Source organism: Lissotriton vulgaris, chromosome 3_1, assembly GCF_964263255.1.
Source record: "Lissotriton vulgaris chromosome 3_1, aLisVul1.2, whole genome shotgun sequence".
Lineage (NCBI taxonomy): Eukaryota > Metazoa > Chordata > Amphibia > Caudata > Salamandridae > Lissotriton > Lissotriton vulgaris.
Window position 1 is genome coordinate 981,658,629 of NC_141689.1, and position 72,089 is coordinate 981,730,717.

The following is a 72,089-nucleotide window of genomic DNA, read 5'->3' on the forward strand; positions in this document are numbered from 1 at the left end:
ACTGCCCAAAGATGAATTATGGGACATGTAGTTTGGCAGCCAGCAGTCATGTGGTTTTACGAACTAATCACACCTGGGAAACAGCATGTCTCGATGCTTTAACCTCTGATGAAAGCTATTTGCTGAAACGCGTCAGGTGCATCGTGCCTTAGGCTGCCTGCGCTGATTGAAATAAAGCTGATATATCCGGATCCGGGTTCTGGCACATTTCTTTCTTTGCTGAATGTGACTTAGCGGGAAGCGCTGCCTCCCATCTTAGTCAGAGCCGCCCTGAATGGGTTGGGGGTCCCCAACGACAGCGCCTTCTTGGAATATTATATATATATATATATATATATATATATATATATATATATATATATATATATATATATATATATATATATATATATATATATATATATGTATATATATATATATATATATATATATATATATATATATATATATATATATATATATATATATATATATATATATATATATATATATATATATATATATATATATATATCCAAGCTCAGTAATTTCCCTTTCTCATTCAAGTAGGAATAGAATAGCACTCTCGAGGATTCTGTGGCTCAGCAGCAGTTTATTTAGGACAAACGCGTTTCGGATTTACAACCTTCGTCAGTGTCGTAATCTCTAAACAAAACACCGGCGGCCATTTTTTATTAAAACATCACATGAATGAGAAAGGGAAATTACTGAGCTTGGATTTATATCGTGGCACGCCACCGCGTTTCTGCACCCGACCATGAAGTGCCCCGCCCATGGCGAATGGAGGAGCAAGAGATATATATATTTTTTCAATTGTTTATTTGTTGTTAAAGTCTCTCATAGACAATTTAGCATCTCATCTTGCATAGAAAGAAAAACATAAGTGCCTGATGTAACTTACATTTAGGATGGGTACATGCAGTCCTTTGTGAACTAAACAGCCTCTGTGCCTCTAAACAAAGGTGCCAAATGAGCCATTTCTTTTTCCCTCACCACTGCTGTTGTTTACATTTCCTACATTCTCTGTGGTCCTCTAATGAAATTACCTTTGATGTAATTTAAGCAAGTGTTATGTTTGATGCAGTGCCGATGAGCACTGAAGAAGGCAGTGTGCCTAAATGTATTTGCTGAAATTAAACCAAATAAATGTCCCACGAGTGCTCTGTATTTTGTGCAGCTTTGATATATATATATATATATATATATATATATATATATATATATATATATATATATATATATATATATATATATATATGAATGCTCAAAGGTTACCCTGTAATGGAAGGCACGCCAACGCTGTTCTTAGTGTAGCACCTTTTTGCTGGTATGAGGGCAATAGTGTCACCAAACGCTTTAGCAGTTCAACAGCGTCCATATCGCCTGACGCGTTTCGAGTTAAACCCTCTTCCTCAGAGGCGTGGATGCCGGTGAAAGTTCTGTGTCTTTAGGACCACCTTTCTTTTCTTTGGTGCACGTAGACCCGCCCTGTATGGGCCGTCCCGGTAGAACGAAGATTTCTGGGCCTCGTAGTCCTAATGGATTTTTTTCTTTAATCCCCCACAGGTGATTAGCTGCTGCAATGTTCCAAGCCCCCAGATGGGCCTCGATGTACACTCTTCCCCTCTAAATCCATGACAGCGTCCCCAGTGCGAAGATCCAAAATCGATCTTCTGGCCCCCTGTTGAGCATTCATTTTTGGCGGCAGCCCAGCCGTCGGAAGAGCACCACCCCGCAACAGGGGGCCAGAAGATCGATTTTGGATCTTCGCACTGGGGACGCTGTCATGGATTTAGAGGGGAAGAGTGTACATCGAGGCCCATCTGGGGGCTTGGAACATTGCAGCAGCTAATCACCTGTGGGGGATTAAAGAAAAAAATCCATTAGGACTACGAGGCCCAGAAATCTTCGTTCTACCGGGACGGCCCATACAGGGTGGGTCTACGTGCACCAAAGAAAAGAAAGGTGGTCCTAAAGACACAGAACTTTCACCGGCATCCACGCCTCTGAGGAAGAGGGTTTACCTCGAAACGCGTCAGGCGATATGGGCGCTGTTGAACTGCTAAAGTGTTTGGTGACACTATTGCCCTCATACCAGCAAAAAGGTGCTACACTAAGAACAGCGTTGGCGTGCCTTCCATTACAGGGTAACCTTTGAGCATTCATTTTTGGCGGCAGCCCAGCCGTCGGAAGAGCACCACCCCGCAACAGGGGGCCAGAAGATCGATATTGCCTTGCTGGAGCGCGACGCAGCTCCAGCAAGGCTCGGGGGTGCCCCATCTTTACAATGCTGCGTCAAGACCTAGGCCTGCTTCAAGCAGGCGCAAGGTTTTGACGCAGCATTGGCCTGAAAGTGACTGAGTGAAATCTTATAGATTTCACTCAGCCACTTTTGCGAGGCGCACCTGCCCCGGAACGCCCACCCTGCGCCGGAACGCCCACAAGTGGCGCAGGGGTTTACAATGTGACGCATCTGCCTAGATGCGTCACGTTGTAAATGGGTCGTAGGGATGCTCCACTTTTACGCCGCAGTTGCATGACGCAAACGTGGCGCATTCCCAACATAAATCTGTCCCTATATATCTATGGGTGGGACACCGTGAGTGCACGTAAGCTTACTGTACTCTGTACCATCCCGAGTACGAGCTGCATGCTGATTGGCTGCTACTGTCTGTGAACATTCCAAAACAGAAATTGCTGGCAGCCATCTTGTGGCTCGGTAGACTGAGGCACAGGAAAGCAGAAAAACAAACGTGTAGAACTCAAAAAGGGGGCAGGGTAGAAGCACCCTGACCCCCTAGGCCTGCTCAGGGGGTCCCACAAGGTCCCCCCAGGCCCTCCCCAATTAATTTTTTTCGAAAAAATCGCGGGGCCTGTACCGTCTGCGCACGTGTGCGTACGGTGCGCGTACGGTGCACGTACAATGCGCGTGCCCCAGCTATTTTTTGAAAAAAAAAATCATTTTTTGGGGGGCCTGGGGGGGCCTTGTGGGACCCCCTGAGCAGGCCTAGGGAGTCAGGGTGCTTCTACCCTGCCCCCTTTGCGTGTTTTGCACCTTTGTTTCACTGCTTTCTTGTGCCTTGGTTCTACCGAGGCACAAGATGGCTGCCAACACTTTCAGGTTTAGAGTGTTGACAGACACTGGCAGCAAATCAGCATGCCTTTCACAGGAAAGCAGCATGCTAAGTGGCTGTCAACACTTCTAACCAGGAAGTGTTGGCATTCATCTTGTGCTAGGTAGACCGAGACACAAAAGAAGCAGAGCTCACAGCCCACACAGCTCTCACAGCCCACACAGCTCTCACAGCCCACACAGCTCTCACAGCCCTCACAGCCCACACAGCCCTCACAGCCCTCACAGCCCACACAGCTCTCACAGCTGACACAGCTGACACAGCCCACACACCTCTCACAGCCCACACAGCTCTCACAGGCCACACAGCTCTCACAGCTCTCAAAGCCCACACAGCCCACACTCTCACAGCCTACACAGCTCTCACAGCCCACACGGCTCTCACAGCCCACACAGCTCTCACAGCCCACACAGCCCTCACCCCACACAGCTCTCACAGCTCACACAGCTCTCACAGCCCACACAGCTCTCACAGCCCACACAGCCCTCACAGCTCACACAGCCCTCACAGCCCACACATCTCACATCCCACACAGCTCTCCCAGCTCTCACAGCCCACACAGCTCTCACAGCCGGCACAGCTCTCACAGCTCACACAGCCCTCACAGCTCACACAGCCTTCACAGCCCACACATCTCACATCCCACACAGCTCTCACAGCTCTCACAGCCCACACAGCCCTCACAGCCCAAACAGCTCACATCCCACACAGCCCTCACAGCCCTCACAGCTCTCACAGCCCACACAACTCTCACAGCTCACACAACCCACACAGCTCTCACAGCCCACACAGCTTTCAAAGCCCACACAGCTCTCACAGCTCTCACAGCCCACACAGCTCACACTCTCCCAGCCCACACAGCTCTCACAGCCCACACAGCCCTCACAGGTCACACAGCCCTCACAGCCCACACAGCTCACATCCCACACAGCTCTCACAGCCCACACGGTTCTCACAGCCCACACAGCTCTCACAGCTCTCACAGCCCACACAGCCCACACTCTCCCAGCCCACACAGCTCTCACAGCCCACACAGCTCTCACAGCCCACACAGCCCTGGCAAAGATAATACCAGCAGCGAACAAGCACTGGCAAAGACAATAATGGCTCTCACAGCCCACACAGCTCTCACAGCTCTCACAGCCCACACAGCCCTGGCAAAGATAATACCAGCAGCGAACAAGCACTGGCAAAGACAATAATGGCTCTCACAGCCCACACAGCTCTCACAGCTCTCACAGCCCACACAGCCCACACTCTCACAGCCCACAAAGCCCTCACAAAACCCTCACAAAGCCCTCACAGCCCTCACAGCTCTCACAGCCCTCACAGCCCTCACAGCTCTCACAGCCCACATAGCTCTCACAGCCCACACAGCTCTCACAGCCCACACAGCCCACACAGCATTGGCAAAGATAATACCAGCAGCGAACAAGCACTGGCAAAGACAATAATGGCAGCAAAGAAACACTGGCAAAGACAATAATGGCAGCAAAGAAACACAGGCAAAGGCAATACCAGCAGTGAACAAACACTGGCAAAGATAATACAATCACGGGGCAGGGGCACGAAAAAATGACACAATCAGGGGACAGAAGGTCCGACAAACGGCACAATCAGGGGGCAGAAGGCAAGAAAAAAACGGCACAATTAGTGGGCAGAAGGCAACAAATACGGCACAATCAGGGAGCAGAAGACAAGAAATACGGCACAATCAGGGTGCCGAAGGCAAGAAATATGGCACAATCAGGGTGCAGAAGGCAAGAAATACGGCACAATCAGGGGGGCAGAAGCCAAGAAATATGGCAAATCAGGGGGGCAGAAGCAAGAAATACGGCACAATCAGGGGGGCAGAAGGCAAGAAATACGGCACAATCAGAGAGCATCTTGCTCCGGTCCAAAAATCGGATCCCTAGGGCTGCTCAGGTGGTCCTACAAGGATATTAACATATTTAAACGTTATCCGCTAATTGAATTAGCATTTAAAAAACCTTGCAAATTCACTGAAAAAAACATAGGTTTCAGGCCTTATTTAGTTAGGAATTAGCATTTAAAAAATCTTGCAAATTCACTGAAAAAACATAGGTTTCAGGCCTTATATAGTTAGGAATTAGCATTTAAAAAATCTTGCAAATTCACTGAAAAAAACATAGGTTTCAGGCCTTAAATAGTTAGGTATTAGCATTTAAAAAACCTTGCAAATTCACTGAAAAAACCATAGGTTTCAGGCCTTATATAGTTAGGAATTAGTCAAGTCAAGTCAAGTCAAGTCAAGTCAAAAAGTTTATTTGTACTGGTACTCAACAGAGGACCACAAAATATATTATACAAATTACATATAAAAAGAGATTCAATATTATCAATACAGAGATAAAAACGATTTTAGAAATTTATACAAGTTAAAACAAACAAATTCATTCGGAGGTTGTTTGCAAAGAGCGATGAGTTCTCTCACTGTCGTGATTCTACATGAGCAATATATTGGTGCTAAAAATCTAGTGCGGGCAGAAATTACGATCTGGTTCGGACATACAAATAGAACATGCTCCAGAGTCTGATCACCCCCAGCACACAATGTACATAAAGCAGATCCCCCCGGGAACCATCTAAAGGTAAATGACAGTAAGGGAAGGATGCCCAATCGAAGCATAGCAATCGTTCTCCTTGCACCGTGTGTTAAGGTTAGCCCGATATAAGGCCGACTTTGTTTAAATTCTAGAGAATCAACACATGGTTTATAGGTAGGTAATTTGGTGCAGTGTCGAGAGTCCACTTCGTAGCTGAGTTTTGGGGTGAAGCATTTTAAGAACAGTTTTAGATGTGCTGGTTACCAATTTAGCAGCATTTCAACGCTAATATTTGCTACACGAAATGCTTCAGCCATGTTCTCTCTGAAGACTTGCTTTTTTACATCAGGCCCAAAGGTTTCTTTTTTCAACAGTGACCTTAGTGTGTTCTCTTTTGCGTGCAATAAGTTGTAGGCCCACCTTATTACATTTGCAATTGCTACTGCATAGGAACTTGTCACTGATAGTTCCAGTCTCAGTGCTTGGACAGGAACTGCATCTGACAGTTTCATAATTTTTCTTAATATCTTCCCCTCTTTTCGATCCATAAAAGCCCATTGTTTTATGGGGATGTACTCCGTCGCGTAAGAGAGTACAGGAGATATTTTTACCCTATAGAGGTTTATCAGAGAGGAAAAATGTCTATTCCCTGTTGCGCTATAGAGTCTCTGGAGGGCCGCGGCATGTATATCTGATTTCCTTGACAAATTGTTCAGTTGCGTGGTGTTAGATAAGTTTTTTGAAAGGATCCTGCCGAGGTAGGGATAGTCCTTAACTTCTTCTATCTTTTCCCCTCCTAATCTCCAGGTATATTTTGCGCTTTGATTCCTCCCCGAGAAGGCCAGCACTTTTGTTTTTTGGATGTTTGGAATTAGATAGTTTTCTTTAGAGTATTTGTGCAGAATGTCAAGTGACGTTTGTAGTCCAAAGGGGGTAAGATCTAACAACACTATGTCGTCTGCATACATTAGAGCAATTATTTTTTGACCAGCAATTTTTGGAGGTAGGTTGGAGCCCAATTGCAGGTAATGACACAAGTCGCTTAAATAGAGGGAGAATAGGATTGGGGCTAGGAGACACCCTTGCTTTAGTCCGTTTTCAGTTTTGATTCTTTCAGTGTAACCTCTTTCTCCCCCCATTTGAACTTGACACCAAGTATTGGTGTGTAAGCTAATTATAGACTGTAGTAATTGTTCGTTTATGTCAAGTTTCCTCAATTTTTCCCACAATGTTGGTCGGTCTACCCGGTCAAATGCTGTAGTATAATCTATGAAGGCAGCGTAAACAACCTGATTTTTTTGTGTTATTTATTTGTCGATGATGGTTTGGATAACTGCGATGTTGTCCGTTACCGAATGTTTAGGTCTGAAACCTGCTTGAAACATCGGTATCTGGCCTGTCGTGAAGGCCCATTCTTTTAAACGATGTAAGATTTCTGCTGCAAATACCTTGCCCACGGAGTCCATCAGTGCTATTTGACGGAAATTGCTTGCCCGGGTTTTACTTCCCTTTTTGTGGATCGGGATGATTATACTTCCCTGCCATGATTTTGGAACTTGGCCAGTATCTAAGATATAATTGAAAAGGGGATGTAGCAACTGACTCCATTCCTTTGGGGCGATTTTTAGTGCTTTGATCGGAATCTGATCAGGGCCGGAAGCTCCTGTTGATCTTGCATTATGTATGTTTAGTTCGACAGATGTTGCGGTAATTTTATTTAGTGGATGTTTGACTTTTTCTTTGTTGTAGACCCCTCTGCTATCTGATGGAACTATTGAGTTTGGTCTGTAAAGGTCTGTCAGAAAATTTTCCCAGGCATCCGGAGGGACCGGTATTGATTGTAATTTCTTTTTGGATCCAGTAAGTTTTCCTATTAGGTACCAATATTTGCGCTGGTCGTTCTTATTTGCCGCTATCTGGATATCTACCCAATTACGATCTTGTAAGGTTTTTTTATGTCTCAGATTCTCGCGTCTTAATTGATTTTTGGTTTTATTTATTTCCTTTTTTATTTCTGGAGTAGGGTTCATATATTGGGCGCGTATGTATTTGTTTAATTTTTTCTTTACTTCAGAATTCTTAAAGGTGCGCTTATTTTTATCTTTATTCTTACTGTTGCCAGTTGAATCCTTTGCTGTCATATTAAGGATAAGAGATCTGAACTCTTTTATAATGGATTCAAAGTTTTCGATGGGATTTTCTGAGAATATTTTCGTTAAGAACTGTGAATGATCAATCAGAGACGTGATTTTGTCGATGGTATGAGAGTTCCAGAATATGCGTCTCTTTTCACTGTTCACCACTATATTGCTTTTTTGATATATTATGTGACAGGCCGCAGAAGATTTAGGTAACCATTCTGTAGTCAGGTGCATTAGGGTATGATCGCTTTCGTGACAGAACTGGTTAAACAGATATGAGACTGTTTCTAGCAAATCATTACTTGTGATTATATAATCAATTATAGATAAAGTCCTGTTTCCCCGTCTGGTATAATTTGCAGGGATATCCCCTTCCATGCAACCGTTCACTATTACTCCGTTGATATTTGTCAATGTTGATAATAACAGTTTCCCTCTTTTATCAGTCAGTATGCCCTCCGGGAATTGTGGAGATATGATGTCCAGACCTTCTTCTGAGTGTTGTTTTGCCCATTTATTAATCTCAAAGTTAGAAATTTTACTATTGAAGTCGCCGACAATTAAAAAGGATGAGTGAAGATGGTTTTCTGTTATGCTCTCAATCCTTTCCATGATATTTAAGAATATTATGTCATGCTTTTTACCTGGAGGAGCGTATACATTGAAGAGGAGAATTGTTTTAGGGTGAGCTGTACTGTATGTTTTAGCGGAGATTTTGATGCACTGTAGGTTTTCTAAGTTAGTATCTAATAGTTCCTGGGCCCACAGATATTGTTCACTTAATAGAATGGCTAAACCGCCTTTAGCATGACCTCGATGAGTGTTTATTGCTGGAATTTCGTAAACATAATAGTTTTGAACAGTGATAGGTTCGGTTGCCCATGTTTCTTGTAAAATCAAGATATCCGGTCGATTCCTGGTAGCCGTGGACAGTTTGTTCTTAATTCCACCTGCGATGTTCCAGGAGGTTATTTTTATGCCAGTGCTAAACAAATTGTTGTTGAGATCTCTTGGGTTTGTTGCTATTCAGAGTCTCTGAAACCCAAGCCCAGGATTTTGTACTATTATCGTTCACAGGTATCTTAGGTGCTTGATACCAAACGGCCCGTTGACCTTTGTTCACCAGAATTTTTAGTTTTTCTTGCCCTACAGAATAAGTATCTGAGTGTATGATTGCTTGGTCTTCCAACGCTTCATAATCTCTTGGAAATTGTTTCCTGTATGAATTGGAGAGTGCACTGATTTGGGCATCATACCCAATTGGAACTGTACTGACCATTGATTCTTTTCTTTCCACTACATCATAGCCTTGTTTGTATAGTATCTCCTTATCATTCAGAATGATTTCTGGGATAACAGACGACCAAAATGTTACCCTTACTAATTTAGTGTTGTCTTTGATGGGAAAAGTCACTAAATCAAGTTCGTTACTACTCAGTGATTGTAGAGGCTTAATATGGCGTAGTAGATGTATTATCCTTCTTCTGTTGAGTGGGGATGAGTCACTAGGAAAAAGTTCCTCGAATTGTATAATTTTGGGAGAAGACTCTTTCTCTCTTTGTTTGTTCCTGTCTGTGTGTTCCGTGATTTTATTATTAATAATTTGAGTTGGTACCTCTAGAAGTCTGAAAGAGACAAATTCTTGCGCTCTTGGGTCTAATTGTGGCGATTTTTCTTCAAGGTTTTTCCTAGTTGCTGATTTTGCAATACTTTCAGATGCTATTATTTTTCCAACTTTTTCCTCTTCAAGGTTTTGTTTTATAACTGACTGTCGAAATTTTAGTTTGTGAGCTTTCTTTTTTTGAATCCTTCTTATTGGGTTTTTTCTCCTTCTTTTCCCGCCTTCTATGTTACTTTCCAGATTCTTTTTATCTATAGGTTTTCCGTTATCTTGTACTGATATATTAGACATGTGCATTTCCTGGTTATCTGATACAGAATTATTTACCAGTGTGGTTGTTTCACTTCTTTTTGTGAATATTGGGAAATTGTTAGTTTTTTGCTGATGTTTTTCTTTAAAAAGTTTTTTTAGGGAGTATATTGTTGAATCATTTGAATGTTCCATCTTTTGTTTTTGTTGTGTTTGAGTCTTAAAAGTTTGGGTACCGAAATCACGTGTACTTTTCTTCTGTTCATTATTATGTTCTTTCGATATGTCATTTTGCTCAGATTTTGTTTTCGTTGGTAGATTATTTGCCTCTGCTAAGAGGAGGTCTTTTTTCTTTTTCTTATTAACTAGATGTTTTAGTATCCCTATTTGAACATCCAGCGTTTGATCAGAGTTATCTAGAATGTTTCCCAGAAAAGAGAGGACAGATTCTAGAATCTCTTGCAGTGAAAACAGGGCTTTTGATATGGGTGATGTCGTGTTAATAATGTTATTATTTGTTTTGAAGTTGAAAGGATCGGATGAGAGATCAAGTAAGGTGATTGGAAGAGATGTTTTATCCTTATTATTCTGGTTTGTTACATGATCCAAGTTTTGCGGTCCTAGGATTGATTTATTGACATTTGAGTTGCCAAATAGCGCTGAACTCCCTCCATTTTTGATAGGAGTAGAAGTTTTTAGAGTAGTCTGTTCTTGTTGAGGGTTTAATAAATCAACTGGAGTACAAGGTAATTTACTACTTAGATCGGTGGCCAGAAGACACAGTTTTGATTGTTGGTTAGGTATCGTTGGAGTACTTTCTAATTCTCTTAAGATTGCGGAAACGTTGGGAGAGGTTTCTCTGACAGATGCATTCAATTCTTGAGTGTCTTTAGCTGTAAGTGTAGTAAAGTATGTGCTAATTGCCGGTGTTAACGTTATCCGACCAGGTTTAATTGCCTTGTCGGTAGATTTCCGAACAGCATTCTCTGTCCCCATTCTTTTCATAAATATCGTACGGGAACGTAATTTTTTGAAGCCCATTTATTAACCTATATATTTTAGATTGCTGTGGGTTATGGGTTCTCTAACAAGTACACCGGTGTAAGCTCTGATGTAAGCTGCAGGTTAATTGGGCATTCCCAGGAGACTTACCGAGTGCGGTGTTCTCTGTAGTAATTGTCGGGATGAAAGGGGGGGGGCCCGGCCCGTCCTCAGGCGTCCCCGGACGGCCACAGACGGCCCGCCTGAGGTTCCGTGACGATTGTAAGTGGTGTTTTCGACTCGCACGAATATGGTCGAGTCTAGTATCTATGAACCGCAAATGACGAGTTTAGTAAGTGTGCGCAGTTTCACTGTGCTAACTAAAACCGTTCGTTTGTTACGTGGGCTTTTCATCTGTACCCACGGGTTCCATCTTAGATACGGCATCCATTTTGTCTCTTGCCCTCAAGTAGTCAGCGAACGGACGCTGTCCGCTTCGCGACCCTGGGACTCCCAAGATATTTGCGGAAGACACATGTCCTTTGAAAGTGTCTTTATGACGAGGGGGTTGCTACTGTAAAACAGGTGGCGCCGCTTGAGGCTCATCTTGCCGCACGGACTTATTGTCTCAGCCGTGCATCTCATTAGGCACGTCCCTTTGATGCCTGTATCTCGTGCTTCCCGGCACCTCCCCTTTTACACCCTTTCCGATCTCCCCACTGTCTCCGTCTTCCTCTGCACCTGTCTTCGTTCCTGTTTCAATCCACTTTATTGCTGATTGGAATTTGCTAATGGTGGGAAGATGGGTTTTTACAGTTGGGAACCGCCAAATGTTTCCGCACTTATGTTCCGGACCTTGTATGTTTCAAAGCGACCAAAGCGACCCCTCTGGGAGCTCGATGTGGGAACTGAGTTGTAAACCTTTGTGTTTAATGTTAGCCTATGGGTAAAAACTGTATAAAAGGAGCGATTCACAAAACCAATTTGAAGCAGTCTCCCCAGGTTACACGTGGTGTGCTTGTCGTGATTTCTGTGTTCCCTGCAGTAAATAAACCTTGACTCTTTGACGCCGAAGGAAGTGTCCCGTGTCTCTGTGACTTGTACGCCGGAGCAGGTTACCCACGAAGGTTTCAGGTGTTGTGCCCTGGCACCGCTGGGTCCAAGAACCCAGTCCTTCAGTTGGCGCCCAACGTGGGGCTGCATCAGTGGTACCGGTCCAAGCCCGACGATCGTGAGGAACTTCGTGTGAAATCTCCGAGGGAAGGTGCACCCCGCTTCATCGATCCTGTTGTCGAAATAAGTGGCCCGAAGACTTTTCCCGCGAAGATTCCCGCCTCCTAACGGCTGCGACGGACTGCTGCCCTGACTGTAGACCTGTTTTGGCGCCTGGCGTAGACCTTGGTATAGCGAGACGATTGACGGGCCTTCCTGAGGACGCCATTGATCTTTGAGTTAAGTATTTGTGGGTCGCTCCCGGAATCCTTGGTTGTAGACACTTTAGCGAGTGTCTTTGTTGTAAACACTAGTGGTTTGTTGTTGTTGTACACGCTGTGTGAGTGTTTTTGTCGGTGACACTTTGCTAGCGTAACTTTGTTGTTGTATTTGTTTGACGACTGCAGCCGCCAAAGACCGAGGGTTTTGTTCTTGCTGGGACTTGGTACATCCCGTAACCCTTGAAGTTTGTGAAACTCGGCTAGCGTGCAAGATGCCTGGTCGCAGTACTTTGTTCAGTTGCTTTAGACCTTGTGGTGCGGATTCCCTGCTGGAGGACTCGTGTCCGATACCTCCGGTAGGAACTCCTACTTATGACTTATATAGCAAACATGGGCTAGGCCCGATTGCTTTTAACGATTATTGGATAAAATATACAAAGAAAGACGGCGATCTTCGTTGGCCACCTCATGGTAGCTTCGAAGCGTCGATCTTAGATAATTTGGAAATTAAGTTGTTCGAACGTAAATCTAGGCCGGCCATGTTTGATGCCTTTCGGTTGTGGCGCAAAGAAGCCCGACAGAAAGAGATCAGACAGAATAAACGTAGTGAGCGAGATAATGTTGCTACTATTGTAAAGAAAGCTGAGCAGTTTCAGCGTGATAAGGAGGATAAGGATAGGGAAGTGTTCGAGAGGCTGCAACGTATGACCATAGATAAATGCTATCCTGCTTTGCCTACGGAGTCGGATAAGAAGGAAGAGGCAGTTGAGGATCCTTTAATGTCCTATCTTATGAAGTCGCCACCTCCGTACGTACAGGGTACCGCAGCTCCTGTGATCCCTGCCGTACCTGTTCTCCCACCTGTTATTCCTCCGCCTATTCCTCAACCTGCACCCGCTCTTCCGACTGTTCCTGCTCCTGTGCCTGTGTCTATTCCCACTGCTCCTCCGCTTCCACATACTCCTGCTCACACTACTGCTCCTGTGTTGTTAACCCCTGTCGTTGCTAATGTTTCTACTCCTTCTCTTGTTAGTCCTGTGTCTTACTCTTGTCCCTCTACTCGTAATCGTAATTCTCCCATTGCGGCTAGCTTCTTTCAGTCGCTCGGACCTGTTTTTGGGTCTGCTGGTTCCGATGGTCCTCAGAGACGTAGCCAGCTTCCTGCTAATAGAGAACGCGCTGCACTGTACAATATGGCGATGGGTTGGATGGACAACCCGCAGAGAAATCCACCCCGTGTTGTTCTTGAAACATTTAGTCAATTCAACATACCGACTCAGAGGTATGTGTTTGACGAAATGTGCAAACTTTTACATGATCAGATAGCGGCTGTTGCGCCTGACGAGGTGCTGACCGCCCTGTCTAATCTTCGGCTTCAGTTCGCAACTGGACTGATTGTCGATACTAATGTCCGACGTGCTATCGAGCAGTTGCTGTCTTTCCGTCTAGCTCCCATTCCTCACGCACTGTTTGTAGAGGATCTTGAACGCCAACAAGCTGAGTCTGGCCAATATCCTATGCGTGAAGTTCCGCCGGTTTGGGTACCTGCTGATAATACCGATGTTAATAACCCAATAGCGGCGCATTTCCAGAGAGTGTGGATACATCTCCCATGGAAACGATCGGAAGTACTTCAGGTGAAACAAACTTTGCCCGACCCTCGCAAAAATCCTGCTGGGTATTATAAGGAATTGTCGCAGCTCGTAGATGCTACGGTAATGAATCTTGCCGATATCGACATGTTGTTTGGCAATGTCGTACCGCAACCGGTATGGGCTAAGATTCGTCACCAAGATCACGTAAATGAATTAGGTGGTGATTGGAATGCTATTACAGCGGCAGACGCTGGACAAGCGGCTGCTACTAAACCCGATCAGTTGATTGAACTTCTTCCCCAGCGAATCATTACATTAATGAAGACGCTTATGCCAGCTATGAAGGTAAATTGGGATAAGTTGTCAGCCTGTAAGCAAAAGAAAGATGAGAGTGTTTCAGACTTCTTTACGAGGTTTGAGGAAACATTCGTTGATCATAGTGGACAGGATATGGGTACTGAGGGTGGACAAAGGCTGTTTGTGGACAAATTTGTATCGAACTTATTGCCCGACTTGTGCAATAAATTGAAGAATTCAGAAAGTGCGTGGGCCGTTTCTACCTCAGCTCAGATTCTGGCTACGGCACAATACTACGAAAATAGAGAAAAAGAGGAAACTGACCGTGCTGATAAAAAGACGAAAGAGCTGAAAACTAAAGTGTTGTTACAACAAGCATATCCGCCGCGTTCTAATCAGAATGCGTCTCAACAGAATAGATCACAGTCGCAATCGACTCGATCGCACTCGCGTAATGATTCCTCTTTTAACAGATCTTCCCTAGGGTACAACCAATGTGCTTATTGTAGACAGGAGGGACACATTAAATTTGATTGTCCTGCTTTAAATGATCGTAATAGTGGTAATTCGTCTAGAGGAGGCCGTGGTGGTTCGCAGAATGCATCACGTGGTAGAGGTCGTGGTGCTCAGAACGACCGCTCTGACAACTCATCAAATTCTAATAATTGTTTCGATCAGCGTGGATCATCGCAAGGACGATCTGCGCAGTACAATGTAGACGATTATTACGTCGATCAGGGAACTGACGACGGTAATTACTAGGACAGCCAAAGACAAGGAGAGGGAGTGGTATCAGTTCCGGTTGATCAGAGAGGGCCTTACGTCGCAGTTGCTACATCGGGCGTCGTTGAGCCTTTTCTGTTGGACACTGGTGCAGCGAAAAGTTCTATCATGCATTCGAAACTCCCTGGCGCACCTTTGTCTGGCTTAACAAATGTATCCGTTGGATTCTCTGGCGCCCCTGTTAGCAATCCAGTTTCGTGCCCTTTGCCCCTTAAAATTGGGCCTCGTGAGCTCGAAGCTCCGTTGATTTTAACCACTGGTTGTGGTGAAAATCTTTTGGGTCTGGATTTGCTTAAACGTTTGTATGCAACTTTGTATTGTTCTCCTGCGGGTGTAAAGCTTACGTTCGGAGAGAAAGTAGTCTCTCCCATGTATTTGTCCCTCGATAAGCTTCCACCGGAATTGGATTCTCTTCCTGCGTCTTTGTGGGCGACGGGTCCAAACGATGTGGGCCTACTTGATATCTCCCCTTATGTTGTTCAGTTGAAATCGAATGTGCGATTGCCACGTATTCCCCAGTACCGTATCTCCCTTGATGGTGAACGAGCTTTGTTAGCGATCATCTATGATTTGATCGAGAAAGATGTTATTGAGGAGACTCGGGGAAACGTGTGCAACAGCCCTGTACTGCCCATTCTTAAACGTACTGATCCTACCAAACCGCCTGTTTATCGTTTTGTTATCGATTTACGGGAGGTAAATAAAATTGTGGTTCCTCAATTCCCTGTTGTGCCTGACATCACGGCGCTACTGACTCTGATTCCAGCTACTGCTTCATGGTTTTCGGTGATTGATTTGAAAAATGCGTTTTTCAGCATCCCGATTGCCGAAGAGAGCAGAGACCTTTTCGGTTTCTCTCTTGGTGGACGTAGCTTCCGGTTCAAACGCGCTCCTCAAGGCTACTGTGAAAGTCCATCGATTTACAGTCAAGCTTTGAAGGGTCAATTGGATGCGTTTAGGTTGCCGGCTGGTGCGGCTTTAATCCAGTATGTCGACGACTTATTGGTGGCTGCTGATACTCAGGACATTTGCAAACTTGCTACGGTATCGTTGCTGCAACATCTCTGTGAGTTAAATCACAAGGTGTCACCTTCTAAACTCCAATATTGTTGTCAAGAAGTAACCTATCTAGGTCACTTATTGTCAAAGGAGGGAAGGAGATTGACCCCAGAGAGAATTGCAGCAATTGCGCGAATGGCTGTGCCACAAACCCAAAGAGATGTGCGTGCCTTTCTAGGTATCACGTCGTACTGCAGGCAGTGGATTCCAAATTTTTCATTGCTAGCGAAACCATTGGTGGCTCTTACGTGCAAGGATGTTCCAACTCCTTTACCATGGACGGAAGAATGTCAGAAAAGTTTTTCTGAATTACGTGATTCATTGTGTTCGGCTCCTGTGTTAGGCACCCCTGATTACAGCAAGCCGTTCACGTTATATGTTCACGAGAGGGAAGGTTGTGCGTTGAGTGTCTTAACGCAACCTTTTGGTGGTAAGCAACGTCCATGTGCATATTTTTCCTCGACCTTAGACCCAGTAGCTAGAGCATTGCCGAGTTGTTTGAGAGCAACTGCGGCAGCTGCGGTCTCCATCCGACAATCAGCAGGATTGGTCATGGATAATATGCTTACGGTGATGGTTCCGCATGCAGTCGATACTCTTTTGAATCGAACGAAAACTCAGTACTTGACGAGTGCAAGGTTGTCTGGGTACGAATTGACGCTCTTGGCAAGCCACATTCAGATAAAACGTTGTAATGTCCTAAATCCGGCAACTTTGTTACCAATTAGTGCAGAGTCAGATGAAGTAGCAGAACATGACTGTTACTTGCGTACAGAAGAGGAAACAAAAGGTCGAGTGGACCTTAAAAACACCCCATTGGAAGACCCTGACGGCACCCTGTATGTGGATGGGTCATGTTTTAAATTACCGAATGGTGATGTGACTACTGCTTATGCTGTTGTGACGTTGAATACTGTTGTTGAGACTGCGAGATTGAATCAGAATTCTGCCCAAGCTGCAGAGCTGATTGCTCTTACTAGAGCATGTGTATTAGCAAAAGATAAACGTGTGAATGTGTACACCGATAGTCAGTATGCTTTCGGTGTAGCGCATAGCTTTGGACGGTTGTGGCGAGAGCGTGGTTTCTTCACGTCGCATGGCACGAAAATACAGCATGGCCAGCTCGTGAACGATCTTTTGGATGCATTGACTTTGCCTGCTCAAGTTGCAATTGTTAAGTGTAGTGCGCATCGCAAGGTGACGGATGATGTTGGTCGTGGTAACGCGTTTGCAGATGAAATTGCTAAGGAGACTGCCCGGAACCTTAGCACTCGAATGTATGTGACGAGTTCGGTTAGGTGGCCTACAGAATCGAGTATGTGTGAGAATACTATAGAGAGCGTGAAAGCAATTCAGAATGAGGCCACCGACACTGAAAAAATGAAATGGAAAGAAAGTACGGGAAGGTTGGATGCGAATGGTTGCTGGATTGATTTGTCGGATCAGAAAAGATGGATGTTGCCGGATGCGTATGTACTAGCCGTTGTGACAATGGCACATGGGTTAGCACATATTAGCGCGAAAGGCATTTGCAAGTTGTTGGCTGATGTGTGGAAGAATGATGGTATTACGAGGTGTGCTGAACGTCTGGTGAAGAATTGTATGGTGTGTATAATGTACAACCCTGGCAAAGGAACCCCAACTCCCCCTGGCAGTTTTGCTCCTCCTTCGTATCCCTTTGAGGTGATCCAATTGGACTTCATCCATATGGAGCGATGCAATAACCTAAAATACGTTTTGGTTGTGGTTTGCGCATTCTCCCGATGGATTGAGGCCTATCCCCTCAAAGATAACACTGCTTTGTCTACTGCGAAAATCCTACTGAAGGAATACTTTCCTCGGTACGGAATGCCTAGAGTCGTGTGGTCAGATAACGGAAGTGAGTTTGTTGGAAGTGTGATGAAGAGTGTGTGTAAGGGCCTTGGAATTAATCAAAAATTCCATAGCGCCAATCATCCCCAGTCAGCTGGATTGGTTGAAGGTTACAATGGTACCCTTAAGCTAAAATTAGCGAAGATTCAGGCTACGACTGGACTTTCGTGGCCTGACGCTTTGCCTCTAGCATTACTGTCAACTAGGGCGACTGTACACTCCCGAATAGGGCTTAGTCCCTATGAAATAGTGTTCGGCCGTCCTGCGAATGTGTGGGGGGTTCCTAGGCCAGGTATATTCGTTGATCTTGAGTATCCGATGTTGATTGACTACTTACATGACTTGACTGCTAAACTGAGGTTAATTCATCAACAGGTTTACGACGCCTTGCCGACGCAGACGGAGGGTCCAGGCCACCAGCTCCAGCCCGGTGATTGGGTTGTCACCCGTAATTTTTCGCGCAAGAAGAATCTGGACCCCCGTTTTGTTGGACCTCACCAGGTGCTTTTGGCCACGAGGACTGCCGTTCGTCTTGAGGGACGGAAGAACTGGGTACATGCTACCCATTGTAAGCGAGTCCCTATTCCTTTGCCGGCAGACCCGTGGGTGAGGAAAGGCATTGCGTCAACAGAAGCAGAGACATTGCCGGCGTTTGTACCTTTTAGCGACGCACAACTTGTTGGTGAACACCCGGCGCAGCAGAAAGCCACTGTTGGAACATTGTCAGCAAAAGACTCAAGACCAAATCAACAAACTGATCAGCAAGACGCTGTCTCTTCAACGGATCCTTTATTTGACGAGCAGACACGTCCCGGGAAACATCGATATTCTTTGCGTTCTCATAATAAGGACAAATAAAATTGTTTTCTTGCTTTGCTGAAACTGATAACTGCAATATCCTCGTTTCCCCTGATCAACTTTGAACATTTCGTATGATTGAAAATTGTTTGTACATATATTGAGATTTTTGTATCTTTTTCCTTCCACAGCTGATTTTTTTGTGCTAAATAAAATACATTGTGTATTGAGGGCCGTAGGGCCGCGCGCGTACTTCCTTCTGGACAGTAGGTCTTGGCGCTAGGTTAAAGGCCGTCGGTTCCTAGGAACTCCTGGGGATTGACTATTGCTGCACAGAACGAAGTGCGTCAAGAAACGTTGCGGACGGTCGTAGGGAAATGGCATTTTCGAAGCTGAACGATTTGGAAGGAGCTCAGGCGTATAGAGTCAAACTGCAGAAACTTAGTCGTACTAAATGTTTTGTATTCCAGTTGTTTGTACTGTTTTTAACTGCTTCTGCATTCTTGGCGGGTGGGGTGTATTATGCTATGTCTTACTTTTTACTTCCTATCCCTACTCCTACTCCTTGCTCTAACGTTACTTCTACTGCTACTACTGCTTCTCCCCATTCCTTTCATATTCTACCGGAACACGAACAGGCTAGACGTGTAGAATTCCGCAACAATTCCTTTATCCAGCTCCTCCATCAGCATCAGTTAGTGGTTAACACTACTAATTGTTGGGTGTGTGGGTTGATGCCACATACTACGGGTAAGGGAATTCCATATCTGGTGTTACCGTATAGTTCCCAAGGGTCAGCTCGAGCATACCAAACAATGCTTCGAAGCGCACTAGGTTTCCACCCCTCTCCAGAACGTTCCCCCAAACCGGGTCCTACCTCGTGGCAGTGGGTGGTATCGATGATAATACAGGATCTGGAAGATGAGATCTATGATGCTTTTCTCATCCCTAAGGCAGAGGTACAAGCCTATAGGGCACCGGATAGAGGGGAATATAGTACGTTCACTAATGAAAAGCAGCTTAAAAGCTCGCCTCCGATATGGGTCGTACCCCACACTGGTAATTTTTGTATCGTGGGTCGTGGTTCGCAAGCCTCACTTGGAGTAAGTGCTTGCACTGAAAGTTACGTTCTGTCAATGTCCCCGATCCCTGTGCTTCTGGCTGCCAAGGGTACGTACTTCATCTGTCATGATCGTGCATATACATGGTTGCCCTCAGACTTTATGGGCTCATGTTTTGTTGCAAATCTGTTGCCTCCGACGTTTACTGTAGATGCCGATTACCATAAGACTAGAGTTGTACGAGGCGTAATTAGCGAAGAGGATACTGCCGGTCAAGAGGCAGGAGACTTTTTCAAGGGTTTCCTCCCGTTTTGGGGACCTATGGTTAATAGTAGGAACCTGAGACATTTGACTCGAGTGGTGGAATCGACAGCTAATGTTACTGCCAGTGCCCTTGGTAATATCACCACAGAACTTCAGGCGGAGAGACTTATGACGTTACAAAACCGTATGGTTTTAGATGTCGTCTTGGCGGATCGTGGTGGGGTATGTAAAGTGATCCATTCGAGCTGTTGCATTTTCATACCTGATAATGCTCCTACTGTCTATCAAGCCATCTCGAAGTTGCATAAGATCTCCGAATCCATACACGTGGATGTAGGGGATTGGACGCTACTCGGTTGGTTTTGGGGCCTGATGTCGACTTGGGGTTGGAAGATTCTGACGATCATCGGGGTTGTGGTAGTGTTCCTGTTCACGTGTTGCCTTTGTGTGCAGTGTGGTCCTGCCTTATGTGGCCTCTGTGCTACAACGTGTATGAGACAACCACCTGTTACCAAGGGGACTCGGTTGGACAGAGCTATGCTACAACGACATCTTGATGGTCTGATGAATATCGAATATGATTCCGACTAGTGCTTGCCTACATGAGGGCAAAAGGAGCGTCTGAGGTTCCGTGACGATTGTAAGTGGTGTTTTCGACTCGCACGAATATGGTCGAGTCTAGTATCTATGAACCGCAAATGACGAGTTTAGTAAGTGTGCGCAGTTTCACTGTGCTAACTAAAACCGTTCGTTTGTTACGTGGGCTTTTCATCTGTACCCACGGGTTCCATCTTAGATACGGCATCCATTTTGTCTCTTGCCCTCAAGTAGTCAGCGAACGGACGCTGTCCGCTTCGCGACCCTGGGACTCCCAAGATATTTGCGGAAGACACATGTCCTTTGAAAGTGTCTTTATGACGAGGGGGTTGCTACTGTAAAACAGGTGGCGCCGCTTGAGGCTCATCTTGCCGCACGGACTTATTGTCTCAGCCGTGCATCTCATTAGGCACGTCCCTTTGATGCCTGTATCTCGTGCTTCCCGGCACCTCCCCTTTTACACCCTTTCCGATCTCCCCACTGTCTCCGTCTTCCTCTGCACCTGTCTTCGTTCCTGTTTCAATCCACTTTATTGCTGATTGGAATTTGCTAATGGTGGGAAGATGGGTTTTTACAGTTGGGAACCGCCAAATGTTTCCGCACTTATGTTCCGGACCTTGTATGTTTCAAAGCGACCAAAGCGACCCCTCTGGGAGCTCGATGTGGGAACTGAGTTGTAAACCTTTGTGTTTAATGTTAGCCTATGGGTAAAAACTGTATAAAAGGAGCGATTCACAAAACCAATTTGAAGCAGTCTCCCCAGGTTACACGTGGTGTGCTTGTCGTGATTTCTGTGTTCCCTGCAGTAAATAAACCTTGACTCTTTGACGCCGAAGGAAGTGTCCCGTGTCTCTGTGACTTGTACGCCGGAGCAGGTTACCCACGAAGGTTTCAGGTGTTGTGCCCTGGCACCGCTGGGTCCAAGAACCCAGTCCTTCACGCCCTTTGCCCGGGCTTATTCCCGCGCTTGGTCCCGCGCACGTCCCGCGTCGCGGGGAGCGAGATGTTTTTTGTACGTTTTGTTGGGGGCGTGTCCGTGGGCGGGTCGCCTGGGGGAAGAGGAACCAGCTGATCTCCGCTAAGGTTTCTGGTCCTCGCAGTCCCCCAGGCTAGGTGCACTCGCAGTATGCACCCTGGCCTCAACCCCTCTGACTCCAGCTGGGAGCGACAGGCAGAGCGTGCCGAGTGCAGCTCACGCTCACACCAGCGAGTCAGGGGGAGGCAGCGCCACGATACGATGTGCAGTGAGCGTTAGCTCCAAACAGCCAGCAGAGGTTGCAAACGGTGAAGGAGATTTCTTTGCACAGCAGAACAAGGTACAGAGATCAGCAACAGTTTTAAGCTCCGGTGAGTGGCGCCCGCGAAGCGGGTGTCACGAAGCTAAATCCAGCTCGTTGGGGGCGTGTCCGTGGGCGGGTCGCCTGGGGGAAGAGGAACCAGCTGATCTCCGCTAAGGTTTCTGGTCCTCGCAGTCCCCCAGGCTAGGTGCACTCGCAGTATGCACCCTGGCCTCAACCCCTCTGACTCCAGCTGGGAGCGACAGGCAGAGCGTGCCGAGTGCAGCTCACGCTCACACCAGCGAGTCAGGGGGAGGCAGCGCCACGATACGATGTGCAGTGAGCGTTAGCTCCAAACAGCCAGCAGAGGTTGCAAACGGTGAAGGAGATTTCTTTGCACAGCAGAACAAGGTACAGAGATCAGCAACAGTTTTAAGCTCCGGTGAGTGGCGCCCGCGAAGCGGGTGTCACGAAGCTAAATCCAGCTCGTTGGGGGCGTGTCCGTGGGCGGGTCGCCTGGGGGAAGAGGAACCAGCTGATCTCCGCTAAGGTTTCTGGTCCTCGCAGTCCCCCAGGCTAGGTGCACTCGCAGTATGCACCCTGGCCTCAACCCCTCTGACTCCAGCTGGGAGCGACAGGCAGAGCGTGCCGAGTGCAGCTCACGCTCACACCAGCGAGTCAGGGGGAGGCAGCGCCACGATACGATGTGCAGTGAGCGTTAGCTCCAAACAGCCAGCAGAGGTTGCAAACGGTGAAGGAGATTTCTTTGCACAGCAGAACAAGGTACAGAGATCAGCAACAGTTTTAAGCTCCGGTGAGTGGCCGGTGAGTTAGGAATTAGCATTTAAAAAACCTTTGAAATTCACTGAAAAAACCATAGGTTTCAGTCCTTAAATAGTTAGGAATTAGCATTTAAAAAACCTTGCAAATTAACTGTAAAAACCATAGGTTTCAGGCCTTTTATAGTTAGGAATTAGCATATAAAAAAACCATTGATATTGCTACTATATAGTTAGTTGTACTAACTATATGTCGCGCACCCGCAATCCACTGTTGATGATGTCACATAGTACATCATTCATGAAATGGTCAGTGACATCACTGATGACATATATATATATATATATATATATATATATATATATATATATATATATATATATATATATATATATATATATTCACTGATAAAAACATAGGTTAAAGTAACATTATAGTTAAGTGAAATGTTCAGTAACAACAAACATTCTAAACTGTAAATGTTCTAAGTTTTCTAGCTCTTTTTAAATGTAAAGTAATATTTTTTTACCATACGTAAAGCCAACCCACTGCAGTGCACCGAAGCAGCGCAGGTTGACTACAACCCCCCTTTCCACCCTTCCCTCCATATTTCAAGAATTAACAATCATTTTGATCAAATGTATATTTCAATAATACACATATACACTGTTTATTGTTATTGATGTCTTAATAAAGTTTTTATTAAACTACATGTCTGTAACTTTCTTTTTACATAATTTCTATGATTACATTTTTTGAGGTGACAAATGTCAAAATAAGTAGTCATAGATATATAATTTTTTCTTACTTTGATTTTTTATTTTTTTACATTTTACGTCCCAAAAGATGCAACCATTAAAACAACCACATACAGTAGTTTATGGGATATACCTTATCTCATAAACTGCAACCATCGCCTAAGTGGCACTGCGATCACTGCAATCCTAGCTGTGGAGCAAATGCTCCAGTCTGGAAAATGCTTTTACAAAATATGATACATTCTCCTGGAGTCATGTTTCAATGATTAGTAATTAAGCCAAAAAGCTAATTAGCTAATACATGTGACATGTAGAAACAAATTGATAGAACAAGACCCAATAATTATATTCAAAATAGTATTGTGGTTTATTTAAATATTTTCTTCATTTTTTTGATAAGAATCTTATTTCTAAAAGATGCATATAAGCATTTAAAACATCAATAACATACAGTTTGTAAATACAAAAAATTGTTGGCACATTTTCAAAACACGTGACAAAGGAAATATGAATAAGTGAAATAGACATACAAAAAAGCATAAACAGAATACAAATGACTATGATGGTAGGTCGGGCTAGTGGAGTAAGCAAAGCGGTTGGTGGGAACTCTACGCGCGTTTCGGCATTTGCCTTCTTCAGGAGTCCGTCATTTGCTTTAAGACAGAAACATAACACTGCAAAACATAAAATTCGTGTCACATACACTTGTATTGAAAAATTAATATAATGTTTATACAATTCTGATAGAAGACTTGGGTCTAGGTCTAATTGATATACATTAACATAGTCTACATTTTTTCAATGTACATAAATCAATTTGCCTGCTTTGAAGATGTAACTGCTCAGAGTTAATAAGCCTATTGATACGCACTGGTTTCAAATATACCTGTAGAATATGTTAATGTATATCAATTAGACCTAGACCCAAGTCTTCTATCAGAATTGTATAAACATTATATTAATTTTTCAATACAAGTGTATGTGACACGAATTTTATGTTTTGCAGTGTTATGTTTCTGTCTTAAAGCAAATGACGGACTCCTGAAGAAGGCAAATGCCGAAACACGCGTAGAGTTCCCACCAACCGCTTTGCTTACTCCACTAGCCCGACCTACCATCATAGTCATTTGTATTCTGTTTATGCTTTTTTGTATGTCTATTTCACTTATTCATATTTCCTTTGTCACGTGTTTTGAAAATGTGCCAACAATTTTTTGTATTTACAAACTGTATGTTATTGATGTTTTAAATGCTTATATGCATCTTTTAGAAATAAGATTCTTATCAAAAAAATGAAGAAAATATTTAAATAAACCACAATACTATTTTGAATATAATTATTGGGTCTTGTTCTATCAATTTGTTTCTACATGTCACATGTATTAGCTAATTAGCTTTTTTCCTTGGGTTTTTTGGCTTAATTACTAAGCGCACTACCGATTGTTCTTCCAAAATATTGTCTTTTCTATTCCCTACCGGTAGTGCATGCATTAGCAGTAGGGGTGCCCCTTCTTTCTGAACTATGTCATGTTTCAATGAACCAAGAGACTTGCATGTTTTTCCGGGGTTTCTGGGGGTTGCAAACCACCTACAGCCCCAATTAGTTATTTTTGGGAGCTGCAGGGAAGGGCAAAGGAAACCCAGCAGTCCCACTGGCATTTTCTTTTCTTTTTTTAAATATGCCTTGGCCTGGTGTCCACCCAGGGCACGCCACAACTTCTCAATTTTTTTTTGTTTTAGTAGGGTTTTCTGGTTCTCAACCAGGCATCTCACAGCTAATCTCACATTGTGGTCTGTGAGGTGAGGGCCAGGGCCCCCACAGCCCCACCGGTTCATCGCTTGCACCCATTGAGGGTTCCGTAGGACCTGGTATTGCTCCAATCCTGTTGGAGCAGTTTTCTTTTTCCCCTGCAGGGTGGAAGCAATCAAAGAATCTCCCTGCCTGAGAATGGAGGCATGAAAATGCTTTGTTCTCCCAGGGTGCTCCTGCCCGGTAGGAGAACTTTGTATTTTCCCTACCCACGGGCAGGGAAATATTGGAGTTGGACTCACCGGGACACTGTCACCTAGCCGGCCCACGGGATAGGGGCCCTGGGGCCAAACATTGCTTAGAGAGTTGGGACCCTGTGGTGCCCTCTCCTTTAATGAAGTTATTAGCCCATTGGGCATGGGGTTCCTGTGGCCATTCTATGGCTCAGGAAAGGGGGTCCACTTGGCCGTATCTGCTTTAAGGAAGTTATTTACCCCAGAGAATGAGGTCTCTGAGCCTCTCCTGGATCGGGGAGGGGTGCGGCGTAGCCCTTTCCCTTAATTTAACTCTTGGCCCGGGGGTGGGGTCTCCAGGACCTGGTGGAGACTCAGTTTGGCAGTAACTATAACTCGTGCCCTAAAGTAACTAGAAGGTAACTATAACTCGCGCCCTCGCCATGTTCTACAAATTACCCCACATGTTACATCACTCACAGCATCTTGTATGACATCATTAATAATATCACTGCAATGCAAAATTTGAAGTGAAATTATTGATGAGAAAACTGTAATTATAACTGGTGAATTTCGGTGTTGTTGAACATTTCACCTAAATATAAATCTTCATTGGGATCATTTTGAAAAGTACTGTAATTTTGCACAATTTGCGAATCCACAGCGGGCACACACACTCATTTGTGCCCAATTCAAACTTATGGTTCGATCGGAAAAAGGTCCTCTGGTCAGGGAGAAAGTGGTAAAAGTGGGAGCGAACTGTATTTGTGCCCTCCAGGGCCTGAAAGCCAAAGTGCACTCGCTCCAGGTTGTGCATGGCCACTTCCTAACAGGCTGCACACAGCGGTAATTACCAGGAAGGGCTATTTCCCTTCTTCGTCAAACCAACATGATCCCAACAGGGCTTGCTCGTCTCACAACAATGCGCGCACAACAACCAGGGGTACTTCTGTTAAATGCCACCCGTCGATGAGTCACCGCTCACTGCTCGTGCTACTGTAGGCAGGAGGGGGCAGACGGCCCCAGGTTAGCTAAACTCTTGAACCACAGCAGTTGTTTGCTGGTCGAGTCAGGAATGGTGGTGGGAGGTCTCGGTGGATTATTTGTCTCAAGAGGTGTTTTAGTCTGAGTGGATGTCAGAAGGGCCATGTGTCTACGAGGTCGAGAGAGACAAGCAGGAGCAACGTAGAGGCCGAATGTTCACAGCGAAAGCAGTTCATTGTACAGAGAAGTGTATTTTTAAAGATTTGTTACATTCGAGCTGTGCAAGTCTCCTTAAATGGAGCAGTCCCTCCTTCTTGCCTGAAACACAAAATATTAACGTCACATTTTGGGAACACACTTTAACCCAAAAGCTACATAGCAATGCATTAAGTCAACCGTTTACGTGTATTATTAAGGAATGTGAGCAGACGTATTGCACCAGCTTATGCGGAATGGAATCTGATACCACTAAGAGAGCAAATTATAAACTAATGCGTCCTTCAGCATACCTTCCGTACCGTAAGCACATAATACATGTGAACGGTTGTATTGGTGGAAGTCTGTGCAACATTTCACCAAGGCTACTGCCATGTGGCTTTAGGAATATTTTATCAATTGGAACAAGGCATAATTCCTTTAAAAGTGACTCTTCTTTTTGCCAACATGTGAATCGTGAAAGTCGACCTCAAACAATCAAACATAATTAGGGCACCTGGTTTTATGATATTTATATTGTTATCATTTCCGTCTGTATTTATCCATATTTTTTTCGAATTTTACCTGCATGTATCCATATTTATTTTAGGTTTCGTGAAAAAATGAAGCTGAAATGTGTATATTTCTGCATTTATTTAACAAGTAAATGTACGCTCGTGCCTGAACGCCTGACAGGCTTCAATGATATATACACACTCAGATGATAAACTACGCACTTATAAGAAAACTTGCATATTTTAGCATCAAGGTTGTGCAAATCTACTGCTGTTTAAGGCTCTTTACTAAAGTGCCATTTTTTATTTAATTCCTTGCTTGTCAATCCGCACAGCTTTTGGCCTGGCAGTCATGATTGACAGCTTTCAGAATCATTAAAAAACAACCCAATTTCCGTTTTTATCCACATTTAAAAATAAATACAGACAAGAAAATAAATAGTTTTCTGTCTGTATTCATCTGTAAAAATCTGTAAAAACGGAATACAGGGAGCCTTAAACATAATCGTTGAGCTGGCATAGCTCAACTTCCTTTGCCCCACCAATACAACTGTTAAAATCTACCCCTGTCTGGTAGGCTACACATAAAAAACAACAGACAGCAACTCACACTCCACACACATCAGGGTTTGAGGACCTGTTCTAGAGTATTGAGGTCTTTACTCTGTCCGTCTGGGTGGCAAAGCACATTACATCCACCACCCTGATGCAAAGAACACATCCAAATTCAGAGATCACCGCAAGCCCAGTGTGATCTCTGCACCCCTCAGAGCTACTTCTGTCACAGGTACCAACATTTTGATAGATGGCCTCATCAGTCCTGACAGCCGTCTACCAAACTTTTTTTTTTCTCAAACAAACTGCCAAATTGGGGTTTTGTCTTTGAAAAATAAATAATGAATGACCGATGCATTCAGGGGGGTTTTCCTTGGTTGTGGAGGTCATTATTTTTATTTTTATTTTCGTAACTGCCATATTTTCCCAGGAGTTGATGGACAGAATAAAAGGCCATCAGACAATCACTCCAAAATAGAGTAGACAGTCGGATGCCCTTATTCTGACAGTCAGCACTCCGTTAGGTTATCGGATCAAGCTTTCTGTTGACGGAGCCAATCGGGGCATCATTGACAGAAAGCTGCCAGTCCTCCCACTCTAAATTGGGCGGTCAGAACAAGACTTTACTGGACAGGGTTCTCTGTCAAGTGTGTGTCAGAGTACTGTTTCCACCAACCTCTAGGTCAGGCCGCAAGTGCTATGAATCTCTTTTGTCTATATATATATATATATATATATATATATATATATATATATATATATATATATATATATATATATATATATATATATATATATATATATATATCCACGTTCAACAAAGCTCCTACTGCAACCCTTCGCCTACGTGGGTGTGGCTCGAGCCGGCGGAGCAGCCGGATTCAATATCCAAAAGTAACGGCGTTCCTCACGAGCACTCGGATAAAGGACCACACAGCAAACCACAGGATTACCAAGACGATAGATTTATTCCTTCATAAATCTATCGTCTTGGTAATCCTGTGGTTTGCTGTGTGGTCCTTTATCCGAGTGCTCGTGAGGAACGCCGTTACTTTTGGATATATATATATATATATATATATATATATATATATATATATATATATATATATATATATATATATATATATATATATATATATACAACAGTCTACTTTCCTTGTTTGAAAGAAAAGAATGTCTGGGCCACTTTCAGATTTCAAAGCGTGTTTAATTCAGGAAGGTTTAGGCTCGATGCGTTTCGCAGGTAACACCCGCTTTCTCATGAGAACGAGAAAACTGGTTTCCATGTGTTAAGTACTCGGTCACAGGTATTCACGTCATACCATTCGTAATAGACAACAGACTAGCTGGTGGTGCAGTGAGCTAGGTTCACCCAATGAGAACGCAGTTTTTTAACACATCGTAATTGTGAGAAGTTGGCCTGGTATATAATGCTCACTAGTTCTAGTGATCACTTTGTACCATGCCAAGCAACCCTTATGATGATGGTTGTAATTCAACCTTGTAGACCAGTTATCCTAGTGGTAACGTGGACAAAGCAGTCTTAGGCTAAACTCTGAAAGGCATGTGAAGCCAGCTGTTATACCATACACAACCCCCTTGAATACCAAATGAAAGGGACACCACACAGATATATATTGAAAATATATATTGATTTATTAACTATAAAATCCCCTGGACTCTTTATGAGCACAGAAGCACAAGCGTTAAATCACAAGACAGTTTAAAATACACAAAAGTTGCACAATATGGATGAGCCCTAGGGGCCACCTAAACCATATACTAAGAAAGTGGTATAAGAGATACCTGGAGGAAAGTGAAGAGGCCTAGGGCCTTGGGAATCGCTGGAGCTATTCGAGACTGGAGTTAACTAAGTCGGGAGAGGCCCACGGGACTCGGGTGCAGTGTTCAAAGTGCACGCACTTTCTAATACAAAGTCTATGGTGCGTAAAAAGCACAAAGTTAGAAAGTTAGGAACCTTCCGAGTGACCTACGGAGCTGAAACTTAAAACACAGGCCCTTGGGATGTGTACCAGTGCAGGAGCACCGGCGGAGCTGAGTTACCTCACCCACAGGAAGCGGGTGCACAGGGTCGAAGATGTGTCGGGTTTCGTCACGCTGGTCGATGGTGCTTGGAGCAGGAGATGCTGCAGGCGGCTCGATGAGAAGAGTTCCGGTGGATCCAAGGGTGGATCTGTAGATGTGAAGACCTGAAAGCAGAGGGGACAGTGTTCAAAGTCACTAGCCAGTGACTGCCGTGGAACCAGAGTGGAACCAGGTGATGTCGGGTGCAAACAGGCGTTGTCAGGTAGCTTCTTTCTGCAGCCACGTGGATACCCGGGGTCGAGGACGTCCAGGAGTCGGTCACGAGCTGTCCCACGTAGGCTTCTCGCTGTTGGCGGTGTCGGCGACCTGATCGGAGCAAACAGGCCTTGGCAAATGCAAGCCACGCAGAAGTTGAAAGATGCTGTTCACTCGGACCAGCAAGGTCAGAGCGGGTGCTCCTTTTCACAGGAGCTTGGGTAGGTCTGGAGCAACCAGACCTGCTGTTTAAATCTTCGGGTTCGTCGCCAAGATGGCCGCTGGCCGCGTGGCTAGTGGCCGGGATGGCGCGTCGAGTGGCACAATGCAAAAGGGCCCCACGCAGATCGTGGAGATGCTGGAGGGCTGATCTTCGGTGCAAGGGCTGCTCGGTGGTGGGGGTTCTCAATCCCCAAAGCACAACGTCGAGGATGCCTCAGAAGCTGCGCAGTCAGCTTTTCGGGTGTCTTTCAAGAGGTCCGGTCCCACGTCACTCGGTGCCTCCACGGGTCCCTTCTTTGCAGGGACTGTGGATCGGGCTCTGAGAGGTCTGGGAGTCTGGTTCTTGTCGGGCTCTGGGCTCGGTCTCCGGCGGGAGGCGGCGGCAAAGCAGACGTCGAGTTGCTGGTTGGTGCCTGTGTTCACAGGGTGGTCACTCCTTGGCCACAAGGGAGATTCTTCTTCAGTCTTCTGTGCAGCAGAATGTCGAAGTCCAGTCTTCTTCTTAGTTTTAAGTTGATTTCGGGATGATCTCCTGTGCAATGGCACTGCTCCCTCTCTTATTCCAATCTGAGGGGTGGATCTCCTGCTAGGTCCCTCCCCTATGGGTGGGACCAGGAAGGGGGGTGGTTACACCCCCTCTCCTTTGTCCAGCTCCTCGCCAGGACTGGGGCTGGAAAGCCCCAGAACCGGTTTGGGCTGGCTTATGCACAGGGACACCTTGTGTGCCCCAGGCATGTCTCAATCTATTCAGCCCTGTCCTACCCAATACACAAAACCCTGTCTGGGGTGGTGCTCGCACCTCCCCAGGCAGGAAACCCTTTGTCCAGGCCCTCCTCGCTGGAAGGACTCCCAGCAGCAGGAGGTCAGACATGTGTCTGTGGTGGCAGCATCCATTTTGTGATGCTGAGGCTCTGTTTAACTTTAACCGGGGTTAAGGCTACACACATGTCGTGTCCCTCTAGAAGGGTGGAATGCTATCCCCGTCGCCAGAACTGGCGAGGGGATAGTATTCCAATTCGTATGACACCTTACTCGACATGTTTTGATAAAGCCAAACCAAAGATAGCATTTAACCGCGAGGGTTATAATGCACTTAAGAGTATATGGTATGGCAATATCCCGGAACAGCTTAGGGAGTGGTTCCCGACAGCTGCAGACAGGCTCAGCTCATGCTAGAGCACCATCTCACATATTTCCAAGCACTCTGCCTCCAGGATTGATGAGGCCTTCCATAGGAGTGGCTGATAGGAACATATGTGTCCAGTTTAGGGTTAGGCACAGACATACTGTACCTAAGTAAGAGGTGATTACACCAACTTACCCCAGCTGAGTGATCAGCCAGTTGTGTCAAATATGGAGGCCAGGCCAGGGGTGGCACAATACATGCTGCAGCCCCTGGCAGGCCTTGGCTACACCTATGCCCTGGGTACCTATGGTACACTGTTACAGGGGCCTATAAGGTGAACCAATTCCAATTGTGTTATGCACCTAAGGTACATGGAGTCCATTTTAAGGAGAGAGCAATCAGCCTGGGGCCCTGAATAGCAGGATCCCAGGCCAACTAAGTCAAAAACCAGCTAAACACCAGGCAAAAAGTTTGGGGGTAACCATAGTCAGATATCCACCTTCCTACATAACCCCCCCCAAACGAAAGGAGATAAGGCTATCCTTGACCAGGTAAGCCTATATTGCCTAAGTGGCCATATAAGGAAGTACCAGCTCTGGCTTGGTAACCCCCTGTCTCATGGTCCACTAAGCAATCCCTCACCCTAAGGGTATCTGAGGGTCTCCACCATAGGGAATCTCTACCTGTGGTGTGTCTTTGCAAAGTCAAAGGCTGGTGTTGAGATGGAGTACTGAAGTGAGTTTCCTCTGTAGGGCTCAGCTTCCTCCAATCACTCTCCACCATGTGTGCCTTTCTTTCTCTGACTGAGTTGCACTGTGCTCTCAGGGTCAACCTCTGGCTACCTAAAGCTGGAGGCTGGGTCCCTCTGTTTGGCTTACTGGAGGGACAGGTCAGGTTTGGGGCCTTTTGGTCCCAGGTTTGGCTGTGCCCAACAATATCCATCTGGGGGAGGTCCCTAACTACTTTTAAGGGGGATCCCTCAGGAGTTTTTAAAGTTTGCACCTCACTAGGGCTACTAGTTTCGGTGCCCCTAATCTGTTGATGGGGGTGCTTTATTTGACAGGGGGCCCTTTGGGTCTCACTGTCCTTCTTGTCCTCTGCAGCCCTGGGCTGAGTAAGGCAAGGTAGAGAGGGGCAGGTTACCTGCTTCAGACTGGGTCCCACCTGAGAAGGGTCCACTGCCATCAGAGGCTCTGTTAGGCCAGGCCTAACAATCTCTGGGACAGTTCCTTCATCAGGGGTAAGATCAGTTCCCTGAGGAGGCTGATCCTTTCCTAAAGTCTGGTGGGAGGGAGATTTCTCTTCCTCCTCAATGCTCTCTGTTTGGGTGGAGTGATCCATCATTTCAGGCTTCACTACCCATGTATCAGTTTGAGTTTGGGCTGTGGCCATCACAGCCCCACCAACCTTTTCAGGAGGAGACTCAGTTTGGGTATGGGCTGTTACTAGTACAGCCCTGCTACTCTTTGCAGGAGGGAGGTTATCTAAAGATGGGGCTGAGGTTTGCTCAGCCCTCCCAACCTTTTCAGGAAGGACATCTTGGATTGGGGCTGTAGCCATCACAGCCCCACTAACCTTTCCATGGAGATTTACCATTCTAGAATGGGTTTGCTGTTCAACCTCAGCCCAGGCTGAGATTTCCAAATCATTACCCAGTAGGCAATCTACAGGCAAGTTTGCTGACACTGCCACTCTCTTTGGGCCAGTGACACCTCCCCAGCTAAGATTGACTACTGCCATGGGATGATTGGTTTCTATGCCATCAATGTTTGTCACCTGATATCTGGCATCAGGTAAAAGTTGCCTTGAGGGGACTAGACATTCAGCCACCATGGTGATGCTAGCCCCTGTGTCTCTGAAGGCCTCAACTTTCAAGTCATTGATGAGGGGTTCCTGTCTATACTTGCTCAAAGTGTTTGGGCAAGCAGTGAAATTGGCAAACCCCATGCCAGTCTCATAGACAAGAGTATCTGAGTTAGGGGACCTGGATAGGCCAGAGTCCACCTGTCCTCCAAAAGTAAACCCACCCAAATTCTTGGGGGTGCTCCCACCACCTGGGGTACCACTGCTAACAGTGACAGGAGGTGTTGGAGCCTTACCTGGAGGTATATTCTCCTTATTGCCATTCTTGGGACAACAGCTATCTGTTTTGTAATGCCCCACCTGTTTACAGGTATGACAATAAGGCTTTTTCTGGGATGTAGAAGTGTCTTGGGACCCACCCCCATTCTTGGAGTTTTGGGGCCCTGGGGAAGTCTTTTCCTTACTTTTATCCCCACCCTTCTCTTGAGGCTTGGTAGTCTCTTTCTTTTGGTCACCACCCTGGTTCTTAGGCCTGATCCTGGTTCTGACCCATTTGTCTGCCCTCCTACCCAATTCTTGTGGGGAGGTCAGATCAGAGTCAACCAGGTGCTGATGTAGAAGCTGATTTTGACAATTACTTAAGATTTGCTCTCTCATAATTAAATTATACAATCCTGTATAGTCAGTAACCTTACTTCCCAGCAACCAGCCCTCCAGAGCCTTAGTGGCACATTCAACAAATTCAGACCAGTCCTGAGTCTGTGTCTTCTGGGTATCTCTGAACATTAACCTGTACTGTTCAGTGGTTAAGCCTAACCCATCAATCAGAGCACTCTTCAGGACCATGTAGTTTCTAGAATCCCCATCACTAACTGTGAGGAGTCTGTCTCTGCCTCTACCTTCAAAGGAGAGCCACAAGATTGCTGCCCACTGCTCCTGAGGGATCTGCTGTACTCTGCAGGCTCTCTCCATTGCAGTTATCCATTTATGGATGTCATCCCCAGCTTTGTAGGGGGGCACAATCTTACTCAGGTTTCTTGTATCAAAGGACCTGTCTTTATCCTTCTGGATAGTGCTGCCACCAGTGGATCCTAATCCACTCTCTCTAGGCTGTCTTGCTCTAGCAAGTTTCTCTTGGGCCAGGGCAACTTCTAACTCTTGTCTCTGGATCCTCAAAGCAGCCTCTCTCATTTTGGCCTCATGTTCCCTTCTCTGAGGGCTAGTCATCTCTCTTCTAGAGTGACCATGAGAGCCTCTAGAAGCATGGGAGTTGTCAGAGTCACCTGAGTGAGTCCTTCTCCTCCTAGGCCTCTGGTTAAGTCCACCTGGGGGTCTGAATGGGTTGTTACCTGATTCATTCCCAAGTAAGCTTAAGTTAGCCTGGTTCAGTCTACTGACCAGCACCTGACTATCTCTGTCATCATCTGACTCACTGCTTTCCACCTCCTCACCCTCTTCTTCTTCTTCCTCTTCATCTACCTGAGGAGCTCCAGTGGTGGAGGCATCCTCATCTACTAGGATGATAGGGGCAGGGGTGTCTACAGTGTTATCCTCTGAAGGATGGCCTCCTTCAGCATTCCCTGTGGGGTTTGCCTTAGAGGTCTTTAGAGCCTCAGACTGATCCAAGAGCTCTCTTAGGTGGTCTGTAGTAGGGGAAGGCCCTGTCTTCAGACCCCTTAAGACACAAAGCTGTCTTAATTCCTTAAATGGAAAAATAGCAAACTGGGATGGTGCCCTTGGAGGGTCACTCTCAACAGGAGTAAGTCCACTGGACCCCTCTGTTCCAGACATTGCTCTAGTGTGGGTGGATGTGTTGCAATCTACCTACACTGGTGTTTACCTACTAAACCTATCTAGTAGTTGTAGCTAGGGTGTGCTACTCCCTTTGCTCTACAACAACTAAGTTCAGTAGAACTTAAGTATACTAGTCTTGTTTTATATGTACCTAGCAGGTACCTGTGTGATCTTTCAGATGATAATCTCAAAGATTGTAATGGTAAAACAACAGCAAGCTCAGATCCCAATCCGCTGCTCACCAATGTGAGAAGTTGGCCTGGTATATAATGCTCACTAGTTCTAGTGATCACTTTGTACCATGCCAAGCAACCCTTATGATGATGGTTGTAATTCAACCTTGTAGACCAGTTATCCTAGTGGTAACGTGGACAAAGCAGTCTTAGGCTAAACTCTGAAAGGCATGTGAAGCCAGCTGTTATACCATACACAACCCCCTTGAATACCAAATGAAAGGGACACCACACAGATATATATTGAAAATATATATTGATTTATTAACTATAAAATCCCCTGGACTCTTTATGAGCACAGAAGCACAAGCGTTAAATCACAAGACAGTTTAAAATACACAAAAGTTGCACAATATGGATGAGCCCTAGGGGCCACCTAAACCATATACTAAGAAAGTGGTATAAGAGATACCTGGAGGAAAGTGAAGAGGCCTAGGGCCTTGGGAATCGCTGGAGCTATTCGAGACTGGAGTTAACTAAGTCGGGAGAGGCCCACGGGACTCGGGTGCAGTGTTCAAAGTGCACGCACTTTCTAATACAAAGTCTATGGTGCGTAAAAAGCACAAAGTTAGAAAGTTAGGAACCTTCCGAGTGACCTACGGAGCTGAAACTTAAAACACAGGCCCTTGGGATGTGTACCAGTGCAGGAGCACCGGCGGAGCTGAGTTACCTCACCCACAGGAAGCGGGTGCACAGGGTCGAAGATGTGTCGGGTTTCGTCACGCTGGTCGATGGTGCTTGGAGCAGGAGATGCTGCAGGCGGCTCGATGAGAAGAGTTCCGGTGGATCCAAGGGTGGATCTGTAGATGTGAAGACCTGAAAGCAGAGGGGACAGTGTTCAAAGTCACTAGCCAGTGACTGCCGTGGAACCAGAGTGGAACCAGGTGATGTCGGGTGCAAACAGGCGTTGTCAGGTAGCTTCTTTCTGCAGCCACGTGGATACCCGGGGTCGAGGACGTCCAGGAGTCGGTCACGAGCTGTCCCACGTAGGCTTCTCGCTGTTGGCGGTGTCGGCGACCTGATCGGAGCAAACAGGCCTTGGCAAATGCAAGCCACGCAGAAGTTGAAAGATGCTGTTCACTCGGACCAGCAAGGTCAGAGCGGGTGCTCCTTTTCACAGGAGCTTGGGTAGGTCTGGAGCAACCAGACCTGCTGTTTAAATCTTCGGGTTCGTCGCCAAGATGGCCGCTGGCCGCGTGGCTAGTGGCCGGGATGGCGCGTCGAGTGGCACAATGCAAAAGGGCCCCACGCAGATCGTGGAGATGCTGGAGGGCTGATCTTCGGTGCAAGGGCTGCTCGGTGGTGGGGGTTCTCAATCCCCAAAGCACAACGTCGAGGATGCCTCAGAAGCTGCGCAGTCAGCTTTTCGGGTGTCTTTCAAGAGGTCCGGTCCCACGTCACTCGGTGCCTCCACGGGTCCCTTCTTTGCAGGGACTGTGGATCGGGCTCTGAGAGGTCTGGGAGTCTGGTTCTTGTCGGGCTCTGGGCTCGGTCTCCGGCGGGAGGCGGCGGCAAAGCAGACGTCGAGTTGCTGGTTGGTGCCTGTGTTCACAGGGTGGTCACTCCTTGGCCACAAGGGAGATTCTTCTTCAGTCTTCTGTGCAGCAGAATGTCGAAGTCCAGTCTTCTTCTTAGTTTTAAGTTGATTTCGGGATGATCTCCTGTGCAATGGCACTGCTCCCTCTCTTATTCCAATCTGAGGGGTGGATCTCCTGCTAGGTCCCTCCCCTATGGGTGGGACCAGGAAGGGGGGTGGTTACACCCCCTCTCCTTTGTCCAGCTCCTCGCCAGGACTGGGGCTGGAAAGCCCCAGAACCGGTTTGGGCTGGCTTATGCACAGGGACACCTTGTGTGCCCCAGGCATGTCTCAATCTATTCAGCCCTGTCCTACCCAATACACAAAACCCTGTCTGGGGTGGTGCTCGCACCTCCCCAGGCAGGAAACCCTTTGTCCAGGCCCTCCTCGCTGGAAGGACTCCCAGCAGCAGGAGGTCAGACATGTGTCTGTGGTGGCAGCATCCATTTTGTGATGCTGAGGCTCTGTTTAACTTTAACCGGGGTTAAGGCTACACACATGTCGTGTCCCTCTAGAAGGGTGGAATGCTATCCCCGTCGCCAGAACTGGCGAGGGGATAGTATTCCAATTCGTATGACACCTTACTCGACATGTTTTGATAAAGCCAAACCAAAGATAGCATTTAACCGCGAGGGTTATAATGCACTTAAGAGTATATGGTATGGCAATATCCCGGAACAGCTTAGGGAGTGGTTCCCGACAGCTGCAGACAGGCTCAGCTCATGCTAGAGCACCATCTCACATATTTCCAAGCACTCTGCCTCCAGGATTGATGAGGCCTTCCATAGGAGTGGCTGATAGGAACATATGTGTCCAGTTTAGGGTTAGGCACAGACATACTGTACCTAAGTAAGAGGTGATTACACCAACTTACCCCAGCTGAGTGATCAGCCAGTTGTGTCAAATATGGAGGCCAGGCCAGGGGTGGCACAATACATGCTGCAGCCCCTGGCAGGCCTTGGCTACACCTATGCCCTGGGTACCTATGGTACACTGTTACAGGGGCCTATAAGGTGAACCAATTCCAATTGTGTTATGCACCTAAGGTACATGGAGTCCATTTTAAGGAGAGAGCAATCAGCCTGGGGCCCTGAATAGCAGGATCCCAGGCCAACTAAGTCAAAAACCAGCTAAACACCAGGCAAAAAGTTTGGGGGTAACCATAGTCAGATATCCACCTTCCTACAGTAATCAAACAAATAATGTATCATAATCTACACAAATAATAAAGTTACATGACTGTGGACAAATCGATAAATACAGTGCATTCGGACAGTAACGCCAGTTACCAGTGAATCCCATACGTAAATGTTCGTATCCTGATGATCAATAAAGCATTATAACTTCAAAAGTACCAGCCTTTCATTCATTGCGTTCTTGTGGCTTGTGTGAGTCAAGGGGCTATCAACAGATTCGTGCAATAGCGCAAAGCAACATTGTGGTTGTAAACACGCACAAAGGGTCATCTTGCGTGTGACTGCCAAAGGTGAGTGTTCATGCCGCCTGGAACATTAACGCTTAGTGGTTAAGTCAATTACCCCTCAGGCATGATGTTTATAACGCTCCAGTGGGCTGAGGCAGGCATTCAAATAAATCGGTTAGCAAAAAATGAAGGGAGCTACAGCCAATCAGTACCTGGTAGTATACTCCCGGCCACATCATTACAATTTGTATACGTATAGCCCCAGTGGGCAAAATTAAAACGTGCAAAAGGAGTCCATAATCAAATACGCCACCAGGGCGGTCGACAAAGCATATCGATGCTTCAAAAGATAATCATGCGTGCTGTCATGCTTCTTTCTACCATGTGATCCACAGTCATACGGTGAATTCAATCTGCTGTTGCTCATGTCAAAAAATGAAACAAAATCCCACAGGCAATCATCCCAAGTTCTGTGAAAATAAAACATAAAATTGTTATTTTGAAAATGTGACACCCAAAGGACTGTGATTTAAAATTCGACGACATACAGTATCTCTCAACAGTTTATAGACAAACAATCATGAGTTCGGCAAGGAAGCATTGAATAGGGGTTCTAGCCTAGATGCACAGCTAAATCCTTGTGTATATTGTGGCCATCTGGTTGTGTGGTTCTGTATTTAATGATCAATTTCGATTCCAATCTCCTCAGTTCTTGGATTCGGTTTCCTCCCCTCTCCCTCACAGAAACCGTTTCCAAGACACAGAACGAAAGTAATCGTGCATTACTTTTGTGGTGTGTGGCAAAGTGCCTTGCTACCGGATACTGTCTGTCTCCGTTAGTGATGGCACGCATGTGTTCGAGTACCCTTTTTTTGGCTGGGTGCTTGGTACTCCCAATGTAGTAGAGACTGCATGGGCATTTAAGGGCATAGACTGCGTGATCCGTAAGGCAAGTGACATGCTTTAAGATTTCAAATTTCTCACTCCCTTTGGAAAGTCTGACCTCCTTTTGGTTACTACTGTTGCGGCAGGCTTTACACCTTCCGCAGACATAGAATCCTTGGATGGGTATTCTAGTGCTAGGGTTTCTTGGTATTAGTGTGGCGCATAAGAGGTCCTTAAGGGATTTAGGTCTCCGATATGTGATCTGTGGGTGATCGGAGATCTCCTGCCCAAGGTCTTTGTCAAGTTTCAGCACATTCCAGAATTTTCCCATTGCTCTCTTGACTTCCCTGGATTGTGCATGAAAATCAGTGATAAATCTACTGGTCTTAGTGGGCACTGCTCCCTGATCGATCTCTTTATTCTCCATTAAACTCTCTTTTTCCCTAGTGTTCACACGTTTAAGGGCATTAGAGGCACATTTCTGGGTGTAGCCTCTTTGTATAAAGCGCTCTGACATAACCAGAACTTCCTTCTGGTAGTCCTCTTCCTTAGAGCAGTTGCGCCTTGCACGCAGGAATTCCCCAACCGGTATTGAATTAATAAGGTTGTGGGGGTGGCAACTGCGTGCATGTAAAAGGCTATTGCCCGCCGTTTCGTTCCTGAACAGGGTAGTGGTCAGTTTATTGCTTTCAACTTTAACCTTAAGGTCTAAGAAGTCAATCACCTCGTTACTGGTGTGACTTGAGAAAGATAGATTATAATCATTGTTATTGAGGGCCAGGACTAATTCCGCTGCCTCGTCACGGCTTCCGTTCCATATCACGAAGATATCGTCTATGTAACAGAGCCATCTCACTACCTTGGTCTGGTAGATCGGGGACTGGTGGACCACTTGCTCCTCCCACCAGCCTAGGTAAAGACACGCGAAGCTGGGGGCAAAGCAAGTGCCCATCACAGTCCCCAACAGTTGGTGGTAGATATTGCCATTAAAGAGGAAGAAGTTTTTTGTTAGACACAGGAATGCCATGTCAAGCAGCATTTCAGTGTGTAGTAGAAAGGAGATGGATCGTGTACTCAGGAAGTGCCTGCAGGCCTCTATTCCTTGTTGGTGGGGGATACATGTGTATAGGCTACTTACGTCGAGTGTTAAGAGGAGCCACTCAGGGTTCCAGGTGACATTGTTGATTTTGCGCAGGAAATCTCCTGAATCTTTGATATATGAAGGTATTTGCTGCACCAAAGGTTGGAGGAAAAAGTACACATATCTGGACGTGTTTTCCCAGCAGCTTCCCCTCTATATGTATATGTATATGTATATATATATATATATATATATATATATATATATATATGTATATATATATATATATGATTCTCCAACTCGTCGTGATAGTGCTTAGTTGCACTAACGGGTTTGCAGACATCAAGTAACGCCAAAGCCAGTCTTCGATTTCAAAAATGATTTATTCTTTTGTGGTGCAAGCCATCAGATGCGTTTCGGACATCACGTCCTTGCTCACCTTGGATGACTAAAATCGCGGAAAAACACGTAAACCAATGCCTGACAGAATTCTTGGAAACTAACAACTACCTGGACACCTCTCAGACGGGGTTCCGCCCCATGCACGGAACGGAAACTGCTTTATTAGCAGTAACAGAAGGAGCTAGAAAAATCGTGGATCAGGGCGGCACTGCGGCTATCATTCTACTGGACCTCAGTGCCACCTTCGACACTGTAAATCATGACATCTTAAGCCTCAGAATGTCAGAGCTAGGGATAACCTCCACTGCGGCGGCCTGGCTACACTCCTTTCTCTCTAACCGCTCCTTCCGTGTCTGTGAGGGTAATACCACCTCGCCCAGCAAACCACTCAGTTGTGGGGTTCCTCAGGGCTCGTCCTTGAGCCCCACACTATTTAACATTTACATGCTTCCCCTTGCAGAAATAATACGCCCTTTTGGCGTTCAAGTCGTGTCTTACACCGACGACACGCAACTGGTGGTTACCCTGACTCATCCCTCCTCTTACTCCAGCGATCTCAGAGGCTGCATGGAAGCAGTATGCACCTGGATGAGCCAGTCCTACCTGAAGCTGAACGGCGACAAAACAGAGCTAATGGTGCTGGGCAACTCCCCCCAAAAATCCATTGACTCTCTGTGGCTGCCAGCACTAGGCCCGCACCCCCAGCCGTGGATTCCATCAAGAGCCTGGGCATCTGGCTGGACAACGCATTAACCTTCGGCCACCAGGCAACCAAACTAGCAGCCACCTGTATAGGTATTATTAGACTCATACGAAAGATCCTACCACTCCTCCCTTCCAAGGCCAGACAGATCTTGGTCCAGGGTCTAATCCTCTCCCGGCTGGACTTTGGAAATGCCCTTTACCTAGGAGCCCACGAATCCACCCTAAAAAAACTGCAGGTTATCCAAAACTGCGCGGCTCGTACTCTTCTACGCATCTCCAGATGGCAATCAGTGAAATCAGAACTAAGAGCCCTTCACTGGCTGCCAGTAAATGATAGAGTAAACTTTAAAAGCATGTGCATCGCCCACCGTGCTTACTGGAGGAAAGGAGCAACCCGGAATCACACTTTAATTACCCCCTATCACCCCAACAGGCAGTTGAGGTCGACTCTCGCCTTCCAAGTCATCATTCCTAGGTTCAAAAGAGAAAGAAGTGGAGGAAGAATGTTCTCAACAAACGCGGCCAGGCTCTGGAACTCACTCCCACTCTCTATCCGATCTGAACCTAACATCCTGCTTTTCCGTAGAAAATTAAAAACCTTCTTCTTCAGCAGATAATCTCGACCCGCCTCACCCACCTGTGTATTCTTTTAAAGCGCTAGGACGCCTGCAGGTAGCTATCGCGCTATATAAAAACGTATTCCATTCCATTCCATGGAAATATATATAACTATCAAAATTGATTACTAGTCTCCATGCAAAGACTAGAGGTATGTGATGTTATGTTTTTTAGATGATACTTAGTAATCTATACCAAATGGAGTCTTCTGAAACCCGGAGAACTGTTATTTGATCTTGTTTTGAGTAGTGATTGTTTAAAAAGATATTAGAGAATCGAATTTTGTACTGGAGGGAGTGCAACAAGTGAAATGTCAGGTTAACATAGGTAAATATCTGGAATGTGTCTTGATATTCTTTAATATTCCATGATATTGACAAATGTGAACTTAAATGTAATAAACTGGGAATAAGAAATTGTATATAAATGTACGTCAGTATATCAAAGAGCCTGTAAATAATTCAAATATTTTCTTTATACAGAAAACCGTCCTGCAGAAGGTGTCACATCGATAAAATCACTGAAACGCTGCGTCAACGGTTTGGTTTTTCTGTATATGAACTGTAACATTTAATCTGTGGAGGCTAATCCCTCTCTTTTTTATAATAAATTAATGTTTTTAAGTAAAAATGTTTGAATTGTTTAATTACTGTTAGCTCTACTGGCGTACTTTGATTTGATTTCAGTTTTCAAAGAACTGCCATTCCCTTGGGGTTCTTTTCTGACGTTATTATGCCTGACTTTATGTCAAACTAGGCACCTTCAAGGTATAAATATGCCTTTACTTGCTCTAGCAAACACAGTAGTTTGGAGCAGTTCGACTATCTACTTGCCCGACGCGGCTCGCTACAGCAAGTGCCGAAGGAAGACGACCCTCCAGCTGACGAACTGACCGAGAAGCTGTCCTTTCTCTCGCTGAGAATCCAGCTCCAGTGTTTCCAAGCTCCCCTTGCAGGGTGTTGGGAAATCGAGTCCCAAGACAGAGATATCAGATCTCCTTCATTCTAAACTAAGGTATGGAGCTGATTAGACCCTAAGAGAAATCTTGGATAGATTCTTGGCAAAGAAAACTAAACCTATGCTACACCACACTTACTTACTTCTTCCCTCGTACTAGACTTAGATTAGGTACATTGGGGTAGGCGTATGTTAGCAGCACCTGTTGAGTACTTTTAGCCATTGTTATATATGTATGTATTTTTATGGCTTAGAAACCATACAATGCTTTTACAGTATTATTTTATAATACTCTTCTCGCTGTACGCATTTTACTTTGCAACCTGTATTATGATTGTAGCAGTTCATTTCTTTTGCATGAGAAAGAAGACTGTTTAATAAATCCTTATATTGAAAACGCCTGTCTCTCTATTTTTCTGCAACTCTGATAAAACGAAGCATGCACGATTGAGTAAAATATCTATCTATTGTTTCCACGACTCTGAAGATACGTTTATTCTTGGGGAAACAAAGTTGTCATGTTTATGCGGTTGTCAGAAACTAATCCCTTCTTGTGAATTTGAGAAAGTTTCTAGTGACCTCTGAGCTAGCTGGCACTCACTATTAAGTTTAATATGTTTGATAGAGACCTAGTCGACCTCAGTCCTACGTCAATTCTATAGGATATATTATTCCAATGCGCAGAGCCTATTGGGAATATAGGAACTACCCTACAAGGCGCCCAACGTTTGGTAAGGCACTAATTTAACGCTAGATACTAGGGTAACTCAGTCGTGCTTTTCTCAGAGACCCCTTTTTCCTGTAAAATACTCCAATAGACGTCTGGAGTGGGTAAAAGGATAAAATATCCACCATAACTGAGTAGGACAAAAATCCTATGTATTAGATTTCGGCTTGTTCAAAGTTGAAGGCTACAGTGTTCCAAAATATTGTGCACTTATCGTGTCCTTGAAACTTGCTCTGCAAAGTGTTCATTAAACAGAAATGTCCCTAAACTGGGACAACAACGCAACCGGTGGAGCTGCAGTAGCTGCAACCCAACCGGTCTTAGATGTTACAGGTTTCCAACAAAACGACCCGGATGCTATAATCATCCCAGAAATCTTAAGGAACACCATCACTATAAAGCTTATAACAAATGGCCTCTCATCAAGAGGTGGTAGGGTAATTTTTGTCTTAGAGGCACATGAATATCGTCAGACAGAGGTTTTTTATTCATGGATTGTCTTCCTTGAAGCAAATCCAGTAACTCATGTGTTCTACAAGCTAGAGGAACCTCCAACAGAATATACTCCTTTCGAGGATGTTGGAATTCCATTAACATACCAAGAGCATGCGCTCTGGTTTAAAGGCGCCCTACAACATCAAAATCACGTTACCAGGTTCGGTCCACTAGGTAGACCAGGAGCAACATGGCCGGTACGAGCCAGCTATACACCACATCCTGACATTGAGGTAATGTCAGACGCAGAACTATTAGTTCAACTAAAACAACTAATCAAAATCCATAGACAATTGGTTCAATATGTCATGCGGACTCGAACAGTCCAACCTCCTATAACGATTCCACAACAAACCCCTCACCAGGGGAACACAAATAAAATTACACCATAGACTATACTATCGGTCATTGGTAAATTGCCTGCAAAAAGGAAGCAAATTTCGTTCTGGATAGCTAAACATATTACTCAAATCAAGGCAGTATTTCCCGATACTACCCATCATGAGTAACACAGGATTTTAACAATCTGTTTACCAATGGGGATCGCACCACACCTGGAGGACTGTGACACTTGGGGTACAGTCTTTGCTGCAATCTACACAAAAACACATGGTGGAAATACCAGACGTCCTGAAACAGATTCAAAATGAATACGGGGCAGAGCCTGCTTTAAATCTGGGTATGAAATTACTGAGAGATTTTAAACAGGTCTCAGCTATAATATTAGCTAACATTAAAGGTGAGGCAGCATCCGTGGTGATTCACCAAAAATTAAGAGAATTTGATGTAACTGAGCAACCATATGAACTGGCCAGAATAATTGAAAAATCCTATTAAGAACTAGGTAGAGATAGTTTGAGTGGGAAACCAGTTAAGCCCAAACTAACAGAGAGTTCTGAAAAGGTCTTTATTAAAAACACTCTCACTACTCCTAAAAAGAAGTGTGAGAGTACTAAATAAACTTCTAAAGAGAAGCGTTCTCAGTCCAGAGGAAGGTCTCCTCTAAAGGAGCCCTCTGAAAAGAGGTATAACCTCAGGAACAGACATAATTTGAAAAAACCTGATTGATATCAAGATACTGATACACATTCCTCTCTTACCTTTCAGACTTCCTCACAGAAATCGGAAAGAAGAGGACGGTCAGAAAACAAGGAAGAACGCGTGAAGTCTAAAGATGATCAACATGTTCCAAAAAATAAGAAAACCCAATTCACAAAAAAAAGGTAGCAGGTCAAAAAGTTAGGCATGCAGAGGATACAACTCAAGAACGGGGAGTGGACCCAGACAATGCTGGACAGCGCAACAGAAGTCACCATGGCTCTCAATATCTTGAAGGATCATCTGGAGACAGTTGACTTGAATAAGTACATCCAAGCTGAAACTGACGATACCTGGGTTAGTGTACCCCATAAGTTATTTGAAATAACGCTCTTGATGGAGTGGGACATAACTAGGAAATTAAGAGTACTCTTTTGGGAGAAGCTCTCCAAGGGTTATGACATTCTTCTAGTTGAAAAAGACTAGCCACCAACATTTGTCATGGAGTGCCCACATGACGAAGACATCATTATGCCAGCCTTCTCCAATCATATTCCTATTCACTTAAAATACACATATGCCAGAAATGGGCTGTAGCCCAGGCTCCAGCATTATATAAAAATCATGTGGGATGGGATGAGGATTCTCCTCACCATAAAATCCAGTTAAAAACACAACCAACTGCTCAGAGGCAGTATCCAGTTAAGCAAGAAGCTAAAAAACAGGTCAGGGAGATATTAGATCAACTTGAACACCAAGGGGTGATTGAAACATGCACCTTGTCAATGAACAATCCTTTGTTTCCTGTATCCAAACCAGACAATACATACTGTCTAGTTTTGGATTACAGACATTTAAACTCTTGTTGCAAAACATTTGCAGTACAAAATTGACACAGTGCAGCGCTAATGAATAACATTGTGCGTAAAAAATATAAAACCACATTAGATATTTCTAAATGTTTCTTCTGTCAAAACATTGCACCTGAAAGCAGGTACTTGACCGCTTTCTCAATTATGGGGACACAGCGTCACTTCTGTTGTCTCCCCCCGGGATTCAAGAATAGTCCAGGGTTATTTTCAGCCAGAGTAACAGAGTTACTACAAACGTATGATGATGAGACATTATCTTATGTCGATGACATCTATCTAACAGACGATGACTTGGACAGCCACTTGAACAGAGTGAATACCATTATACTTGGCTTCGCCTCTGAAGGGTATACATTCAATTTTAAGAAATTGAGAATTGCCCACCTCAATATCCATTTTCTGGGATACGAGTAATCAAGTGAAGGCAAGAGCATGGCAGCCAACTTTTTAGAAAAATGTGCACTGCTCCAACCTCCAAAAACGTTAAAAAATACTTACAGTTAATTCTAGGTTTCCTGAATTTCGGAAGAACTTACATTCTAAATTACGCAGAAACGGTTAAACCTCTCTATGAATTAATCAAACCTGATTTTAAACCAACTAATTGGACTCAAAAGCACACAGAAATTTTGCGTTCAGTGCAAACAGACATGTTAGCAACAACACATTTACAGACATGCGTAAACGTACGCAACCTTGTAATCCGAATCATTATAGGAAAATGCGGATTCACGTACTTAACCTTTAATGAAAGAGAAAAAGTACCAATAGCTTATAAATCACACTTGTACACACAAGCTGAAATGAAATTCACTTCTACAGAAAAAACTCTGACAGCGGTTCAAACTGCAGTAGCAAAGGAGAGCCTTCGCACAGGGAAAACAAATAATGGTCATTACTCCTGTACCTGCATTAGAGGCAGTGACAAAAGCGAGCATTCCAAATGCAAAGGGTTTACATCCGAGATGGATACAATGGGTGAACTCTCTTGCTGCAACAGACGTTGAATACGTTTTTGACCCTTACTTGGAAACACAAGAATTTTTACAATACGAACAAGAATGTCCTCTGCCCACTGAGATTCTGGCTCTAGAACAATACGAATGTATAATTTATACAGACGGATCAGCACAACCCGCAATTGGGGGTAAACAAGCTTATAGTGCTGCATGCGCGATCGATAAAGGTCGCTGGCATGATGGTAAATTCCGACCCATGGTCACAAAAACACAATCTCTCGGAGATTGTAGAGCTCAGTGAGCTGAACTACAAGCTTTCAAGATGGCGCTTGAAAATACTGATCGCGAATTCAATTCCCCACACTCATAGTGTGCGATTCCTATTATTGCTTCCAATCTTACAATGAATTAGCAGAACTGGATTCAAAACGGTTTCAAAGACGCAAAAGGTGGCACAATCAAGCATAAGTTGCTTTGGGAACAAGTAGTTCAGTTACAAAAAGCACTTCAAAAACTCACGTGATCCATACACTGAGTCATCAACGTGATGGCGTTCACGTTGAAGGGAATTCATTGGCTGATGAAGCCGCAAAGGCAGCTGTGCAAACGGCTTCCGTAGCTGCAATCACTCATTCGAAAACAAAAATAGATGGCAAAATAATGCTAGCTGTCAATGCCACAAGCAAAGGCAGCGGTGCAACATTACCTCTAAAATATCCACTCGAATATTCATACATAATTGATGCCAACTCCGTTCCTTTTGTTCGAATCCCTGTAGTGGGGGATAGAGTAATTCCAAACAGGAGACGTAGAGTAGCTTTGATACACGAAGCACATTTGGGAGAGGGTCTGATACATCAAAGGATCTCTAAATCTATACTAGAATTAAAAGAGACGTACTGGTGGCCAGGGATGAATGCCCACATTCATGAATTTGCAATTAATTGCCATGACTGCAACAGAGATCGAATCAGAGAACACCACCAGATACCTGACTACAGTGTAGCCAGCCCAGTACAGACACCCTTGTTAGACAGCATCAGACTATCTACACACAGACTTCAATATAGATGAATGCGGTCCCACAACTATTAGGACAGATTCATTTGGATGTGGCCTCAGCGCTTGGCTGATGCCCGAACTGTTATAAACAATTTGCGAGTCTTTTATTGGCACATACGCAGTCGGCACCCTACATTCTGACCAGGGTCCTGCGTTTAGCTATTGAGCTTACAAGGAGGCCATGGTCAATCTGGGCGTTGCATTGCGGTATTCTAGTCCATTCCATCCTGAGGGAAATTCTGTAGTGGAGAGAATAAACCGGCACATAAAGCAATCTATAACAGCTAGGGTATTAGGTTTGGGTAACAGGTGGGTCGAACATCTACTAAGTGTCCAACATAGTCTAAATAATCTGCCAAGAAGTTCTCTGGGTGGAATTACTCCATATGAAAGCCTTTTTGGTACTAGAATGATTATCCAGGACCTTGATAGTCACACTTCAGTGGTAGAACAAAAACCTTTTGATATTAAAGACTTTTTGCCTGTTTTGCAGGACTTAAATGAAACAAGGAGAAGTAAAAGGAACATATTGCAGAAGCCAACAACCACTGAAGGGGAACCACCTGTCCCAGCAAGGCCTGCCTGGATTCCAAAGATTGGGGATCTAGTCAGAGAAAAGATCGCCGACAAGTAGGAATTTGGGCCTTCTTACAGACAACCAGTACCTGTGCTAGCAATCCACGGATCAAGAACAGTGTTACTGCCACCCCTTGCTAGAAGAAAGGAGACTAGGTTTGTGTCCATCGACCTGGTAAAACCACATCATGTGGCCATTCATAAGTAGTAGGCCAAGTGGACTCCAAAGATGTAGCAGATGACCAAATCTGGCTACTATCCAAGAGGTTCAAACTGAGAGACTTATCACCTTTGAAGAATCTGCAGGGCGAAAAGAAGGACTATGTGACAAAGCAATGGAACTTGTACCTCTTGAGACCCAAATAACAGTTCGTCAAGAAATGCCTGTCAACAATGAAATAGCATCTGACTATACTAATATGACAAGTGAGGAGGTAGCTCCAGCGATTTCAAATAATCCTGATGTAATCCCTACAATTACCAGGGGGCGTGGCTTGCACGCTGAGGGTGATGGCGGCATGAGCCCGGAGCTCCGCGCCTATTCCCCAAACTAATCCTGCCTGCTGCTGCGGGGAGCCCGGCGCTGTGCCTGGAAATCATCGGGCCGAGCATGGGCGTTGCTGAAGTGGTAGCGGAGCGATCGAGGGGCCGCTGAGAGGACCGACCTCCGCCGCACTGCAGAGCCTCCGGAGCCAAGCCGAAGGAACGCCCAAAATGGCGGCCGCAGCGACGGACTCGAGACGCCCGGCTGCCTAAACTGTGGGCCGACACCTGGGGACATGGCCGGGACCCGCCGAGGACCGAAACCGGTGAGGAGGCGCCCCTTTCCCCCCCCCGGGGGCCCTGAGGAGCTCTCTCCCGGAGGATCCGAGGAGCAGCGGAGCGGCCGCGAGCGAGCGGCCCGGGAAGGCTGCGGGGAGAGCGCTGCGCGCTGCGGACACCCTGAGGCCTGACAGACGCGGCTGGGTCCCGGCGCACCGGAGGAATCCTGCACGCTCCCCCCCCTCCACCCCCTGGACTGTGAGGTGAGCCGCAGAGCAGAGCGACACGTAGGGGGGGTTGAGAGAGGGAGCCCAACGTCCAGGAGCGCCCTGAATTGACCGCGAGGGAGGCAAGCACGCCAGGGAGTGATTGGGACTGCCTGCTGGAGGGCCACGAGAGCTAGTGAGCCTTGGGCCCCGGATAGTGGCGGACGACTGCTGGGAGTAAACCTACCCTTGGCGGCGCTGCGCAATAGGAGCCACACCACTCACGGCCTGGGGCACCACGCACGTACCCCCTAGGGTCTGTCCCCTACCCGGCGACACTGACTGCCAACGCTGGATGCCTGAACAGGGAGGGTGGCCTAGCTTTGTGAGTGCTCGCGCCACGCTAACGGAGCAGTGAGACGAGTGGGTGCTGCACCGAGCCCCGAGACCACGCGCAGGCCATTATGGGGAAGCCTAAAGGCAAGCAAGAGGAGGCGACGGCTTCGGGAGCGGCGGAAGGAGATGTGGGGGAGTCCACGGACCTGAAGAGGCTGCAGGATCGGATCCTGGAGGCCATCACAGCAACGAGAGAAGCGCTGCATAACGACATTGCGCAGGTGGCGTCGGGGCTCGGCCTGCTCCGAGCCGACCACGACAAATTAAAAGACAGAGTGACGGAGACTGAGGGGGCCCTGAAAATCCTGGCTCCGGCCCACAAAACTCTTGAGGGAAAACTCACGGAGGCTCTTGACCGGATTCAGGTATTAGAGCGTCGAGCAGAGGATGCGGAAAACAGAAGCCGTCGCAGCAACGTGCGAATCGTAGGTGTGCCGGAGAGCGAAGGGGGGACGGACCTACTGGCCTACTGCGACAACTGGCTAAGAACTGTGGTGGCACCTGAGGGCTTGTCGCCCTTCTTTACCCTGGAGAGAGCTCATCGGGTCCCGTCCGGACCACCCAAACCAGGCCTCCCACCGAGACCTATCGTGGCTAAACTGCTGCACTACAGGGACAGGGACCTGCTGCTACAAAGGGCCCGAGACGATGGCCCGTTCCAAATCGCGAACAGTAGGGTTACGCTGTTCCCTGACTTCACGTTCGAAACGCAGAAGCAGCGGGCCTCCTTCCTGTCGATCAAGTAAGAGCTGCGCACAGAAGGCATCCAATACTCAATGCTGTTCCCTGCCAGACTCCGAATTGTGGTGGACGACAAAACAATGTTTTTCAACCTGGCCGCAGACGCTTGGGACTGGTGGGAATCACACAAAGCGGGCACGGATGGCGCCAAGGTCCGGGAGGAGAAGGAAAGGGAACGGGAAAGAGCGCCGGCGGGGCCGCGCCAATCGCAGAGACTGCGCAAGCGACGTCGCGGAGCCGGGAAACCGACCGCTTCGCAAACGGAAGCCGAGCGTAAAGCTGCGCTGCAAGCAGTGATCACCATTGGGAATGGGGGTGGCTCTCAATCCACACGAGGCACGGACACAGAGACGATCATATCGGCCTCGGGCTCGGAGTCGGACCTGTCGGGGGTCCATGATGCCAAGGATCCGGTGGTAACGCCGCAAACAGCAGAAGAAATCCTGAACATTTGACTTGGACCTGTTGGGTAAGGGGAATGGGCCTTGAGGGGGGTCCACCCGCTTAGCGGGAGAGTTAGCTCCAGGCACGGGCACTGGGTGACCGGTTATGCGCTGTTCTCCGTAGTGGGGGGATGGCGGCGGGCCTGGGTCATGCAGCCCCCTCTTGGGCGAGGCCTCGCTCCGCACGCCCTTAAGGCGATTGCAGCTCCGGCTGTGAACTAAATACCTGGGGGTTCTGAGTTCAGGGAGTTTGGATGGGGTCTGGTATCTTGATATTGGGGCCTGTTCTGGGGGGAGGGGAGCACCACAGTTGGGGTTTGGTGATGGGGGGATTCTGCAGACGCTGATTTTGATTTTCTTGGGGGTTGACCAGTTGGGAGGTTCTGTTTGGGGACGGGGAGGGACCATCATCCGCGGGAGTGTGAATAGGGAGGGGGAGAAGAACCGTGACTTATGGGACAATGGCTAACTCGAATGTTTTGAAATGCATGACCTGGAACGTGAGGGGACTACACACAATGCAGCGCAGGCATAAAGTGCACGCCTACATACAGAGGAGAGGGATACACATAGCGCTCTTACAGGAGACACACATCACGAAGCAGGAAGGGGTGGCACTACAGAGGAGATGGCGGGGGCAGGTTTTCCACACCTCTTACTCGGCCTACGCAAGGGGCGCTCTGATCTGGGTGAGGGCGGGGACGCCTTTTCAAATGACTAGACAGCTGATAGATCCGGAGGGAAGATTTGTGGTAGTGGAGGGCAGGTTGCGGGGTAAGGCTATAGTCCTATGCAGCGTATATGCCACGAATATAGACCAATTAACCTTTTATGCAAGCTTGTCGGGGACACTGGCGCACTTCCTGGTGGGTCCGATACTCATGGGAGGGGACTTTAACTCCGTGGCGGATGTGCAACTGGATAGGTCCCACCCTCCCCTGAGAGATTCCCCGGTGTACCGCGTAGCTAAGGGTAGACAAGAATGGCAAGAGAGCTGGGGATTGACTGATGCATGGAGGGCGCAGCACTCAACAGACCGAGATTACTCGTTTTACTCCGGGGTACACGAACTCCACGTTAGGCTGGATGCGATATTGTGCACACGAGACGTGCTGACGCAGGTTGCCTGGTCGGAATACCTGACGAGAACGGTCTCGGACCACAATCCGCTCTTAATCCACTTAGACTGGATGACGGAAAAGCCTAGGGTGCCAACCTGGAGGCTCCGGCCGGAGACTTTAGAGGACCCGATATTCGGAGCGGCCCTGGAGGAGGGGTTGACACAATACTTCGCCAATAACGAGGGCTCCACGGGCTCTAGAGCAGTGGAATGGGATGCCTTCAAAGTGGTAGTGAGAGGGCAGTGCATCACACAGTTCGTAGGCACGAGGCGGGTGCTGCTGACCGACCTAGAGAGGGCAGACGCCAAGCTGAGGGCAGCGGAGAGGGACCGACCAGGCAGGCCGGAGCTGCAGGGCACGGTTAGCTCGGCCAGGGAGGCGGTAGCGGCTGAAGTGGAAAGGCTACGGGCTTACGATTACCGGGCATACATGCTGAGATCTCATGTAGAAGGCGACCGGTCGGGCACTTTGTTGGCGTGGCTCTCCAACCCCACGAAACGCTGCTCCCCTATCTTGCAACTTGCCGGGGAGGGGGGTAATCTGTCCTACACCCAGTCGGCCATAGTGGACGGCTTTCAGCGATACTACGAGACACTTTATAGTAGCACCCCGGGCGACCGGGAAATGAAGGCGGAGGCTTTCCTGGATGACCTCACCCTACCGCGCCTAGAAGACGAGCAGGCGACGGATTTGGGAAGGGACATCGACTTAGGGGAAATCCGAACAGCTATTAAGTCCATGGCCCGTAATAAGACGCCGGGTATAGATGGCCTGCCCATCGAATTTTATGGCAAATATGTTGACGCCTTAGCGCCGCGGCTTCTGGCTGTGTACAAAGAGGCAAGGACCGCGGGTCGCCTCCCCCCATCGATGCGGGAAGCGATAGTCATCCCGCTACTGAAACCTGGCAGAGAAGGTAGTAGTCCGGCCTCCTATAGGCCGCTCTCGATGCTCACGGCCGACTATAAAATCTTGAGCTCTATACTAGCATCGAGACTCCTACCGCACATGACCACCCTGGTCCACGAGGACCAGAACGGCTTTATCCCTACCCGGAACACGACATTGAACATTAGAAGGCTTATCCGACTCATGGAAGAACTGCGGGAGGGGAATGGAACTCCACTTGCCCTCTCGGTCGATATAGAAAAAGCGTTCGATAGCCTAGAGTGGGATTATCTATATGCAGTTATGGCGCGTTTCGGGCTGGGTGCAGGATATATCCGGTGGACACAAGTGCTTTACACGGCGGCCGTAGCGAGGGTGCGGGTTGGATCCCTGGTGTCCCACCAATACCCAGTGGAGAGGGGCACCCGGCAGGGTTGCTCTCTGTCCCCATTACTGTTCGCTTTAGCGATCGAACCGCTGGCTGTGGAAGCCCGCAGGGGGCGATACTTCGCAGGTGTGCAAACTGGTGACGGGCGACAGTTTATCTCGCTGTACGCCGATGATCTCCTGCTGTTCCTGGACAACAACGCGACTGAGCTCGAGGGGGCGGAGGAGCTGCTGGGACGTTTTGGCGACCTCTCGGGCCTAAGAGTTAACTGGGCGAAGATGAGCCTCTTTCCACTGAAGGAGGACGCGGCCCGCCCAGAACACAGGCCGCTGCTTCATTGGGAGCCGACTTGTCTCCACTATCTTGGAGTATACGTCTATCACACAGCGACGGCTTTGTTCGAGGGCAATGTGGAGAGATGCGTCAGGGGGCTGAAGGGTAGCATGGCGTTCTGGGCCACACTTCCGCTATCCATTGCTGGTAGGATAGCGCTGCTAAAAATGGTGGCCCTCCCGCGGCTGCTGTATTTCTTCCGAACGCTTCCGATCTGGATCCCCAGCTCCTTTTTCCGCCGACTTCGCTCCCAGCTCACTTCATTCCTATGGGGGACGGGCAGATGTAGAGTGGCGCTGGCGACACTCACCCGCCCGAAAGATGAGGGCGGCTTGGCGTTCCCAGACTACGAGCTCTATTATCTCGCTGCCCAATTGCAGATCTTCACGCAAGAGGTGGCTCGGGTGTACCGAGGCCCGGAAGATAAACGACTGCGGGGCACGCCACGACACATACTAGCCTATATCGCGCTAGGACAGAAACTCGCCACCCGGGATCTGTCCCTTGAACAGGATACATTTCGGCGTTGCTGGAACAGGGCACAGAAGCGGGCAGGGATTCAGCACCCCTACGCCCCGGAGATGCCACTGGGCATGCTGACAGCATTGCCCCATGGAGGCGATTGGTCCCGCCTGCTGCAGTGGGAGGAGGTAGGAATACAGGTGGTAGGGGACCTTTTCGAAAACGGGGAGCTCCTCCCGTACTCGGCCCTCCAGGAACGCTTTGACCTCCCACGCGGGGGCTATCTCCTTCATGCAGCTGTGACGAGAGCAATGCAGAAACACTGGGGACTGGGACTGGCGGAGCCGGAGACGGCCATGGCGTGCCAATACACCATGATGGCAGCAGGAACGGTGAAAGCGGTATCTTGCTTATACAACAGAATGCTCCACGAGCACCTGCCACCTCTCGATGCACTAAAACTCAAATGGGAAACTGACCTCGGTAAGCCCATCCCGGACACGACGTGGGCGCAGCTGGTGCGGAGGGCGCGTAATAGCACAAGGAACGCTCGTTTTCAAGTTATCCATTATTACATACTGCACAGGGCGTACATGACCCCTGGGAGAATCCCGAGGTACTTTGGCGCGACTGATGCGAGGTGCCCCCGCTGCGCGGCAGATGGAGCCGAGCTGGTGCATATGCTCTGGTCATGCCCGGCCCTATCAGACTATTGGCGAGCCGTGGGTGAATCCATGAACGAGGTGACGGACCGGACTGTTGACTTTGATGCAGCGGCGTGCATCCTGCATTGGTTTCCACACACCCCCAAAAACAAGCTCTCGAGCAAGTTCATAGATATGGGTTTAATGGTAGCCAAGCGTGAGATAACCAGAAACTGGAAGGCAAGGGCGAGCCCGACATATAGGAGGTGGTACAACAAATTTCTGAAGTGGGCGGCCTGTGATAGCACGCATAGGTATCAGATGGCGCGTAGAACAGCTAATGAGAGAGCGCTAGAACAAGCAACGGCCTGGGAGGTAATGGTACAAGGCCTCAGGGATAGTGGGATAGCGGATGACGGGGAGGACCTAGACGTGGCAGGGGTCAGCACAGTACAATAATCTGGTGTTAAGAGAACCGGTGGAGGAGAAAGCCTGGAACCCGAGGTTAGAGATACACAACGGGAGGTTCCCGAGCGGATGATGGGGGGGAGGAGGGAACAGGGGGGGAGGGATAAGGGGTTTTTGGGACTGAGGGGCAAGTTGGGGGGGGGAGTTCGGGGTTTCATTAGGCAAGGACGGAAAAGTAGGCACACACACAAATCCGAGTCCATACTCCTGAGGAAGAGCAACCAGGCATGGGGGTGCGAAATTACTGCCGCCGCCCGGCCCCCGGGATGTGGGCCTGCAGGCTGTGTACACGAGAAGTTGATGAACCTGACTGTAGCACTGTGAATGATGCTGAATATGTGCAACTATTGGCCTGTGTAAAGTATGTCTACAATAAAAATTACTTTAAAAAAAAAAAATCCCTACAATTACCAGAACTGCCTCTGGTTATTTCATTAACTTTGATACATTTTCCTAGGATCCTAGTGAACCTACAAGGCACCGGCAAATAAGACTTTCAAAGAACAAGCAACAGAACTTTTCATCAATTGGAAAAGACTTATCTGGTATCACCATGGGTTGAACTTTGGATTGTGCTAGGCATGCTTTTTCTCCTACTTTGGCTGATTCTTGTATTAACTTTGGGAATGCTGCTAAATGGGAGATAAAGTAAAAAGGACACAGCAAGTAAGAACATCAACTTACTACTAAAGCCACGCAAATCATCCCATCGCGAACAAAGAGACTTGTGATCAGTGAACATCACAGCCGTTCCTATACCTGGTGGTAAAGCTTGGGACAGAACTGATTGTGACATCTTTAGTCCTGCAGAGCTGTTGAAGATTCCACACCAATTCAAGGTGTCCTTGAGTGACTTTGTTTTACCCAGCACATTTTCTGATTATTGGGATTTTGAGACTGTCAATAATATGATGTCAGACTTAGAGATGTATGCAAAATTTACAAAACATGAATACTTAGAAGGTTCATCAGATTATGAACAAATGTACTGTTATAATCACTATGGTCATCATTTCTTGCATAGATCTGCAAGCCCTAGAAATGTTTATACTTATAATCAATGGGAACATTGTCCAACGCCACCAAAGGGTAGCTCAAAAACATTCTATGACAAATGTCCATACTTCTCAGGTTTTAATGTTTCAAATCCAGAAACATTTTACTTTAAAAATGTTAATAAGACAGGAATGAAAAGTATGTTGACTAATACAAAGCACATTTATTCTGCAGCCTTTTATGCTCAGCTATCCACATTAGGTTTTGACTTTTGGAATAACAACATTGAGACAAAAACTGTGTGGGGCACAAAAGACTGGCAGGTGCAGGGAATAGAAGCTTTATTTCGAGCCTATATTATCCTTGAACAAATAATGTTTTTGAACGACAGTGTCCAACAGACATCCTGTCTTGGCCTAGCCAAGATAAAAGATTTAAACAAACCGTCCATACCTACACCCACACCGGATAGTAAGAACACTACAGAGGGGGTGGTCGACGTAAAAACAATTTTACTTAAAAACAGAACAAATCCTGATTGGAAAAAATTGTTAATCTGGCCCACAGACACATACACCTGTCAAGATAGATTCCTGAATAAAACACAAGGGTTCACATTCACTAGGCCAGATCCAAGATATGTCCAGAGACAACATCCAGGGATAGTAACAACTTATAGTGTAGGAAAACTGTGCCTTGAATGGCTACAAAAGTCCACACTAAAAGAGGTAAAACAACACTTATCTTTACTCAAAGATGGCATTGATTTAAGGAACTTCTTACAAGGACCTGCAAAACCCCGTCATAAATGTTTTATATACGCTGGTATATATGCTATTTACAATGAAGCTTGGAAAGCAACACAAGCAGAGACTGCAGAATGAATGTGAGAAATTGATTGTATTAATTTAGAGAAATCTCTCTCTGTAGTTGACAATGGGTTAACGACTCTGTCATCCAGAATGTATTCTTTGGACAGCATAGTATCCTCTGCCATAGACATAATGGAACAGGACTTGCTCATGCTACAGCATGGACAGTCACAATTACGTTCTATAATGTTTTTAGGCTGGACGTTACAAAATCTTCATTCTGGATATGTGCCCTGGTGTCTAATCAACACCACGTCATGTTTTTTCTGTACTTAACCTTACAGATAAACAAATCGCTTTGGCACAAAGAGGAGCAGACAATATACGGTGCTGAGCATTGAAAAACTGGAAAGATTACCATTAACAGTTTTGGAAAAACCTGCAACAGAATGGCTAATACCTGGGACAATCACTCTGCCTGTCACAATTTTCCATTTTCATTATTGTTTGAAACATATACCATCTGGCGTATATGAAAGGTTTGGTAAAGAATAGATCAAGTCAACCTGGGATTTACCATATACACACAGATGTTGGCGTGGGGGAAAATAAATATTTCTTAGTGGTACAAACTGCAAAAGCGCACTAAGCGGTGCACTTTTATGTCAGGGTATTAACTTACACGGAGCCTGCGATGGTTCTTCGACCAACTTATCCTGCCACCTGCAAGGTTCTCCAGCTGCAATGATAGATCCAATTTTTAGGCAGCTTTAGATTGCGAACTATATTATGTTGAATGATCACATCTGCTGTGGCATGTTGCCAGGAATAGCCTATCTCGTAACTGTGTTAGCCAGGGTCACTTGTTGTATGCAAGTATTGTTTCCTAAAACTAAGACAGATGGGGAGTCACCGTTATGGCCTTCACTGAACATCTCTTCTATATGAATTGATACTTTAAGCAGAATGAAAGACATTCTTTTACAAAAATCAGTGCCACTGACCTCGTCCAAAGAGCCGTATGAACTACAAGTTTAAAGGCCTTGAGCAGAGATACATGCCCTTTTATCCACAAAGTGCCTGTACATTTCGCAGAAATGTTAGGTTGTATCTTAAACATGTCTGATACCAGTGGTATTGTACATGTATTTAAGACAGATTTTTTGGGACTGTTAGCACCTTTTGAAGCAGTCCTTGGCATATTTCCAAACTTCGTGCACTCTGTGTTCGGCGATCTGCCTCCCATTTTGGGACTCGTAGCAGGAATACTATTCTTGTTCCTTCTGCTCTGATATGGCAAGTCCAGTCACCAGCGACAGCCAGATTACCTTAGAGAACACTCTCCTGGCAATGAAGTGCGTGAGCGCATGATACAGATTCTGGGCTTGGCTCGTTTGAGAGATCTGAATACCACGTGGTTCCTATCATTCCGACCAATCTGGCAAGATTGCATCTTATCTGTTCTACGATGCCTGCTATGTGGAGAAGAATGCATGTTGGACATCTGTCTGACACTCCCATCAGTCCTGCCAACGGATGTTGATACTTTGCTTGGTTCGGTAATGACCCATGCATTGTGTTGTCCCCAGCGGCTACCTATCCTGATGACAGCATTCATTTCCGGTCTCACAGGCGCAAACTGCTGACGGTGAGATACCTGGATCAACAGGCATACAGGTACCATCTCCATCTCCTTCGAACATTGCTAATGCAGCTGACGCTGACGGCGATGCTTCAAATTTTTGTGCAATCGGTCTACTGAACGAGGTGGTCCAACTTTCACCTACTGTGTTAGACAAATTCTTTACCAGCTTAGAAGATTTGATGTTTTCTCCAAACAATGAGACTGACTTTTGAAATTAGCACACAGCGTTCTATGGGACTCTGTATTCAACCTTTACTTTCCAAAACAAAACTTCTAACTTTAGAACTCTATTTTTGTACTATTTGACTTTTTTCCAAAATTGAACTTTTTTTTGGGCACAAAGCAATCTGCTTAAAGTAGAACTATTCATAGAGATCAAGAATTCTGAGAAAACTTACAAGAGACAATGCTTGACCATAACCAAATCAATTTATATATTCTGCCATGGAATGGTCTCGACTTTTTCTTCTGTATTTAAGAGCCATTTCATAAATGTAGCTTCATGATTCATTCGGATAGCATTTCCAATGTCATACTATATGCTTTGAATGAAAACATTGCTTTTAAAATACGTACAGCACAAATGCTCATTTTCGTGTACAAACCATTTCAATTCCATTTTATGTATTTTGGGTGCAGATTTAACAAACCATGCTTTAGATATGTTTTATGTGCTTGGAACTTAGTAATGTCGTATATAATAAAGTGGAGTGAGTGTTGTATGGCGTTTTAGGACCGAGTGAAATTTTCCCGATTCATTCCCTTATATAGGTATAATTCACATTGCCCTAATATAGGCATAGAAATCATACCCATATTTAGACAAAGCCCATGCAGTCCAAATACAGGCATGGCTACTTCCACCCATACCGAAAAGTCACAACGATTTCTTGAAAAATATGCTTAAGCAGTCAGGGACAACCCCTTGCTTGAATATTAATTTGTCTAAGAACTCATGGAGTTTTCAAAGAACTGCCATTCCCTTGAGGTTCTTTTCTGATGTTAAACTAGGCACCTTCAAGGTATAAATATGCCTTTACTTGCTCTAGCAAACACACGGTGGTTTGGAACAGTTCGACTATCTACTTGCCCGACACAGCTCGCTACAGCAAGTGCCGAAGAAAGCCGACCCACCAACTGACGCACTGACCGAGAAGATGTCCTTTCTCTCGCTGAGAATCCAGCTCCAGTGTTTCCAAGCTCCCCTTGCTGGGTGTTGGCAAATCGAGCGCCGAGACAGAGATACCAGACCTCCTTCCTTCTAAACTAAGGCATGGAGCTGATTAGACCCTAAGAGAAATCTTGGATAGATTCTTGGCAAAGAAAACTAAACCTCTTGCTACATCACACTTACTTACTTCTTCCCTCGTACTAGTCTTAGGTTAGGTACATTGGGGTAGGCGTATTTTACCAGCACCAGTTGAGTACTTTTAGCCATTGTTATTTATGTATGTATTTTTATGGCTTAGAAACCATCCAATGCTTTTATAGTATTATTTTATAGTACTCTTCTCGCTGTACGTATTATACTTTGCAACCTGTACTATGATTGTAGCAGTTCATTTCTTTTTCATAAGAAAGAAGACTGTTCAATAAATCCTTTTATTGAAAACGCCCGTCTCTGCACCTCTGATGAAATGAAGCATGCACGATTGACTGAGTAAAATATCCATCTATTGTTTCCACGACTCTGAAGATACGTTTATTCTTGGGGAAACAAAGTTGTCATGTTTATGCGGTTGTCAGTAACTAATCCCTTCTTGTGAATTCAAGAAAGTTTCTAGTGACCTTTGAGCTAGCTGGCACTCACTATTAAGTTTAATATATTTGATAGAAACATAGTCGACCTCAATCCTACGGCAAATCTATAGGATATATTATTCCAATGCGCAGAGCCTATTGGGAATATAGGAACTACACTACAGAGCATAGCGGAACCACTGAACGGCTCACCAAAAAGGAAGGGGAAAACTTGAGACTGGGACCGCAGACTCGGTGGAAATCCTTCCACATAAGGTAAGCAAACAATATAACAGACTGTTTAAGCAAATAGAATTCCAAGCGGGGCATGGGGCTCTTGTTACAAATCCACGTCACCTGAACCACTGATTACAGAGGCAACGGAATCCAGTCTATAGAGATTGGAACTGTGGAAGCATTGGTATAAAAAAAGGCCTTTTGTAAACGATAACGAGTGTGCTAAATCAAAAAGCTAAAAAGCAGAAAAGAATAGAATCTACTTTAGCAAGTCAACCTTTTGACATATCGTTTAAAAGCACCTTTGATTTAAGAACTTGGGATCTTAAGTGCAATAAAATTGTGCAACAACAAACAAGAATATAATGGCAGTTAATAATAGCCATGGAAAGAACAGAGGCAAAACGCAATGCAGAATTGGCGCAAGTCTTTAAAAGTAATCCTAGTACACTCAATCCAAGAGTGAAACCTAACATAAAAAATCCAAACGTTAACAAGGAAACCCTCAGATATTCGGAGAGACAATCCTAGAAAGAGATCAACAAATGGTGGGAAGAAATAACCCTTAAAAAATATGCTGAAGTCAAACGGATTCCTCAAGGCCTACGCCTCACACTTATGCTGAGCCACCAAGAAACAAGTGCTGAATTGCTGCAAGAATGGGGAGAGCACCTTTTAGGATCCTCAATGAGTCTAATATTGATACTGATAAAACACACAGAAAAAGCACTCACGGATATCCAAAGGATCTAAAAGAACTAGAAGAGATCCTGGCTAAAACAGATCTTTCTGAGGGACATACAATAGTAAAAGAGCAAATGGCAACGAATCTAGAATAGCATGAAGAAAGAGTTAAACAACGTAAACAATCTAAGTTTCAGAGATAGATTGTGAGTAGGGTAGAATTTTTACATTTGCCAGAAAATTGGAGCAACAGAACTAAGGAACAGTTAGAAACAACTAGCATGGAATACTCAAGCTATTAATCCTTAAGAAGCACTGATGTGAGTGAAAATGAGGGGGCGAGTGCACTAATAACAACCAACAGCAGAAAGAAAATTACTTTTTTTAACAGAAATGCACATGGCCCTTCAACAACAGAATTAGGAAAAAAAACAATGCGCGGAGGAAGAAGAAGAGGAAGGGGCAGAGGAGGGGCAGGAAAACAAGGGGAGGCCAAAGGGGACACGAAAGGAGGAAACTCTGGAATGTTAACCAGAGGCAATACAAAGCAGACCAAGAAATAGATAAGATCGACCCCCAGGAACTGAATGTCGTCAACTTATCGGCTAGAAAACTCACTGAAATTGACCAAAACTACTAAAGAAAGATCTCAATTACAGCCCTAACACCCACCTGGATATTGCACAAACACGCATCGTTATGTACAAATATATTAGAAAAACAAAATTGGCAAAATTATTTGCAGAAAAGATAACACCAACCAAGGGAAAATCAACAACAAATCTTGAAAGCGAACTATTGGTAGAGGATAAACAAGCCCCAGAAACACTAATAACAATAGGGGATGATGAAATTGAAAACAATTTGGAACATCTAGATAATCTATTCCCCCCTTGGTGCTAGAAGCAGTGGAAAGAAACTCAGATCCTTTTTCTACCCAATCTTGCAATAAAATCAATGTGTTTCAGACTTCCTACAAAACTGGAGGGTATATCATGGCATCCAGAATATAAGCTAGTAGCAATGGATGTGATTTAGATGTATACGTACATTGAGCATCAAACAGGAATCAATGCATGTAGCTCTTTTCTGGGAAAAAGAAATATTCAATACCAACAGCGCAACATCATGATAATTGATATGATCTCTCTATGCCTACATAATAACATCTTTACATTCAACAAGAAGTTCTTTAGACAAACCTAAGGAACAGCCATGGGCTTTCATTTTCTCCAAACTTTGCTAATTTGGTCATGGGATGGTTCGAAACAAAAAAGTGCTTGGAAATCGGAAAACGATGTACATGTAGACAAAATCATCTTATGGCTCAGGTTTATAGGTTAGTTTATGTAAAATTTCAGAACACAGAAAAGAAGTGGAAATCAAGAAAGGAGTAAAATGGAAAATCAAACAACATATCACCTGTGAAAGCAAATATGTGATCTATTTGGTGGAATGCCGATGCAAATTAAAATATATTGGTAGCACGACATATGAGATTAAAAAACACATCCTGGAACTCATCAGAGCTACAGTTATTAATGACCGGTCCAACGCAATAGCCAAACATATGGAAAAGATGCATGAGAGTAAATGGGCAATCTTAACATGTTATGCGATTGAAAAAGTACCAAATCTTGAGAGAGGTGGAAATTGAGAAAGACTACTCAGAAAGAATCAAAACATATTGTATTGTTCAGGATATTAACACCCCGGGGTTTAAATCAAGACGAGGAATTATATGTACATCTCTAAAAGGTTGAAACAATTTCTGTTAAAACTTTGATGATGAAATTAGACAGTGTCTCAGAATTGAAGTAATCACTGGAGAGCCTGAAAACTCGTGAACAACAAGAGAGTACCAGTTACTAAATAACAATAAGGAATAAGCAAACGGAGACAATTTTTGAACTTGCACAAAGTAGCATGACTCATTGATGATAATGTATATTAACGAGGATATATATATACATGTACAATCAAAAATGTACCTCACTAGAGAGAACAAATCATCGACATGTGACCTTCATGTTTAACTTTACAAATGACAGTGTACTCTAAAACCGTTTTGTCACAAAATCTTTCAGGAACATTTGAAACAATTGGTTCCATTCGAAAGAACCCTCCGTTTTTAAAACAATCACTGCACTGTTTGCACATATGTCAGCACTTTACAGAATTTGCACTAAGCACTGAATCACTTTATATTAATAAAAAAAAAATCGTATATATACAAAAAAAAGTAATGCACTGCACTACAGAGACCACAATGCAATGCGATTATTCAAACAGGAAATACTTGTGAAAATAAAAATAAATGATGCCTGCTTGTCTTTGAGAGAAAAAGCTTCCCGTGAACAAGGTTCGATGTAAGAACCGAAACGCGTTGGGCATGGTTGCTGCTGTTTTCACTGAATAAAGAAACTAAAGTAGAGATCCCGAGTGATTGCGTTCTTCAAAGAAACCTTTGGGAGCAGAGGTATTTTGTTGTAATATTTGACCGGCTACCCTGCCGGAGGAGACATGCACCGCCCCAAATGAAGAGCGCCGACATTCTAACCAAGGGCGTTGGAGGAAAGATATATATATATATATATATATATATATATATATATACATCTTGTGATCAAGACTGTGGAAACAGTCGAAACGCGTCATGGCGGCATGCTGAGCAGAATTATGCACAAATAAAGCACCTTTGTTCTGGCACCGATTTTGGGTTCGACTCATCGTCATCTATCTGGTTGATACGAGAGCTGGAGGCTCTGCCTGCATCTGACTAGACTTTGTTCATATATATATATATATATATATATATATATATATATATATATATATATATATATATATATATATATATATATATATATATATATATATATATATATATATATATATATATATAAAACAAGGGTGTCCCCATGGAGGCATCACACGTGGCACAGTTACCGCACACCACCCCCGGCAGCAGCAACCACAGCGAGCACTCGCTTCCTCCGTCTTGCAATATGCCAAACGCGTTTCAAGCCGTAAGCCCTTTGTCAATGGCATGCAATCAGCACAGTGAGGCACTGCAATAGATTAGGAACATTTATTAGTTGATGAAGTCAACGCCCATGTGGGCGTGTGCAGGCACAGCATTCTGGTAAATGAAGTCCATATGCCTTAAACTCACATTCCCTGTATGAGCAAGTGGATTCAGTGCCTCACAATGTCAAAATGTCAACCCGATTAGGTGGAGGCCAGCCAAAAGTTCACTGAGTTGCTCCCAATATATTCCGGAGGTGAGGCCCATTCCACTCCCAAACATGCCCACAGTAGCGAGCACAGGACCCGCCTTAGTTCAGCGGTGGGACTTCTCCGCGGCCGGACCAGCCGCAAATATATGACAAACAAGGGTGTCCCCATGGAGGCATCACACGTGGCACAGTTACCGCACACCACCCCCGGCAGTGGCAACCACAGCGAGCACTCGCTTCCTCCGTCTTGCAATATGCCAAATGCATTTCAAGCCGTAAGCCCTTTGTCAATGGCATGCAATCAGCACAGTGAGACACTGCAATAGATTAGGAACATTTATTAGTTGATGAAGTCAATGCCCATGTGGGCGTGTGCAGGCACAGCATTCTGGTAAATGAAGTCCATATGCCTTAAACTCACATTCCCTGTATAACCAAGTGGATTCAGTGCCTCACAATGTCAAAATGTCAACCCGATTGGGTGGAGGCCAGCTAAAAGTTCACTGTGTTGCTCCCAATATATTCCGAGGTGAGGCCCATTCCACTCCCAAACATGCCCACAGTAGCGAGCACAGGACCCGCCTTAGTTCCGCGGTGGGACTTCTCCGCGGCCGGACCAGCCGCAAATTCATGAAAAACAAGGGAGTCCCCATGGAGGCATCACAAGGTGCACAGTTACCGCACACCACCCCCGGCAGCAGCAACCACAGCGAGCACTCGCTTCCTCCGTCTTGCAATATGCCAAACACGGTTCAAGCCGTAGGCCTTTTGTCAATGGCATGCAATCAGCACAGTGAGGCACTGCAATAGATTAGGAACATTTATTAGTTGATGAAGTCAACGCCCATGTGGGCATGTGCAGGCACAGCATTCTGGTAAATGAAGTCCATATGCCTTAAACTCACATTCCCTGTATGACCAAGTGGATTCAGTGCCTCCACTTGGTGAACTTTTGGCTGGCCTCCACCCAATCGGGTTGACATTTTGACATTGTGAGGCACTGACTCCACTTGGTCATACAGGGAATTTGAGTTTAAGACATATGGACTTCATTTACCAGAATGCTGTGCCTGCACACGCCCACATGGGCGTTTTTCATAAATTTGCGGCTGGTCCGGCCACGGAGAAGTCCCACCGCTGGACTAAGGCGGGTCCTGTGCTCGCTACTGTGGGCATGTTTGGGAGTGGAATGGGCCTCACCTCCGGAATATATTGGGAGCAACACAGTGAACTTTTGGCTGGCCTCCACCCAATCGGGTTGACATTTTGACATTGTGAGGCACTGAATCCACTTGGTCATACAGGGAATGTGATTTTAAGGCATATGGACTTCATTTACCAGAATGCTGTGCCTGCACACGCCCACATGGGCGTTGACTTCATCAACTAATAAATGTTCCTAATCTATTGCAGTGCCTCACTGTGCTGATTGCATGCCATTGACAAAGGGCTTACGGCTTGAAACACGTTTGGCATATTGCAAGACGGAGGAAGCGAGTGGTCGCTGTGGTTGCTGCTGCCGGGGGTGGTGTGCCGTAACTGTGCCACGTGTGATGCCTCTATGGGGACACCCTTTTTTTTCATATATATATATAGATGATTTAAGCCGACTAAACAGGGACCACTTCCACAATAATATCAACAATTAGATATACTTTATTCAGTTTGTGCTTCGACAAAAAAAAGGATTTTTAGGATACCATTCGCGCTACCTCTGATGCAATATATACGATGTATATCTTAAGGGAAATTGTGGTTTAAATGACAATGAATCATCTCAGCACGTGTAAGGATCACAATACTATGCTGTTAACAATAAACAGTATAGGGGGACATTAATGCGTATTTGCACAGTATGATATAAAAGCACTTTTGCACTTTGCCCTTTATTATGCAGAACTTTGCACATATGGATGTTTACACATCGCACTATGCACTTTATTATTATACCATGTCTTCTATATATTGGATCCTAAAAAATTAATAATTAATGTTGAAATACAACTTAATACAATGTGCTGTTTTAAATTATGTTTGTCATATATATTTCCCTTTGGTTGTTCCACCGAATACATCGTATGTGTAGACTAATCCATTAATTTTGATACACATTCATGTGGAGTATTTATCATACATGTATTTGTACAGTCATGGTTTTTTATCGATTGACATTTGCGTTATTAGCAATTTGATTCGATATGTAGAATGGTGTCATTGCCAAAGCACATACATACAGTATACAAATGTATATCAATTATTTGTGAACATTTCACATTATGTTAGTAATGTATTTGTACCATTCCAAAATGGCGCCCATTTTCGTTCTAATATAGGCTTAGGCAATGTGTGAGTCCTATGTCCATTTCCATGTGAATACTTTCGAATTTGGGCGCGATAATGTGAGATGAGCACTATATATATGTATTGTGGTCCACACCCCCGCTAACAGTGAGCAAGGACGCTCTGTCCGAAACGCGTCTGTTCGGCATTATCTTTCACCCTGCACGTTATGATTGAATAAAAGCAACTAATATCGCAAGACTGGCTTTGGGCGTATCTTTTGTGTCCACACGCTGGATTCTGCGCTTGGGACTTTGGCTCGGCTACCGGCTGGATTGTTATATATATATTTTTATAACTGAAACAAGCAAATGTTAAAGTGACGTTACAGTTAGAAGTAAATTTTAAGGGCAACATAATGTTTGAAACGTAAATTCTAAGATTATTTCTAGTAACGAACTCATGCCCTATGGTAACTATAACCTGTGCGCTTGCCATGCACAACTAATTAGCTCCCATATTACATCACTCATGACATGTTCTATGACATTATTCATAACATCACTGCAACATCTAAGATGACATCTTTGATGACAAGACCGTGCATGGTGGGGGCATGTGTTAAAGTGACCTAAGGGCATGAATTGCAGTCAAAGGTATTAGCAAAACAAAAAAGGCATTTTCTATGAAAACATTGACCTAACTAGAACTACCCAGTGGCGACTGCCACACAAATGCATGTGCACACAGGCAGTCTTCACCATTGCCTGTTGCAGGTAGCCACACCAGTTTTATATGCAGCCCATTGTGTGCCTTCCCTACAAATAACTTATAGGGACATCACTGAGGCCAGCATGAAGAAATTCCCTAACACAAAGCACTACAGCCATATCCTGGGAAGTTACTTTGGTTGACTTTAGCAACAATCAAAGGAAGCATCGACAAAAAAGTTCAAACATGTACATCTAAAAAGATTCACACATAAAGACACTACCGTACACATTAGACTAGCTCATACCCCACCGAGCTTTTAATCTGCCTACAACCTTTTCATAGAAGGTATGTAGGAATGCACCCAGGTAAACCAGTGCTTCTGCACTTATTGAGCCATGACCCTGGACAACTCTAAGATGCCAACATATTTATGAAAAATTAGCGCAAGCACAATGGTAAATTGTCAATTCTTGTATCCGGTAGTATCTTTATAAAGTGTAATAATCTATACATTTAAGAGACTTAGGAGCTGCTTGTGGCTGTTTGATTCCATTTAGTGGAAGCGATTCCACCATTTGTCATGCCTAAATTGGCATTGACAACTGTGGGTAATGAAAATGTGTCATTGAACCAGGTGTGGCTGTGCCATTAAAATGGCTGCCTTGCTCTGCCCTTTCATAGGGTTGGAAACAACACGAAGGATGGATAAGACTTTCAATATTTTTGGGAAAATGTCCTGTTACCATCCTTCCCTTAGTCAACCCAGAGTCATAACACCATTGTGACCTACCTACCTAATATTTCCCTACAATAATCTGTGTCAGATGATCACAGAATTAATCTTCTTCTTATGTAACTTTTACTAGACAATCCTCTGTAGCTATAAAAAGTACTCCAATTCCTCAGACTTGTCACACACTTAGGGGTCGATTCCGATGTCGGTCGGTCAGTCCTCCGAGACGTGTCAGTAGCCTTACCTTACTGCCGAACCGTACCGGGAGCAGTACCGTCTGGGCGAGGAAGTACGATGCGGACAAGTGCCTAATTTCCGACCGACACGCACTCTCCGATTCCATCCACAATATTTGTTATAAAGCTTTATTTCGACATTTTTGTCTTGAAGCCATAAACATTTAAAAAAAATACATTCACTTACAGAAAAGAAAAAATCATGATCACTAAAAGTACAATAACTACATCTATAGTACATCAAAGGCAGTATCGTCAAGGGGTATATACATTGTAAGTGGAAATACATTGCTAATTCACTGTAACTGTTTACATACAAAATGCAATTAAGTAGTCAGTTACAGAACCAAATTTAAAAACGCATCTACATTATATAAATAATTAAAAAGCCAGTAAATTAAAAACATATTTTTGCTTATTTGTAAAATTCCTTATAGAAATCAGGACTGCGGGGTATCAATCCCTATGTTTTAACCCCAAGTTTCTTCCTAATCAAGCAGACACTAAGGAGGTACCTACTAACTCCAAAAGCTACCAACTGAGAGGTTGTAGATCTAAGTAGTCTCTCTGCCTCTTTGTAAGATCTTATACCCAAATTTTTACAAAGTGGTTTGATCCATTTCATACGTGGGTATTTGTACACCGGGCAAAAGAAGAGAATATGGGCCTCATCTTCTTTATGTTTGAGATCACACAATTTACAAGTATACAACTCGTTTCCCGTACTTTGTCCCCATCTACAGGTATTTGCATTTATTTGTAAGACACCATATCTATATTGTAAATATACAGTTTTAGCCAATGGTGGCTCAATTTCGTCCATAAACTGCTCAAACATGGGTATATCCTTAAATTGCAAAAACTTCAAGGTCAAGGAACCGATACCACAGTCATGTAGATATTCATTATTAACAGAGGACCAAAAAGCAGCTTTTGCATGTTCTTTACAATTAATTATCAGTGCCAGTGGGTTATTCCAAAAGTGTGATAGTCCTATTTTGGTGAACCAAGTTGATATGTGTCTCAACCATTTGATTGAATTAAATGTATCCAGTTCCATGATTTCCAGTAATCCAAGTCTATAGTCAGCGAGTTCCGGGGTAGACCATAATCTTACCCAATAAGGCAATGGCCTTAAACAACACAATAAATCTGTACGTTTTACATTGATATCCAGATAAACAGGCGTTAGGGGCGTTCTTAAGGGTAATCTCAACAAGCGCCTAAAGAACGCATTTTCATCAATATCAAAGGTCTTATTTGAATGTGGTCCCCATATCTCTGCCCCATATAGGGCTGCGGATTGAGCTTTAGCTTTAAATACTTCCATCGCCGGAGTTATGGCTTTGGAAGCACTTCCTCCATTAATTTTTAAGATAGGTAGGGAACTATGTTTGTATGTCAGCCTGCTTTTTTCCAATTGGTTCTTACAGGATATTTTACTATCTAGTCTAATACCCAGGTAGTCAAAAGACTCCACGTACTCTAGTTTTGTATTTTTTAGGACGAGATTCCTCTTAAAAGTTTTTGGTGGATTAATGGCCATATACTTAGTTTTTGATGAGTTAATTTCTAACCCCTTTGCTTCGCAATAAATATGAAATTGATTTACTAAATTTTGTAGTCCTTTAGGGGTTTGGGATATTAGGATGGTGTCATCGGCAAATAACAATGCTGTAATTGCCTCATTACCCAATTTCGGGGAGTCGTGGTTACATTGTGCCAGGTAGGTTGGGATATCATTCACAAATAAGGAAAAGAGGGTGGGGGCCAGCATGCACCCTTGTCGTACCACCCTTGTCGTATCACTGATGCCACCCCACCCATATGTGTCATGTGCTCTATCACTGATGCCACCCCACCCATATGTGTCATGTGCTCTATCACTGATGCCACCCCACCCATAGGGGCATGTTACCAATCACTGATGCCACCCCACCCATAGGGGAAAGTTACCTATCACTGATGCCAACCCACCCATAGGGCCATGTTACCTATCACTGATGCCACCCCACCCATATGTGTCATATGCTCTATCACTTATGCCGCCCCACCCATATGTTTCATGTGCTCTATCACTGATGCCACCCCACCCATAGGGCCATGTTACCTTTCACTGATGCCACCCACCCCACCCATATGTGTCATGCACTCTATCTCTGATGCCACCACACCCATATGTGTCATGTGCTCTATCACTGATGCCACCCCACCCATATGTGTCATGTGCCCAATCGCTGATGCCACCTCATCATTAGGGGCATGTTACCTATCACTGATGCCACCCCTCCCATATGTGTCATGTGCTCTATCACTGATGCCACCCCACCCAGAGGGGCATGTTACCTATCACTGATGCCACCCCACCCATAGGGGCATATTACCAATCACTGATGCCACCCCACACATAGGGGCAAGTTACCTATCACTGATGCCACCCCACCCATAGGGCCATGTTGCCTATCACTGATGCCACCCCACCCATATGTGTCATATGCTCTATCACTTATGCTGCCCCACCCATATATGTCATGTGCTCTATCACTGATGCCACCCCACCCATAGGGGCATGTTGCCTATTACTGATGCCACCCCACCCATAGGGGCATGTTACCTATCACTGATGCCACCCCACCCATATGTGTCATATGCTCTATCACTTATGCCGCCCCACCCATATGTGTCATGTGCTCTATCACTGATGCCACCCCACCCATATGTGTCATGTGCTCTATCACTGATGCCACCCCACCCATAGGGGCATGTTACCTATCACTGATGCCACCCCACCCATAGGGGCATGTTGCCTATTACTGATGCCACCCCACCCATAGGGGCATGTTACCTATCACTGATGCCACCCCACCTATAGGGGCATTTTACTTATCACTGAAACCACCCCGGCCATAGGGCCGTGTTACTTATCACTGATGCCACTCCACCCATATGTGTCATGTGCTCTATCACTGATGCCCTCCCACCCATATGTGTCATGTGCTCTATCACTGATGCTACCCCACCCATATGTGTCATGTGCTCTATCACTGATGCCACCCCACCCATAGGGGCATGTTACCTATCACTGATGCCACCCCTCCCATAGGGGCATGTTACCTATCACTGATGCCACCCCACCCATATGTGTCATGTGCTCTATCACTGATGCCACCCCACCCATAGGGGCATGTTACCTATCACTGATGCCACCCCACCCATAGGGGCATATTACCAATCACTGATGCCACCCCACCCATAGGGGCAAGTTACCTATCACTGATGCCACCCCACCCATAGGGCCATGTTACCTATCACTGATGCCACCCCACCCATATGTGTCATATGCTCTATCACTTATGCCGCCCCACCCATATGTGTCATGTGCTCTATCACTGATGCCACCCCACCCTTAGGGCCATGTTACCTTTCACTGATGCCACCACACCCATATGTGTCATGCGCTCTATCACTGATGCCACCCCAGCCATATGTGTCATGTGCTCTATCACTGATGCCACCCCACCCATAGGGGCATGTTACCTATCACTGATGCCACCCCATCCATAG